Source organism: Ochotona curzoniae, unplaced genomic scaffold (assembly GCF_017591425.1).
Source record: "Ochotona curzoniae isolate NIBS_2020 unplaced genomic scaffold, NIBS_Ocur_1.0 contig_66, whole genome shotgun sequence".
Classification (NCBI taxonomy): Eukaryota; Metazoa; Chordata; class Mammalia; order Lagomorpha; family Ochotonidae; genus Ochotona; species Ochotona curzoniae.
The window spans coordinates 13,861,034-13,931,781 of NW_024466512.1; the positions used below are offsets into that span (position 1 = coordinate 13,861,034).

Below are 70,748 nucleotides of genomic sequence, written 5' to 3' on the forward strand. Positions count from 1 at the left end.
ATGACTTCTTCTCTTGTTCTTTTCACTCTTTCCATTCACCACTGTCGTCCTCCTCAAAAGCCATTATTGAAAGTACTTAGGTTACTAATACTAGTTAATACTTCCCTCCCCGTGTGTAAGTGTGTACTTATATCTTGTGTTGCTTTATACTTTGCTAAATGGGCAAGATCCAAGCACAACTGTTTGGAAGCCATGCGTACTTTCAAACACCGATTTCTTTAATTGAAAGGAATTTTGCAAATGTTTATGGCATGCAATGGAATGTTTTCATTGCATGTTTACACTATAAAATGATTAAATATAACTAATTAACATCTCTGCCTTACATACTTCACTTGTGTATATGTATGTATGTGTGTATGTGTAGTAAGTACTGACTCAGCAAGTTTCTAGCATAAATACATTATTTTTAAAAAAGATTTATTTATTTTTATTGCAAAGTCAGATATACAGAGAGAAGGAGAGTCAGAGAGAAAGATCTTCCATCTACTGATTCACTCCCCATGCAGTTGCAATGGCCAGAGCTGAGCCAATCTGAAGTCAGGAGCCAGGAGCCAGGAGCCAGGAGCCAGGAGCCAGCAGCTTCTTCAGGTCTCCCATGCAGGTGCAGGGTCCCAAGGCTTTGGGCCATCCTCAACTGCTTTCCCAAGCCACAATCATGGAGCTGGATGGGAAATGCAACAACCGAGACATTTACCAGTGTCCGAGCCCAAATATGTTTCCTAACATCTTACTTTTATGTTGGAGATCGCCTTTGTAATAAACTTCAAATATTTTTAAATCCCAGGCAACTGTGTGACATTTACCCAGGGTTTGCTTTATATTAGACAATTTTGATCATTGGAGACAGTTGTTGAAACCCTTTACTTTGGAAAACTTTTCTTTTGGGAAATCTGTAGATTAAAATGTACAGGCAGCTACAAAGTATGTTTACAATACCTGGGAGAATAAGTTTTCCAAAAGAAAATCTTTGAGCTTTTCTATGTCCTTGAAAGTAACGATATTGAGTTTCTTTATAAGTAGCCTAAAAATGAGCCTTTGTTAAACTTTGATTGATCTTTCTCCCAATCAGACTTAATAAGGAGTTCTAGTTCACTTTGAAATTAGAAAAAGAATGATGTAAATGATAAGTAGCTCTGCTCCTTCTCTTTCTGCAAACTCTTCCCTTTTGGACAAAGACAGATTCCTAGGGAGGAGAGATAATAGTAGACCCATCTCCAGTCTTGGCTAGTTTTCTCACCGCCTTTTCAAGTCCTTCCTTGCTTGGGTACTGGGCATGTGTGTAGCTTGCTCTTGATTGCTTCATTCTGTTTCATGGTGAACCTGTTGTACCCTCAACCTGAGCTCTGCTAGAACCGCAAGCCTCTTTTCTCCCCTATATTAGTTGCTCTCTCTACTCTAGCCCACAAAGTGAAGTGGGCATGGGGGTGATTTGGGAAATCTGCTTTATTAAGCTTGCTTGCATACCTGTTCCAAGGTCCATGGAACCCTGTGGTGTACCCCTACATTTTATGGCACACATGCTTCAGTTTGAATAATTCCAACTGGAGGATGGTCCTTCTGGTCTTGTAGAAAGCTGTAAAAGGTGTTTCCATTTTTCCTTTAGTAAACAGTTAGTCTTGCCTTGCACTTAGACCCTGAACAAATAGATAGTGAACATTTGTTTTGTGCAAGAATGCCATCTGAGAGGGAGAGGCAGATACTAGGCAATTACATTGAAGTGCTGCAGTTTCATTCTGAAAATTCTCGCAAGGGACAGACATTTGCTAAGGATCAGTAAAGAGAGATTTGAGTTGTGCATGAAGAGTGAACTGGAGAGAAGAAGAAGCATGCTGGAAATGCATCAGTTTGAGAAAGTGGCATGCACCTGAAGAAGTCCAGGCACAGAGAGAAAGTAAGACTGAAGCAGGAGAAAGGAAGGGTAAGTGGAGGAAGAGGGTGATACAGTTAGCAGGAATGGCTGTGCCAGGCTTAATAGGACATGCTGAGGAATTTTTTTGCTCCAAACCACTATTTTGTTCTACACTTTGTAAGAAATTATGGAAAAGTTTATAATCAGCTGAAGTGGGGTTTAACAGAATGGGGGGGTGTATTTGACATAATGTTACACTATTAAATGTTCACGCTAGCTGATATGGGACTGGGCTGGTGTTGGAAGGGTAGCAGGAGACAGAAGTAGGATGAAGAGTCCAGAAAGCTGTCAGCATTCTCAGGGGAGATGGTGGCGCTGCAGATGAGGATTGCACAGGTAGGCAGGAAGCTAAGGAAACAATGGGCTTAGAACTATCTTAGAAGGCAAAATTGCTAGTGGGTAGTTCTGGGTCAGAAGTGGAAAGTAATCAAGAATGACCCCTATGGGCCTGACATGATGGTTCAAATGGCTAAATCCTCACCTTGCGAATACCTTCATCGCCAGTGAGCACTGATTTGTGTCCTGGAAGCTCCAGTTCTCATCCAGCTCCCTGCTTACAGCTTGAGAAAGCAGCTGAGGATGGCCCAAAGCCTTGGAACCCTGTACCTACATGGGAGACGTGGGAGAATCACTTTAGTTTTGGATTTGCTCAGCTCTGGCCATTGCAGCCATTTGTGTAGTGAACCACCAGATGGAAGATGTTTCTTTCTGTCTCTCCTTTTCTCTGTAAATCATATCTGTCTTTCTAATAAAAATAAATAAATCTTAAAAAAAGAATGACCATATGTTCCTGGTCTGCTGAGGTAGGAACATTGAGCAAAAATGAAGAAGTGTTTGAGCCAACAAGCTGATCTAATAAAAGCCATCTAGGCAGGTGGAAAGAAATACAGAGAGGGTGAGGTTTTGCAAGCTGAGGCAAGACTTTTCTCCTTACACCCAAAACTTGCCTTACTCAACAAGCCATCAGTACCCAATAATCTGACATCAGGTTTTACAGCATTTGGAAAGTTCGAGATGCGTCTGGGCATGTACACTTTGGCCTTGCTGGGTTCCCATATCATTCTTACCAACATCTTAGTTCCACAACGTGGACAATATATTCCAAGAACCAGCATGTAGCTTCTAGGGACGTGATCTCTAGCAATATTTAGAAATAAAAGCTTTACTTAAAAGACGGGTTATTTCCAGAGATGGAACACCCAGCACAGTAAAGATGGCCTTTCTTGACGTCCGATGGGGTTACAGAACATCCTACACTGCCTCCTTCTGGAGAGGGGTTTTGCCTTAGCTCAGGTCAAACAGAATTCTCATGGATCTTAGTGTGGTAGTTATTAGTACTATTCACAGATGTTTAGTTATCTGATTTGGGAACATCTGGTAGGATCACACTTCTTCATCTACTTGCTTCGCATGTGTTACTTTAGCTATGAAATGTGAATAGAAGTTACATGTGGATTCAGAGTGAGAAGTTCACTACTCCCTTCTTTGCCTAGCCTTGACATTCACCAAAGGTGTGTGTCAATAAGTTCTTGGCCTCTCAGTGGCCATTGCATCAGAGCCTGCATACCAAGCTGCCATGAATAAGTAGCCCAGATAAGGAATCAGCTTTGTTGTATTAAAACTGAAAGGTATTTGTTACTGAACCATAACCTAGCCCATCCTGATGGGGAGATATTTTTCCATCACAAAGTAGCCCTTGGGGTTCAGAGGAGTCCAAAATATTTTGCAGAAGATTCTTTGTCAGGATTCAGTGCTAGAAGAACAGGATTCCCATTTTAATTCCCAAATTATCATTTCTACAAGAATTATGCTTTTCAAGTGTAAGTTCTTGGTGGGCCAGTCCTGGGGTGAGGGTCAGCAAAGAGCTATGGCCACTTCCATAGGAAATCCTTATACTAGTGACAATAATAGGCATCATTGCAAGGCACTGTGTAGTCTAAATAGATGACATAATTGACATAATTTTACTTAAAATTAAAAAGTGGACATGAGTAAACTAATTTTAAGGTTCTATCTATTTGAAAGAGTGATAGAGAAAGGGAGAGGGAGGGAGGGAAGGAGCGAAGGAGAGACAGAGGGAGAGAGACTTCCATTTGCTTGTTTACTCCCCACATAACCACAACTACTGGGGTGGGACAGGCTGAAGTCAGATCCAGGAACTCCATCTAGGACTCACACATAGGTGGCAGGGGCCCAAGGACTTGGCCCATCTTCTGCCACTTTCACAGGTTCATTAGTAGAGAGCTGGGTCAGAAGTGGTGCAACCTCTGATTTGGGATAGTGCCACCACAGACAGCAGTTTAACTTGCTGTGCCACAATGCTGGTAGTAAGCCCATTTTTTCAGAATGGGAAAAGAGGGGCTTGGTGAGGTTGAAGAATGTATCCACACAGTTAGACAATGGCCTTCACTGAGCTCTGAGTCATTTGGCAGAAGGACCTGGGGTCAGTCCTCTGATGTCCCAACTGGCAGCTTAACGCATAAACTTCTCCCTCAAAGCATCAGCACTCTCAGCTACACAGCAGAGTGGCCTTGACCTGAAGATGTACTTTTCCCCAATGCCAAAGAGGTGGTGCCCCAGTCCTAGCTACCAAGCTCCCACATAGGCTGGCTGAAGAAAATATCAATTACATGCTTGGGTATCTAGAATCAGCTAGATCTAAATACATACTGGGGTGCTGCCTATGTCTGAGCTTCCCATTTGAAATAAAGGGTTAACCATATATCCTAGACCAAGGAGATCTTGGAAGGAAGTGACCCCTTTCTTACTTCTTTGCTGTCAGACCCTACTAATGTGCCTGAGAAAGCAGTGGAAGATGTCCCAAATACTTAAGCCCCAGCCACACATTTAGGAGGACTGGATTAAATTTTGGGCCTCTGGTTTTGGCCTGGCGCAGGCCCAAGAGGTTGCAACCATTTGGCGTTTGAACGTGTGAACAAAAGAGTAAATAAATAAAGGATATAAAAGTAAATAAAACTTTAAAGAAAACTGGCAAAAAAGTGTACATATAAGAGAAAAGGTCACAGATGCTTTAGCCAAAGAGCAATGATTTGGGGCCCCAGAGAAATAGTTGTTAGAGCCCTTTTCTTTGTTGAACAGTTTGCAAAGACCTCCATTTTCTCTACAGGGTGGGAATCTTGATCATTTGCTGCTGTAAAGCCAACCTTGAATTCTGAACTCTTTACACTCACACACATGTGATGGGTGATGCAATTAACAGTCCAAAGTGAAGCACAGTTATACACTTTTGCTGTCATCAACATATTTAATACTCGAATCATCCTCTGGTATCTCTTATTTGAATCTTAATGTGCTGATTAACTTACTGGTAAAGCAGTTTCCAGCTCCATGATCACATTAATATTAGAAAATTTTCTTTCTCCTTTGTCCTAAGGTCTTTTCCAAAATGTAGACTCTGCAGTTACTTCCATCGCTGAGCCTCAGCATGCTGTTGTGAGTGTGGCTATTTGTAAACCCTCTCACTTGTTTACTTTTGTACATGTTTGTGTCACTGGTAGTGGTGAGATTTCTGCTCAAAATTCAATCTGCGCCAAAAATCAATCCGCCCCAGGTCACAAAAGACAAGACAACAGTGATTTCAACAGGGAAAATGTTGACAAAATCTAGGTCTATGATTGGCAGTGTCGGCTTTGGATACTTTATACAGAAAATGGGAGGCAGGAACTGAGAGGATTGTGGCATGTGGGAAAGCAGAAGTGTTGTCTGTATCCATTCTCTCTTTCAGGATACACACTCCAGATATTGTAAATTTGCCAGTCTCCTGGGTCACATTGTCCAGAACTGGGTCATGTGATTGTATTGGCTATAGGAACAGTTACAATATTAGGGAACATGATTATCATAGTTGACTTAGTTATTTTGATTCAATCTTTGATCAGAGCTATGTAAGATCAGTCTGCACTGAATAAGAGGGAGGAAATATGTATTATACAGCAGACGCATTGCCAGCTGTGAAATCAATTCTACAAGCTACAGACCAATGAACTTGATGAGTTAAGTATTCTAGACTGTAGGCTCCAGGGGAGATTGTGGTGCAGTGTTCAGTTTTGTATCTAAAACAGAGTGTCTGGCGTGAAGTCGAAGATATGTAAATATTAACTGAATAAATATAACTGAATAAATAACCAAAGGAGCCTTGGAGGAAAGTAGATAAGAATATCATGGGTGCAGAAAGAACAAGGAATGCCAAACTATTTTCTTTAAAAGTTTTGGATGGAGTAACTGCTGTATGTTTGTATCTGGGGGATATCACAGGCATTTTTATCATTGGATTTTGGCAGGTCAGTTAACAACGTTCCCGCAATATTTATGCGTAGAACTACTACTTTGCTCAGATATATCTATAGCAATTTGAATAAATATGCCCAGATAGGTTTCATTTATTGTATCTGGATCCCTTTGGAAGGAGGCCTATAAAACAAGGACTACTAGGAAGGCAGTATGAGTTGCTGGCAGGGATATGTGGGTCAGTAGGAAGAAGGCCTAGGTTCAAATTCCTTTCCCTCTATCTAACACCTGTGCTTCCCGGGGGCTTGGTGCTAATGTTACCATTCATTTCATTTCCACAAGTATTTTCTTTTTATTTTTGCCATAAGCTCCTGTCTTTTAAAAGGCCTTTTTTACAGTTTAAAAAAAAAAAAAAAACCACCATTTACCCACACACTCATATTTATGGCTTGTTAAGGTCTTAATTTCTTTGTGTAGTCAATTTGATAACCAGAATTGAACAATAGTGTAGGGTGAATTGACCAGTGATGAAATTTTTCAAAACTTCTATATCAGAATCTTTGTTTTGCCTTGTTTTGAAATATAGGAGAACTTCAAAAAAGTTCATGGAAACATGGAATTAAAATATTACTTTGGGGGTTGGCAATGTTTCTGGTTCCTATTGGCGATGGTGTAGGCTGTTTGAATGGTTTTATATAAACATAGACGTCAGACCAAATCATACTATTTATTTTAATCACACGAATGACAAAATAGAGAAGAATTGGAGATCGCTCCATGCCCTGTTTTCCCAGTTTGGCCATGTGGTAGATCTTGTGGCATTGAGACCATGAAGATGAGGTGGGGGTAGGCTTTCTACTTCTAAGGAACTGGGCTCCTGCATAAATGCTTTCAGACAGTTACAAGGATGTCCAGTTAATGGTAAACAAATGAGAATCCAGTTTGCAAAAACAGATTCTGATATCGTATCTAAAATGTGTGGTGCTTTTTTCTGACAAAGAAAAGAAAAGAAAAAAGCCAAGACTGTGGAACAAGCTGCAACAACCACGAACAACAGCCTGGCCTGCTCACACCGAATGCAGCTAATAACCAAGGAGACATAGCAAGCCCCAGGTTCCTGTTACCTTTCAAACTACACTTTATTTCTTAATAGCTTTATTGAGAGAGACTAATGATATGGTGTCATCCATGCTGTTTAATCAGTTACTTCGTCTCAAGGAGCTACGTTTGGTACCAGGGAGACATGACATTGCTTTCATTGAGTTGGAAGATGATGGGCATAAAGAAAAAATGATGGGCAAGTGGGAGCTGCCAGGGATGCCTCACAAGGATTTAAGATCCCAGGCCGTGAAGATCACCTGTGCCAAGAAGCGACATGTGGGGTAGTCCTCTCGGAAGTGCCTAGTGTCACTGACAGTGTCTGTATTGATATCGTTGTCGGTGTGGGGGAGTGGCATTTTTGTGAAGGACTTAAAAACTAATCTAACCTTAGTGAATGTGAAATACGAATGTCTTAATTTTGTACAATAAATTTTTATTCGTATTCTGTATAAAATATTTGCTTTTGTTAAATAAGTGTTGTACAATTATAGATATGTGAGTTATGAGGAGAAAGAATTCTGAAAATGTTTTCATTCAATACTTGAGGCTGCTGCTGCTTCATCTTCTGTGTATTTTTGATGAAAGCTCACTGTCATTCCTACGTTTGATCTGCTGTAGTGTTACGTATTTTTCCTCCTGATAGTTTTTATGATTCCATTTTTATCCCTGGTTTCAAGCGATTTAATTGTGACACTCTTTGGCATAGCTTTTTTTTTTTTTTAATCATATTCCTAGTCAGTTTGTTGAGTTCTCCTATTTGCAAATTTATAATTTTCATACACTTTGAAATTCCAACCATTATTTGTTCAGTTGGTTGTAAGTTCTCCTGGATTCTTTCCCATCTCTTACTTCTCCTTCACTTTTGGGACTCTAATTATCTGTTTACTAAGTTCACAGATATACTGTTCATTTTAATTTTCGGGCTTTTTTCATTCAGTCATTAATTTTACATAGTTTCTGTCACAATGTCTTAAAGTTTCTTATTTTTTCTTTGTCCGTGTTGACTCTGCTGTTAATCTTTTAGTGGACACTGTGTGCGTACACGTTCACACCAAAAACCTACACAGTGCTTATATAATCCTTGCCCTGGTTTGATTATTTTTTACCTGAAGATTTTCTGCATCTTTATTTAACATAATCGATCTCTTTAGATATACTGAATATAGTTATAATTATGTCCTTAATATCATTTTGTACTAGTATTATGATCTTTGTCATTTCTAGTACTTTAACATTTTTAAAAAGAGACTTATTTATTGAAAGACAGAAACAAAGAGAGGCAGAGATTGAAAGATAGAAAAGGAGAGAAAGAGAGAGAGAGAGCTTCCATCTGTTGGTTTATTTCCCCAGATTGCTATGACAGCCAGGAACTTCACCACTGTGTCCTGAATGGCAGGGGCCCAAATAGCTGAGACACCTGCTGCTTCTGCGGGCACTGGATCACAAGTGGAGCATCCACGACTTGAGTTGGTGCTCATATGGAATGCCATTGCAAGTGGTAGCCTAGCACATTGTGCTACAGTGTCAATCCCTTTTAGTTGGGCAGATTTACATAAAAAAGGAGAGACAGAGAAAGATAGATCTTCTGTCTGTTGGTTCACTCACCAAATGGCTGCAGTGGCCGGACATAAGCCAATCCAAAGCCAGGAGACAGGACCAGGAGATTCTTCCAGGTCTCCCATGTGGGTGCAAGGTCCCAAGGACCTGGCCATCATCCTTCACCCTTTTTCCAGACCATAAACATGGAGCTGGAGCAGAAGCGGAGCAGCTAGGACACAAATCTGTGCCCATATGGGATGCTGGCATTTGAAGTTGGAGGACTGGCCTATTGAGCCAAGATGCCAGCCCCCATCGGATTTTTGTTTTCTTCTCACTAAGAATCATTTTCTTCTGCTTCTTTTCTCATGCCAGGTAATTTTGATTAGATGCTAGACATTGTGAATTTACCTTATTGAGTGCTAAATATTTTTGATAGAACTACGTCTATGCTTATTGGGGGATATTTTATTCTTGCAAACACTTTTATTCTTTCATGGTTGGCCTTTGAGATTTGTTAAGCAGCAATGGAGTAGCATTTACTTGCAGACTAATTTTGCCCCACTACTCAGGGCGTGACTGCTCAGGTCAGGCTGAATGCCTGGATCAGGTCCTATTCCTGGTCCTCTGTAGTGCCTGGACACCTTTCAACTCTGTCTTGTGGGAAAAGGAATAATTCCTTGTTAATGCCAGCTCAAGCCCCTTTTCCATCCTTTCTTTGTATGTGATTTTTCTCTGGCCTTGCTTAGCTGTCTCACATGAATGTGCTAATGATTAGAGTCTAAGATTGTAGCTGGAAGTGTCAGCGTTGCAGTGTGGCATGCTAAGCTACTGCTTGCTGGCGTCCCATATTATAATGTTGGTTCTAGTCCTGCCTGACAGCCTCCTGAGTGACGCAGGTGGAGTTTCTGGTTCCTTGTTTCAGTCTGGTGTTATGGTCCTTCGGGGGTGCGAAGCGGTAGATGAGAGATCTTTTTCTCTCCATCATTCTGCCTTCCAAGTACACAAATCTCAGAGAAGATTTTCTCTCAAAAATGATTTTCTGCAATTCCCCACAGCACCTTCTTTCCCTCTGTGGCTTCCTCCTTGCTGCAGCTCTCAGCTCCAGGTTGTCTGGTCTCCTTGTTTTATCTTCTTAACTCAGTGAGTCGGCTTAGCTCTTTGAGAATGGAGCTGGGCAACCCCTTGAGGTGGTAAACTAAGGCAGGTATGAGTCTTAGCTGCTTCCCGTCCTAGGTGGTTACTGTTTATACCGCTGCAGGGCACTCTTGTTTTAAAGCCATTATCTAATATTTGCCTGTTTCTTTTTCTTTCTTTCCCCCCCACCCCAGTAGTTTCAGGGAGGAGAGCAAATTCAGTTCTCTTACTCTGGGTTGTCTAGGCTGGCTAGATTGGATTGTCATAAATTATTGTAATTCTTGTGCTAAGGGTGTCATCTATTTCCAAAACAAACTCATTAAGTAACCTGAAACATCTGGCATTGCAATCCACCTCCCCAAAATGTGCAGCAACCCTTATGCAATGACTTGTTACAGAAGAGCTGCCTACCAGGGACTCTGTGTAAGACGATCCAATTTCCCACTCTGGCTCACTTCGCAACACTCCTGTGCCACCTTCTCATTTCACTTCTTCAGCCGCATGCGCGGTGACCTCAAACCCCGAGGCTTTTCTCAGTGTTCTTCCCCTCTTTCCTTGTCAGGGACCAGTAATCACGCACCCAATTTCATTATGTTTTGGAATAGGAGCTCATTTTATCCTGGTGTGCATGCAGTCCTTGGGAACTTTGATGTGTGCTTGCTGGAAAGGTGTGTGTAAGATTGAATAGAGCTGGGACCTTGGACTGCAAAAATGTGAATATTCTATTCCTGTTATCTCAGATCGGTGCAGAGGACAATATTTGCAGTTTAGAATGGAAGTATACACAGAAGTTGAAAGGTCAAGGAAAGCATTCTTGGCTTTTCTTGTTCCTCCCCCTTCAGCAAATATTTATTTAGTATTTACTTTAACACTGACAGACAGACTCAAAATGTGGCACCAATGTAAATCCACGGTGATTTCACAGGAGAACATGGTTACTGAGGGCTGGAGCCTCTGGGAAGAGCCGTAGAACCAGTTCAGGAATGCACTATAGAATTGCAGGGAGGATGGCAGGAACCGAAGTAGGAGTGTGGGTGTGTCAGCACCTATGGGCTGTGAAGAGACAAGGGCGGGGGGGGGGGGAGAGTAAGAGGGAGAAAGGGGTGGAGAGCCTTCCTCAGAAGAATGGGAGAGTGGCCTTTGGGTGGGGGCTTCCTGCGCCAGGCTTGGGAGCGGAGCTTTTGGTGAGCTGTGGGTGGAGGGTGGCTGGCATGGACATGCATGGATGTTTGTTCTGGATGCAGGATTAGGGTTACTGTGTGCAGAAGGGACAGGGCTGGACATAGGACTTGATTATCTCTCCACCTGCAGATCCTTGTTCATGCTGAAGGCTTCTTGCTTGCTTCTCATTTCCTCCTTTTGATGACCCTGGCCTTGGCAATGGCGTGACAAATAGTGTGAAAGAACCTTCTCGTGCCTGGTGCCATTTTGTGTGAGGGGCTAACGGTAGGCAAAATTGCACTCAGACTCCTTTGAGCCTTTAAAGACATCCGTTTTTTTTTCTCGCTGTAAATCACAAATTATGGTTGCATTTTTATAGGCTACAAAATGTTAAGACTTACAAATTAGATCAATGAAAGCTCAGTAACACATCCAGCTCCCCAAACATTTGTGTGTGTGATTTTGAAATGTACACAACATTATTCTTTATGGTTGGCACTGCCCACTGTGGTATCTCCCAAAGCGAGAGGGGGACACTTGGTCTTCTTAAAGGGAGTGTGTCAAACACCTTCTCTTTTCAATCCTATTTTCTTCCTCAACCACAAAGGTCCCCAGTCCTTTTTGGAGCAATTGCACACAGGAATCCCCGCCTCTCCTGTCCCTCCTAAAGTCACACATCTACATGCCAACCCCACAGTCCACGCATGCGCTCCCACGGGCGGACTGAGGCAGGCACGCCCTCTCTGATAGCCCGGGCAGCGTGGTCCATCCTCGGCCACCCACACCCTCGCCTGCACCCATCCCACTTCCAGGCCCACGCACCACGCGCCGGGCCCCGCCTCCCTGCCCAGCCACTCCGGCGCGGCGCCCGCGTCATCAGGCCGCGACAGTGCTGCAGGCACTGGCAGCAGCGTGAAGTGCTGGCAGCGCGGGCCGCTGAAGCCGGAGCTGCCTGGCCGGGTGGAGACGCAGGGCTGTGGGAGGCTGCGCAGGCGAGCGCCGGGACAGGTGCGTCCTTGCCCTTCTTCTACCGACCTGGCACGACTCCTGCAAGGGGCCGGGCTCTGCGGGTCCCCCTACCCTGGCCCGAGCCCCGGAGTTCCCTCTGAGAAATGGGCCGGGCTCATGCTGGCATGGGCACCAGGGAGACCAGGCTGCTGCAGGACGGGTTCGCAGGGGGAGAAGGGAGCTCCTTGTGGACCCAGATGCCCGCCGCTGGGGGGGATGCTGAGGTGGCAGGGGTGCCATGGCAGCAGCTGGGACCGGAGGTCATCCCTTGGCAGTGACCACCGAGGGTTGCTCTGCGTGCTCCCTGCGCCCCATGCTGCGCTGGGCACTTGGTGCCCTTGCTGGGTCCTGGTGGCCATCTGGGGAGCTAGGATCCACCTGTGCCTGTTTCCCAGATGGGGAGACCAAGGCATGGGAGTTTGAGCAGCTGGCGCAGGCTCACATTCCCACGGATGGCCAGCAGTGCGGGATTTAGACCTGGGGCCGATCCCCTGCCCGCCTCTCTGCGCTTCTCACGGTCCGCCCCGGGCCAGAGCTGAGCCTCTAGGATGTTTTTTCTTTTTCTTTTCTGCTTTTTTTTTTTTTCCCTCTGTTGACCTTGGGTAACCCCTGTGGGGAGGGGAGAGAGGAGCGTGGGCTTCCTATTGGCACACACTCTGCTCCCTTCATCTCTCGGCCCCTTGTCTTCTCCGGTGGCAGCGGCTCCCCCTGTTGAATGGACACTTGGCACCGGAAACGCACAGGCCAGCGCTGAATTTTTGCTGTAGGATACAGAGGACTTTCTGCCCTGCCAGGTGCCCCGCTTTGCTCCTCTCTGCGCTCGCCGAGTTAGATTGTTACTAATTCTACTGCATAGTTAAGGACAGAATACAGGACCAGCAGCGGTTGCGGCAAACCCATATGGGGAATGAGCAGAAATCACAATATCCCCTCAAGGGAATATGTTTACCTTGCACCTGACTGTCCAGATGGGAAAGGCCAAATCACAGCCAAAAGCTAAAGTAATCCAAGGATAGAGATTACGCTAAGAAGCTTTTGTATTTTAGGGTAGCAGGCGGCTATTCTTGGAGTTCATTCTTACCTAAGATTTTCTTTTAGAGTGTAAAAAGGCTTACAGATAAGAATGGAAATGGATAAATCAGTTATTCCAAAACAATTTTTATTTTTTTGTGCTTTATAGTTAAGTGTAAAAACATCGTTCCTTTTAAGGTATGCATGCAAAAAAATTCAAGAGCTTCATTCAGTTTCAGTGGAAAACTCAATTGCCATTTTGGTTTTCACACTGCAAAATATATTTGAGGCAAAATTCCCTGTGGGTTAAAACATGTCGGTTGTGGGCATGTATGTAACAGGTGTTTAAATAAACACGTGTGTTCATCCTGCTTCAAAGTGTTTGATTATTAACAAGAATGAAATGATCCTCTTTTGTCTGAAATACATTTGCAGATAACTTTTCATAGCTATTTTTTCTAGAGGTCTACAATAAGGCCAGTTTTTTTGAGTTTATATAAATGGGTCAACGTCAATTTTTGCATCGTGACTCAATATGGTAGTGGTATTGCAATATCATTTGCTATCCTGTCATAGTGCAAAATAATGGAGGGGTTAGCTTTTTGAGTTCTGACACTTGCTGTCTGGGTTTCCCATGAGCTTGAGTGGTATATATGTATATATATGTATGTTCTTTTTATAGCGCATGATTTGGGAGTTACACTTGGTGACATGGATGAGTCGGCACTGACCCTGGGCACAATAGATGTTTCTTATCTTCCCAATTCCTCGGACTATAGTCTTGGTCGATGCAAACATGCGAATGAGGAATGGGTAAGTGTCTTGCAAGCGTTGAAGAATTCAGCCTAGGATGTTCATTTTGGTGTATTAGAGCCGGAAAGATTGGCAGCAGTGTGCATCCGAGGGAGGTTAATAGCTACAGAAACTGTGTTTATCAGGTCTAATAAATGTCAGGGTTTGGGGTATTAATTGGGAAGAAAACAGCCGATTATGTTAAAAGACGAAAGCTCTTGCGTGGGAGAAAGAAACCCTGATTTGTATTCAGTGGGGTGATAATAAAGAAATTTTTTTTCTTTCTCTTGTTATGTATTTGCCACAGTTATGTTCAGTCAGCAGGAGTTTTATATTGGAAATAAACCTCAAATAAGAAATTGTACAGAGGGCATAGATAGTATTATTTTTCATATTTCATCAAAACCTGGTATGTTTTCAATATTATCTCAAACAATGTTGCTTTAATTTTTTTCCCCTTATTTTGAGAATTTTATTTCTGCGAGATTTGAGCAAGTGATTACATAAAATCAGGAGAAAATTTTTTAGACCAGTAAATCTGGGTCTGACTCTAAATTCCAGCTTTTAAAATCTCTTGATAGGATCTAGGAGTGTTATGTGAGTTTACATTGTTTATATATAAAGTTAAATATTTTTAGCTGTGGTATTATAACTTCTTACTACTAGGACCCCTGTAGTTCTGTTGTGGGAGTGGCTTACAAGGAGGGAAGGCTAACTGTTGCAGTGTTGGGATCCAGAAGTCTGAAGTTATTCCTGTTGCTCTGTCAGCAGCCCACGTGACCACCCACGACTTAGTTTTCAAGGCTTTGAATGCTGCCCGGAACGTGATGTGGTCGTGGTTACTGGTTACTATTCTTAGGCCCTGAATTTTCTTTTCTGTCCCAAGCTTATGTCTGAGTATTGGTTATGGGTGGAGGCAGCCCTTCAATAAAAGCCACCCTGTGAAACAGATGTGGGCAGACAAGGTGCTGAGGTTTGTCTTGTACAGAAATGTCTTCCTTTTAGAGATTAGGTGGCCAAGTATCATTTTCTTGCCACTTACGCAGTCTTTCTCCTTAACGTTTATTAGGGTGAGTGTGGTTTCAGATCCACCTTCTTCAGGTCTGCGACCCTAAAATGGAAAGAAAGCCTGATGAGTCGGAAGAGGCCGTTTGTCGGAAGGTGCTGCTACGTCTGCACTCCCCAGAGCTGGGTAAGAACAGTGCTGTGTGCACAACTGCTAACACACAATGAAAGATGTGGCACAGGCTCTTCACTCGGAATACGTAACTTCCTCAGACCCCTATTTGGAAGCCAAATATTCCTTGTAAAATGTTGACTCAGTTTTTTCTTTCCATTGACATATTGAGTAAATATTAATCCCGTAACCAATACTTGTTAATATTCTGATTATTTTGTAGTTTTAGTGTGATTTTTGGAGGGTGACTAGGTCTGATTTTTAGTTAGCTCTTCTAAAGAGTTAGTGGGAAGCTTCATGTAACTTCTACATGTTCTGGATTCTTTTTTTTTTTTTTTCTTATTTTGTTTTAATAACACGATTTAATAGGCACTGGGGTTTTCCTTCCTTCTCCAAGTTTTCTCCCCTCCCCACTGGTTTCCTCTCCAGTTTTACAATGGATGTCTTTCATGAGCATTCCTGAGTCCATCATGCTGCCACTGAGGTGTCTCCCAACAGTGCAGACAGGGACAGAGTTGGTAGATTTAAAAATTTTATATTTGTAAACCTTTACATGTTTCAGACATTTATTTTACTTGAAAGAATTACAGAGGGACAGGTGGCAACTTCCATCTGCTAGTTCACTCCCCAAACAGCCACAGCAGCTAAAGCTGAGCCAGGCTGAAGGCAGGAGCCAGTGGCTTTTTTCTGGGGCTCCCATGTGGGTGCAGGGGGCCTAAGGACTTAAGCCATCCTCTGCTGCTTTCCCAGGACATTAGCAGGGAGCTGGATTGGAAACAGAGCAGCAGGGACATGAGCTGGCGTCTGTATGCAGTGCTGGTGCCACAAGTGGGGACTTAACCCACACTGCCGTACCAGCCCCAGCAAACCCTCAGGTTAAAAAAAGAGAGAGAGAGAGAGAGCTACGAGAGAGGGCAGGCGGGGATGAGAGGGAGAGAGGGATCGAGCAGACACTGATCTTCTGTCTCGTACTTCACTACCCAGACACACACAGCAGCAGGACTGGCCAACCTGCGACAGACAGCTTTGAAGTCTCTGTGTGTCTGCCACGTGTGTGAGACAGTGACCCAAGCAGTTAACTCACCCTCCGCTGCCTTCCGGGCTACGTTACCCACCCTCTGCTGCCTTCTGGGTTACATTAGCAGGGATGCCGAGTTGCTTGTGGAGGTGCTGGGACTGCAGCCTACATTGTAATATGAGATGAAGCATCCCAGACAGCAGCTGAACCTACTGGCCATCATGGCCACCCCAGATGCTGGACTGCAGCACTGAATGTTAGAATCCTACCAAGAGGCGGGGAAGATAGTGGAACCCAAGGAGAAGTAAAGCTGTAGCTCTGCTTTTGAGAAGATCCTGATGTTTGAATGTCTGTTGCTATAATCATGAAGAAAGCACTAAAGTGTGAGGATGAAAGTTGAAGAAGGATCATGTGTGTATTTTGGTGTAAAATGCAAGCCAGACAGTATCCCCCACATTTCTGTGCATTGTTTATGAAGACTTGACTGGCTGACAGGTGCTTCTTCGGGCAGTTGGCAGGGCCATGTTAGCACGGGAATGTAGGACTGCATGTCCTGAGGTTGCTGAGGTTTTAGTAATGTGTTTCTTGATGGTAAGCTTTGTGGGTGGGACAGTCGTAGGGATGCAGAAGATCTGCCAACGTCGTGCCTGCTATCTACAGAGGTTGCTCCTAGGCTGTGTGACAGGCTAACTGCTGTGGGAGTTTTCCATTTGGACTGGCTTGGCAGGAAGCAAAATTCTGAGCGTGCTATAAAGCGATTTCTTAATACAAAAGAGATTTGTGTGGAGCCCAAGCTGTTTACATGAACTGTTGGGGTCAGCTCAAAGGTGCTCCATCGCAAATATTGCTTTCGTTAAACAGCAAGTGCCTTGTTGCAAGACTTGTGGTGAATGGAAAGATCATGGAAATTTCTAGCCATGGAGTAGACCAGCTCAGATTTATAGGACAGTGGAAATAAAGATTTAAATAGAAGGCCATTTGGCTTTTTCTTTTAGATCTGGCACCTCATCTATTCAAAACAATGCCTTAACTACAATATCAGAGAAAAACCAATATCTGAACTATTATTTCACAGTGAATTCTTTGCATTGGAAGAAAGTATAGGAACTTACTGGTGGTTGGAGTGTGGATAGACACTGTCATGTCATGATGTTTGGCCTCAATGTAGAACCAGTTGGAACTGAGCTTGATTTTAATTTTTTCCCATGGCATGTTCTTTTTAAAAAAATAAATTGTTTGAAAGTATGTTGGTAGTGATTTTCTGACATTTGGCTATGCTTTCTCTGAAATATTATTTTCCTTTTCTCGAAAGAGGCGTCACTTAGTTATTTCTCACATGTTTTTGAGGGTGTGTAATGCTTTTCAACCCTTTATCTGTGGAACGTTTTCATTTTGCCACTTGGGTAAAGCCATAGGTTTAGGCTTTCCAGCAGAACTCTCTGGATTGTCTTTTAGATTAGCTGCAAGGAGGGTGGCTGGAGGATGTGTGTTTTCTCACTGAGTGGGCAGTCGCTTCTGAGTTCTTACATGTGAGGTTGTTGGAAGCTTTAGTAATCTAACAGTAATGGAATGGGATGTAGCACAATGATTTTACATTTTGTAAACTCTGAAATTTCTGATATTTCTGTCAAGGACTTATGCTTCCTGTGCATTCAATCCTTCGGCGATCGAGTTGTGGGGCATGATGAGGCAAAATGTATTTCCTTCAATGAGGCAAGATAGTATTGCTTTGGTTTTAAGGATTAATTTTGAGTTTGTAACCTTCTTTGAGGGCTGAAAAGTTCTTTTCAGTAAAGCCTATTTTATCCTCATCAGTTTAGTTTTGAAACAATATCTTACTTCATGTTTGAACTTTCAGAATAATCAAAAATTACTAATCTGAGTGCTTTACCACCAGTCTGGTTATGTGTTTATGCTTCTATTTATTTTGGTTTGTACAGGAGAAATTTTTCAACCCCAGTATCCCATCTTTGGGTTTGCGGAATGTTATTTATATCAATGAAACTCACACAAGGTAAGGAAAATTTTTTTACAGTTCTAATAAATATAAAAAAAAAGTCATGATAATCAGTACACTTTAAAATGGACATCTTTTTGGGAGTTAGGAGGATATGAGCTTCTGACACAAGAGGTTTTATCTAAACCTAAGAAGCAGTGCAGCTACACAGTGGCATCTTACTGTCACCACTGCTAGATGTTATGTGGGACACTTTATTCATGTAACAGTTTTGCATATGAAGGGAGCTGAAAAGTATGACGTAACTGTTTTCTGTGCAGTCTGGGTTTTAATGTCTTGTAGAATGTCTGGATGTGTGCCTAACATGTGCCTGGTCTGTAGGGTTTTAGAAGATATTTTCCTGTATTAAGGGGATGGTTGTTGAATGTATTATTCATTGAAGACTTTCTCATACTTACTACTTCTCAATTCCAGGCATTGGGAGCTGGGCATGTAACCATTGGGGGCGAGAGAAAAGGACCTTTGTTGAATGGGCATCCAGGCTGGTAGATAAGGAAGGAGGGCTGGCAGGGGGTGTTAGTGTCTTTGATCAAGAGGAACAGTGGCCACAGAAGCTACCAGAGCTCACCGTTCTAAGAGTACATGTTCAGGTGATGAGATATTCTGGAAATTTTATGAAAAAATGACCCAAGAAGTCACATATTTAAATGGGAAGGCTTTCTGATATCACTGCCCATAAGGATAATGAGATCACACACAAAAGCTTATTCTATGTGAACAAAGTTTTGCTTTTTCTTAAATAGAAATATGGTCAAAGTCAAGACATATTTTTTTATTTCATTCCCAGGCTGTTCTTTTCTCTATCTCTTTTACATCTAAAAAATAAGGAGGAAGCTTGATCCATTGAGATTTTCTTTTCTTTTCTTTTTTTTTAAACGCATGGCTGATATTAAAATCCTATGAATAGAAAGAGTCTTTTATTCTTGATGTAACCAGATATTTTATGAGTAAAGCTGAAAGCTACTCTTGTTGTCCTGACACTTAGGATGTATGGTCAATTGCAGAGAGATTTCAAAAGGAGCATAGACTTTGCCCATTCTGATATTCGTTCTGAACATATCCCCTGAAGAAAGAGTTTAGGAGGAACACTTAATAGAGTAGGCCAAACTTTCAGAAGATAGAGGCGAAGGAGGAGGAAAAAGAGTGGCAGGAAGGATTGCTGGCTGGAGAGCTGGCTGGAAGGAGAGCAGATGGTTCAGGCACCGAGTTACTCTGCGTCTTCAGTGGCAGCCTTCTGGATCCTTTCACAGTGAGCCGACTTGCATTTAAGATCTTTTAAAGACTCTGTCACAATGAAGCGTTGTATAATCGTTAGCAGTGATTTTAAGTGACCACATGAGGATGGTTTGCAGCATCCTGGTTATAACATCGTCTTCATGTCCCCCACCCCCCCCATGTATACACCACTTGGTCACTGTCACTGCTGTGGACATGCGCTCTCTAGTGCGATACATTTGAGTTTACAGAAAAACAAAACCAATCAGCACAAGCAGCAGGCTTTGTGATCTCAGAATCCAGGCCTTCAGGCCATGGCCCAGTTATGCATAATACCTTCATTAATTCAACTGGAAGTTAGGGGCTGTCTTAGAAGAAGTACCATGAGAACATAAGCGTTAGGTCTTCATGATAAGCATACTTCCAAATTTATCTTTCTATAGCCCCTAGCTAGAATTAAAAGCTCCATAGCCTTTCTGTACACATTTGGTGCTCCATGGATGTAACCAACAGCACATCAAAAAACTAGGGGACAAAGAGTTGCATCTGAACTAAAGAAGTATAATTTTAAATGTGATTATTTCCTAAAAATATATAGTGTTACTATTTTTATAGGTTTGCCTTGTACAAGGGAGTAAGTTATATGTAATCTAGAGATAATGTAAAGTATATGAGAGGGCGTTCAAGAGATTTGATGCTGCTACTGTACCAGTGTATTTAAGGGACTTCAGCATCCTCACATGTTGTTGCCTGTGAGCATTCTAGAATCAGTCAATCCCTTCAGACACCGAGGGATGGCTCTGTGTGTGTCCTTGCTTGTGTGAGCGCCTATCTTTGAGATGAATGTATTATATGTATATTGCATACAGCATTCAGTATATTTGCCCTTTTCATGGTGTGAACAAAGTCAGATATTTCCCGCCTTTTGGGATTGTAGAAAGGTTATTGTTCAGCAAAATAGCGCAGTTCAAGCACTAGCAAACCAATTCAAAGTTGGTTTCAGCTTAGAATGTGAGAAAGAAACCCTGAATAAAATGAGCTACATAGTATCCTGTGCTGTCAAGGAGACTGCTGTAGAGGTGGATGTTATCAGGCTTGGTTTTCACAGGAGACAAACTGAGGCATGAACTTAGCAGCTGCCTTCATACCTTCCTCTTCTCTGCTAACTCACCTTTCCGTTGCAGGCACCGAGGATGGCTTGCAAGACGGCTCTCCTATGTTCTTTTTGTTCAAGAACGAGATGTGCATAAGGGTATGTTTGCCACCAACGTGACTGAAAATGTGCTGAATAGCAGCAGGTAAGGGCCATGAGACTGTTGTCAAAGTGGGGAGAGATGAGGATGGGTGGTGGGAGTGAGCCAGCCATTCACCTTAATCTTCAGTGTGTCTGGAACCCTGTCCCAAGAAGAGCTCGCATTTCCCAGCAGGAAATGTTAAGTTGTGGAGACGACTGCAGAGGGGAAGAACAGATGGTTGTGGTGATCGGTGCCACGTGGGAATCACAGTCATGTTTTAAGGATTAGTAATTGAATGAGTTTCTAATGCCATGTGAAAGGAGAGTTCAGAGATGTGTGTGTTTCCAGAGTTTTCTGTTACATTTTCTATGATACCGACGTTGCAGATATTGCACTCTATTTTATAGGAAGGACTTCCTATTTATCAAATAATTATTGAGTACTTAGGTACACATTCCGTGCTAGGAAGTTATCGTAAACAAAATGCACTGCTTCCAGGGAGTTCTTTCTACTATTCTATTTGAGCTAAAATCAGCCACTCTCATTTGTGAGCAAGCTTCTCTGAGAGCAAGGTCAGAATCTTACTAAGATTTTAGTGATGATTTTCCAGCCTAAGAACATGGCCCATGTTAGAGATTGGCCTGAATCTGGGGAGTGGGAGATCAGGATGGATTGAGGGGCTGCTTTGAAAACAAAATAGTCATTGGTAGGTGTGTAGTTAGCGTGGCTTGAGCAGTGGGCACACAGTAGGTGCTCAGGTAATGTTTATTAAAAGAACAAGTGAGAAGTTGGAAGATAGAAGTGTAACAGTGATGTTAATGACTTGTGGAAAACACTCCTGGCCGGAATGTGCCTAGTGTTGTTCAGGGAAGGCGTGGAGCTTATGACTAAGTTGTGGAATGACTCTGCTCGTGTTAATGAGTTAAGGTACTCTGTAGAGTCTCATCTATGTTCTGTAGTTCACAATTTCGTAGCCATCGTGAGAGAAAACATGAAACTCTCCTGAATTATTATATCTTCAAGTACGTTTCATTCCACCAGTTTTGATTGCTAATGCAATGTTAGAAGTGGTTTAACTCCAGGGTTTCTCTCCTAAGTTAATGGAAACTTAACAAAACTGGAATAAAAATTTTCCTTTCTTCACTGCTTAGTGTTTTGTGTTGTTTTGATCTTGAACCATGTTTTTTTTTGTTTTTTAATTACTGGGGAAAAATGAAAACATGGTAAATATGTCCCTCTTTGATCTTCACAAGAGAAATTTAGATATAAATTCTTAATTTTGAGAAAGAGAAACATATGTTACAGTGAATGTCTGCATGTCTCTGAGTAGTCTGACTAAAGAAATAACCTTTTAACCTTTTGTGGAGTGCAATCTTGTGTCTCCTGTCGCAGTCAGAAATTTCAGATTTCGGTAGCTATCACCCAGTGAACTGTGCTGAAATTCTTAAGCCTCTCTTCCAGTTTCCTTAAGGTTCTTTTGATTTACTAGGAAGGCTCCCGAGTCAATTTAAGCATCTCTGAATATTTCACCGACAAGCTTCCAACTTGAATGTATTCTCTTGTGTTACTGCAAAGCAAAGAGAACATATGTTTGTTTTGTGATTTATAACTGCAGTTTAGAAAATGCTGAATACCGACAGGGTGCAGTGTATAACCTGTTACTTTTCTCTTCTGATGTTCAAATCAGAGTACAAGAGGCGATTGCAGAAGTAGCCGCCGAATTAAACCCTGATGGGTCTGACCAGCAACAATCAAAAGCCGTCAATAAGGTGAAAAAGAAAGCCAGAAAGATTCTCCAGGAAATGGTTGCCACAGTCTCACCGGGGCTGATCAGGTAGGTACTAAAAGTGAAGCCAGGACCACAGGCCGGAACTATCCTGCCATGAGCAGGTAGCGTTGAGTCATCCGATTGCCCTTTTTTCACACGGTACTCTGCTTGAACATGTACCAGTGTCTGGCATTCCATTCTGTTCTCCTTTCTCTTCTTAGTCAGCATCCCTGTGCAGGAACCCTGGGGGGTGCTTTAACCTGCTTCTGTCTCTGCTAGTTGCTAGCAACCGTGAGATCCCTGCTGACATCCATCCGCTTAGACTGGCTGTGAGTCAGGCTTCGCATGTCCTGTCTTAAAAGGACTGGCTGTGTGCGTTAGAGGAGCCATTCTGCTCACTAAATGTTTGCCTGGGCATTCACTTCTAAAATGTGAAGTTACGAAATATGAAGTTGCTCATATGTGGCATATCTGAATAACTATATAAGGTTAGTTCTTTGGTTCTGCAGTTCAGATGTGTGCACACACGTAAGTCATTTACATGCACATGTGTGCAAAAACAGACATGTGAAGTCATCTACAAGTATTTGGGTTTAGGTTCAGAAAGTTTAGATGAAAGTTAACTATGTGTTTATATATATAATGTGTATATGTATGTGTATATAATATATAATGTGTGTGTATATATATATATATAAATGAGCATTGTCTGTATTTTAGCTGCTGTCTTGTCTCTCTTTTCTTTCAGACTGACTGGGTGGGTGCTGCTCAAACTGTTCAACAGCTTTTTTTGGAACATTCAGATTCACAAGGGCCAGCTTGAGATGGTTAAAGCTGCAACTGAGGCAAGAATTTCTGGGACTCCACCTTTCTGTTCCCCTACGCTTGCAGCGCGGCCATGAGAGTTCTTTTGCAGATGGTCCTTTTGTGATCTATGCCTGGGGAGGAGGAAGGCCTCGGAGGAGGGGTTCCGCAGAGGCGGGATTCCTTGTGCACCTTACCTCATAACAACCCTGAAAATCTGAGCAGTCCCTGCTTATTGGTAATGAGCTAGAGGCACAGACAGGTGAATAGTCCCAATCAGAAATAGGGCCTAGCCCAGGTTTCCATGGCAGGCCAAGCCTGAGTATGTGAGCACAGGATGAACTTGAACCACTCCCCCTTCCATCCCCGCTCACTTCTGGTATGTAGTTAGAGAAGTGGGAAACTTCACTGAGTTCATAGTATTAACTTTTTTTAGAGGGCGAATCAATGACCACCCAGTGTTGGAGTGATTGTCACTAATAGGCAGTTGTAAAGTGTGATTGAATGTTAAACTTGAATTTGAAGTTTGGTGTCTTCTCTTCACTAGACGAATTTGCCGCTTATATTCCTGCCGGTTCATAGATCCCATATTGACTATTTGCTGCTCACGTTCATTCTCTTCTGCCATAACATCAAAGCACCTTACATCGCCTCAGGCAATAATCTCAACATTCCAATCTTCAGGTAAGATCAGTTTGTTTTGAAATTTCAATTATGAAAAGATTGTGGTTTGCATTTTTGATGCTTAATATATACCCTTTGATCTATGCTATGATGCTAACTTTTTTTTTCTTTTGCTGTAAAAGCAGTGCATGTTTATGGTGTAAAATTTAGAGAGCTCCCTGCCCCCAAAAAACCATATTAAGACTAGCATGTTTATCCATGCATTTTATATGGAATTTGTGGTAAACTCTCAGTATGTAGATTTTAAGGGCATGATGAATATTTATCAAATGAGGAAAAGACAGTTGGCAAGCTGTGACAGCAAATTAGCAAGCTTCGTGGCAGGGAAGCATGCTAAGGCAGGGATAGTGGCAGAGTGGTAGAAAGGAGAATGACACTCTGCATTTCACCTGTTCCTTGGGCCGCCTCGTGTAGTAGAGATGGATGCCCGTGGCGAGGGCGGTGTAACAGAAAGTGTTTAGCCGTTTTTGGGGAATGTGCTCCATTTAGAGGAAATAACAAATAAAATGGCAGAGATTCAAGAGTACTGCGGGGTCAGGATGTGGTGGACAGGCAAGGTGAGGAGTGTGGGTGCCCTAGGAAGGACCAGAGGTCAGAGGCAGGGCGTGTTGGCCTTGGTGGTGAGGACCAGAGAGCAGCAGTTGCTAAGCCAAGAGTTTAGAGAGCATCCTTTACTCAAGGAATGACATGTTTGGATTTCCAGTTTGAAAGATTAAATCAAATAAGAAGGCCTTAGATCAATTCTGCTCCTTTCACCAAAGTTCAGCAAGTGATAATGAAGCATTTTTTCCTTTTTTGAATAAAGCTAGTAAATTTTATGTATTAAAAAATATGTAGTTAGATAGATATTTTTAAAAAGATTTGTTTATTTTTAATACAAAGTCAGTTATACAGAGAGGAGGAGAGACAGAGAGGAAGATCTTTGTCCGATGATTCACTCCCCAAGTGACTGCAGCGGCCAGTGCTGTGCTGATCCGAAGTCAGGAGCCAGGAACCTCTTCCGGGTCTCCCACATGGGTGCAGGGTCTCAAGGCTTTGGGCCATCCTGGACTGCTTTCCTAGGCCACAAGCAGGGAGCTGGATGGAAAGTGGAGCAGTTGGGATACGAACGGGTGCCCTTATGGGATCCTGGTGTGTGCAAGGCTAAGCCACTAGGCTACAATGCTGGATCCTCAAATACATAGTTTTGAGAATACTTCCCATCCTACCCTCTCTTTTCTTTTTCTTTTTTCATTTTTCTTTTAGTTTTTGTAGTGATATACTTTATCTTATAATCATAAGCTTGGTCCTCCACTAAATAAAGAATTTAACAAGTAAGTAAGTAGAAAAGCCATTGTTGCTTAGGAGTATGGTACAACGTTTTCTTATAGAGGAGGGAATAGATTTGAAAAGAACTTTGAAATATTTAATAAATTGAATTTGTAGCACCCACTGCTGTTCTTGGAAGGCACAGCCAAGGGGAGAGGTGTGGGGAAGACCCCAGATGCTCTCCTGGGTAAATAGTAGGTCTCAGCACCAACAAGAGGGGCATGGGATGAGTTGGTTTTGGAAATTGGTTTCACAGTGAAAAGCAAAATCATCTTTCAGGTGAAATCTGCAAGCAGAGCTTGAGTAAGAGGGCCGCGCATTCAACAAGGATTTTGTTTTGTAAAGTCAATCCTCAGCCTTACAATCCGAGGAGCTCTTCATGCCGTAACTCAGGGTCCTGTCAGCATTCAGAGTCATGTGACCAGCCAGCATCAGATAAACCGTTCCTGGCAGCAGTGATATTACCCAACTTTAGATAAGAGGGGCATTCTCCAGTGACCTTGCCCTCAAGTGGCTTACAGTCTAACGGAGTATCTAGACAAATAAATGGTGATACCACCAAGTGATAGGAACCAACAAGGTTGAAATGCTTTTCTAGACATTAGAGTTATCTGTTTATTTTCCAAGTTAACTCTTTCCAGGGAACCTCTTTGTCACGGAATCTGGGAGGCTGAATTAGCAAGCCGCCAGGAAGTCGCTGGCGGAAGAGCCCCGCCTTCCCACGGCCCTGAGCAGAGCTGGCCTCTCCTGTAGCCGGCATCACGCATTGCTCTTTCTCTGCAGATCTGGTTCTCAGCCAGGATCTTTTGCGATTGCCTAAAAACACTGATATTCTCTCATGGTCTCTATTTTCTATTTGTGAACTCAATGCCCGTCATTGCTTAGTTCTTCCTCTCTTCAGACCCAGGACACTGTGGATAACCGGGTCTGTTTATGAGCTTTCTTTCTGATCTTCTCCACTTTTCAAAATGTGTTATTTTTTCTGGATGGTGTATCTCAGTCACTGGGAGCTTTTCTGCAGTGTTTTAGGGTCGGAGTACTCTTACTGAGGTTTCACAGTGTGTTACCTAGGACTCCGTAAACCGACTGTAAAGGGAAGCGAAACTATAAATTAATATCTATATTACTATCACGATATTTGAAAAGAATAAGAAGGGGTATGAGTTTGTTAAAGTTGACCTAGAAAATCTCAACCTAGTATCAAGATCCATCAGTGTTGCTAACAGAGACATGGGGTTGTGCAAAGAATTGCTTTATTCCTCTGTGGAAATGAGGCAGATTTTTGGCTCATGGTTTGAAAGATGGTTATGCTTGATTTCAGTTTGACAGGCTCATCCCTGCCTCTCTAAGCATTAGCTATTTGGGGAGATTTCCTGCAGGGAGCTTTATAACATGTTCATCTTGTGGTAAACATGCCAGGGGCACATTTCAGCTGTTGTTGTCTTGAGTCTCTGGACAGGGTTTGCGTATTCTAGAAGCATCTCATAATCCTTTTAGAAGTTGTACCAGCAGATCTGGGTTAATACATCATGCCAGCCCCTTTTGCCTTGGAAGACATGTAATGCAACTTCATTATGTACAACAGCGGTCCATAGACTTATGAATAATGTAAGTGGGTGAAGCAGGGTTACAGCGTGGAAAATGGGAAATGGTCCACGTTCTTACTGTCAGCAGTTCCCACAGCACATGTGGTTTGTGTTCACATGACTGATGTTTAAAACATCAGTCCCTTTGAATTTCAGTGTGCTGTTCACATTTTTCCCCGTAAACAATTCATGCATTCTTGAATTTCTAGTACCTTGATTCACAAGCTTGGGGGCTTTTTCATACGCCGGAGACTGGATGAAACACCCGACGGACGGAAAGACATCCTCTACAGAGCCCTGCTGCACGGGGTACGTATGTCCCTACTCACCTGAAGGCAGTCGTGTCAGCTGTCACAGGGCAAGGAAAAGGAGACGTGGCATCAAGTTGAGATTTATAAATGGCTGTTCCCTGAGTTGTAAGGCTTTTTAAAAAGTCACAATATAAGCGTAGGATGAGATGCAGTTATTGGTGGGAAGAGTTTGTCAGTAGTGAAGTTAGAGCTTTTGCCTAGCTTTTTTTTGCGATTTTCCAGACCTCATCCTAAGTTGCACAGTCTTGTTTCATGTGCAAATTCATTTTCCACTTTGTCTCCTTGTGTCCTAGCATATAGTTGAACTGCTCCGACAGCAGCAGTTCCTGGAGATTTTTCTGGAAGGCACACGCTCCCGGAGTGGGAAAACCTCCTGTGCCCGGGCTGGGCTTCTCTCGGTGGTGGTTGACACACTGTCCACCAACACCATCCCAGACATCCTCATCATCCCTGTGGGAATCTCCTATGACCGGATCATTGAAGGGCACTACAATGGCGAACAGCTGGTAAGGGCCCTGCCCACACGTGAGCAACCCTGACTTTTCGGATTTTTCAGATTGAGCTTTCATGGTTTGCATTGCTTCTAGAATCTGCTAAGTCTTGTTCTTACGGTAGTACCCAATCTGAAACCACTGCCTAGCATGTGGCTGCGTGGTCACAGTGAGGGGTGTTCGCCTTCTGTGGTAGCATGGTGGTTGGTGCCCAGCTGGTATCTTCTGAGCCTGGAGGAAGGGGCCAGACTGGACTGGTCCATGCCAGTCTGTCATGGGACTAGGAAATGAAAAACGCTTGTTTGCTGCCGACTTTCTCAGTATTCTGGGGATTGATGGGTGAATTTTTCTCTCCAGAGATTATTATTTATGTATAAATGCTAAGAGAAACTGGAGAAATGGTGGGTTATGTCATTACAGCAAGTACAGATTAATCTGAGATGTGGCAGGGATTTTTTTTTTTTTTGTGAACTTTGAAGTGTGGGAGTAGCAAGGGTATGTGGATCACAGGCCTGTGGTTTGGCTGCAGTGTGAGCATACCTGGAGGAATGTTCCTAGGACCCTGCCAAGTCCAGGGATAGGCCTGGGTTATCATACATGGCGCTCAGTAATGTTTCAGGAATGGATAGTTCACTCAAAGGCCACTATGAGGTTGGCTATGGCCTTGGGTTAGTTGTCTGATGTTTGTATTTAGACTGGTGATAATTAGACCTCAGATAAGGGACCTCTTTGACATCTTTTGTTTTGTTTTGTTTCATTTTTTTAAGATTTATTTTTATTGGAGAAGCAGAGTTGCAGAGAAAGAAGGCAAGACAGGTTGGGCTAGATGGGGAGAGAGAGACAGATCTATTCACTGTTTCACTCCCCAAATGGCCTCAATGGCTGGAACTGAGTCAATCTGAAGCCAGGAACCAAGAGCTTCTGGGTCTCCCACTTGGGGCATCCTCAGTTGCTTTCCCAGGCCATCAGCAGGGAACTGGATCATAAGTGGACTGATTGGGACAAGAACTGGCAGCCATATGGGATGCTGATGCCACAGACTGAGGCTTAACCTACTATGCTGTGGTGCCTGCTCAGCATCTTGTTTTATCCAAGAGTTACAGGAAGTTTTTCAGTCTTATTTTCCTCTTGTTCACTGTCCAGCAGCAATGGACTTGGTGCATGGAGCTGATAATCATACGTGTGGACTACTGACTGATGGTCAATACTGATGTTTATTAGTGGCATCAGGCTTTTATAGCTTGAGGTCACATAGGATAAGGGAAGTGGCTTTGAGGAGCTTACATATCAGAAACAGGGAGACTTGAGATTATGGGAATTCCCATAAGCCCATCCATGGAACCCATCCATTTTTTCCACACCCTTTCCTGGAAATCTCTCTTTGTTTTATATATCCAATCAGTTGTCTTCTCACAAATTACAGTTGTATTTTTGTAAATTATCTGAGTATTGTACTGAATTAACATGTGCTGATGGTTTTTTTTATTGTATCACCCCCCCATGACACTACATTTCATCATTTCATAGCATCTGTGACTACCAGACAATTTTAAATACTTTTTTCCCTTTCCATTAATTGTTGTCTTTTTCACAGTGAAGTTCCAGTTTTCATTAAAAAAAATTAAAAGATGGGCAGTTGGCACAGTGGTTTAAAGTGGTGCTTAGGAGGACCAGCAGTGTGGTGTCATGGGTAAAGATGCTGCCTGTAACGCCAGCATCTCGTATGGCTGCACCACCTGTGATCCAGCTCCCTGTTACCATGCGTGGGAAACCAGTGGAAGAGAGCCCAATTACTTGGGTCACTACGCCCAAGCGGGAGACCTGGATGAATGTCCTGGCTGTTGCCTTCATTATGGGTCAGGCTCAGCTCGTGTGGCTGTTTGGACAATGAACCAGCTGATAGAATATCTCTCTCTTTCTGAATTAATACATCTTAGAAAAATGGCACTTGGGAAACCTATGTCCTGTTATTGGAGTGTCTGGATTCCAGTCCAGCTTCTTGCTAATGTGTACCCTGGAAGACAACAGATGATGTCTCCAAGTATTTGGGTTCCTGACTCTAATTGAATTCTCAGCTCCTGGCTTAGCCTTGCTCAGTCCTTGCTGTTTGGGCATTGGACTGTGAACTAGTGCGTGTGAGATCTCTGTGTCTGTCTGCTTTTCAAAATAAATAAAAGTGGAAAAAAATACCTTTGGATAACAGAATGTGTGTGTTAGCTTTATTTCTCACTATAGATTTTTTTTCCCACATTGGAAATTAGGGCAAGCCTAAGAAGAATGAGAGCCTGTGGAGTGTAGCAAGAGGTGTCATTAGAATGCTAAGGAAAAACTATGGCTACGTCCGAGTGGATTTCGCACAGCCGTTTTCTTTGAAGGTGAGTGTCTGCAGGAATGGAGCCGTGTTAGAACATCAGCCTGGAATCAGGAGAGCTGGGATGCAGTCTGGCTCGAGTGATCCCCTTTTGCGTGATGTGGGACCTCTGGTCCACCCTCTCCTGTAAGGACTAAGCCTAAGTTACTAATTATATATGTTCCATGAATGATACTGTAAGTACCCAAGTGGCAGGGAGCAGACAGAACGTTCCCCAGCCTTGCCCTGCACAAAGGACAACGAGTCTGTCTTGGTGAGACACCTGGTTCAACATTTCTTGCTATTTGTAGAGTTTTGCTTATTGCTTTATAATATATGTCAGTGTGTTATGCTTTAAAATTGTGCTTACAGGAGAATTTTCAAAACAGATTTAAAAGCTGAGTGAAATTGAGTGTTGGGGTGAGTGAGGCTGTATGTTACTGAGCAGAACCCAGTACCCACATGTCCCCAGGGATGGTGTCAGTCTTGTTGAAAGGCGGGACAGGAGGTGTTAAGGTCTTTGCCGTTTCAGACTCCCTAAGATCTAGTGGGGCTGGTGGACAGAGAGGAGCAGGGAAGGCGTTGGGGAGCCCAGGGCTGTGGAGCAGAGGTCAGGCCATCTGTCTGTTCTGCATGTTGGCTTGAGTTGAGAAGATTTTAGCTGCACGTGAGAGCGCCTCTGGTCTCAAATGCCTTCCACTCGTAGGAGCCTTCTCATTTCTTACTACACTTTTATTTTTTAAATGTACACAGCTTCTCTAGTTATGATTTGCTTTTGGATTAAGGTCCTTTTGAATACTGAGTAAATATTTCTTCTAAGTATGGTTGTCAGTTGTCAATATTAGTACTTTTGATAATGTCAATAATTTCCTGAAGATGTGAGAAAAGTTAGATTTTTAAGTTTCTTGGGTGATTTTGTTTAAAAATCATTCTGTTCTTTCTGTCTTTGTTCTTAAGTTTCATGTTTAGCAATATTCTTTGAATCGCTCCAGACTGCTGAAGATAGCTTTAGGTATTGGAACTAGTTTCCCTGCTTCATGCCAAGACTCATTTGATAAGTTACTCCCTTTTAACCTCTTAAAGAATTGACTCTATTTTATGTTTGTAGAGGAGTAAGATAGAATGGAACGTGTTATGTATATTTTTTCAGGAATATTTAGAAAGCCAAAGTCAAAAACCTGTGACTGCTCCCCTTTCTTTGGAACAAGCCCTGCTGCCAGCTATACTTCCTTCAAGGTAAGATCTGCAGAGTTCTTAAACCTACTGAGCTATTTTCTTATTTCTTCTTATTTCTTATGCTGGACCTAAACACAGGTTACCTTTATGAAAAGAATGTATCGTCTCATTCCCTTCCTAATGGAAGAAATTTTTCTCTTGATTTTATCAGGAGTATTGAAGTAATGACATGTCATTGTATGAGTTTGGAAGCCTTGGATTATTTGCATATAGAGTCTTCCTCAAGTTTGAGGGTCATGTAGGAGATCTCATTGGTGCTTCTGAGTCTTTGAATTATTTTTGATGGTACTTCAAGTTATACAAATTGTACATAGATTGAACATGTAAAGGAGTTTTTCTATTTGGATTTTTCAGAATCCACATTGAATTCTAATCCTAATCTAGAGAAGTTGAAGTTCTTCATTTAATATGAAGTGTTGACATTTTTTTCTTTTTAAGCATTTACTTAAAAGGTAGAGTTGAGAGAGAGAGAGAGAAAAGGGAGGGAAGAAAAGAGAAAGAGACACAGAGAGCTTCTGCTCTGCTGGCTCGTTCCCCACATGGCTGCCATGTCCAAGGCTGGAGCAGGCTGAAGCTGGGAGCCTGAACTCTCCCTGGGTCTCCCGTGTGAGTGGCGGGAGCTCAAGCCCTGGGGTTTCATTGACTGCTTTCATAGTGGCATTAGCAGGAAGGTGGATCAGAAATGGAGCGGCAAGGAGTAGAAACTGGTACCCTGATGTGAGGTGGTGGGGTCGCAGGCCACGGGCACAACCTGCTGTGACAGTCCCATCAAAGTGTTGATTTTTGAAAGTGCTGTAAAATGAGACATCAGCCTCTATAATCTTCTTGCTTGTGAATGTTGGAAGGGAGGCACAGACAGACAACTTAGCTGGCCAGTAGAGGTTTTTTTTTTTTTACATTAATGAATTATATTACAGAGTAGAACAATCCATAGACATAATTTATTGTTCAGATTTAAAAGATGGTAATTCAAAATACCTCATACATTTAGATTAACCTATATGATTTATCTGGAAAGGAGCAGGCGTATGGAAGGCTGACTTCGATCCCATTTTGCAGACCCAGTGATGCTGCTGACGAAGGTGTGGATGCAGCCATGAATGAGTCCAGAAATGCAGCCGATGAATCCTTCCGCAGGAGGCTGATCTCGAATCTGGCCGAGCACATCCTCTTCAGTAAGTGGAGGGCTGCTCTCTGTAACCCCACAGCTCACACTCAGTGTGGTGCAGCAGTCCAGACCGTACAGCTTTCAGAGTCTGCTGAGGTTGACTTCCACTGCCAAACTCCCCAGTGGTGATAATGGGGTGTTAGAAGGTGATGCTGTGGGGATTGAGAGGATCTGAGTAAGACAGCTCACATAGTTTCTGATCTTTAGGAGCTGCTCATGTGTTAGTTCATGTGTTTTACAAAAAATGGTATTATCAGAATGACCTTGTGGCCTGTTTTGCTTATGAATGTGTTGTTTTAAGCTAATTTGTACTATACAAATTGATATAGCTTTGTAAGTTGCATGTCCCTTTCTCTGACTCCAGGAACATTTTCATTCAGCCGATATGGAGTGGCTGTTATGGTTAGAGCTTTGTGTTAGTTGTTGAGACTGCAAAGTGACTACGAATGGTTCCGCCCTCTGAGAAGCTCTGTTCTGCTCAGTGGAGTTGTGCACGTGTGGGAGTGGCCCAGAGCCAAGCGAGGTGGGATGCAGAACTAGCATCCCCTGTGTCCCTTGGTGCAGGCTGCCGTCAAATGCTGAGGGAACCTCGTGGCACCTTGGTGGCCGGCTGGGCCCTGGCTCCATCCACGGTCACCGGCCACTTCCTGCCCATGCTCTGGGCTCCCTCCCCTCTTCTTGCTGCATGTGCTCTCGCTGCTCCGTTTGCCCACTGCCTTTGGACAGATTCCTTCCCTAGCAATGTGCTTGTGTCTCCCCTGCCTGATGTGATGTGAAAGGTGAAGCTTCCTGATTGTCTAGATGCTCAAAATAAAGGTCCCAGCAGGTGGCACGTACCTAAACAGCCAGGGTCCTTGGATTTTATTTTTATACACCAGAGACAACTTCAGCTATGAGTGTAATTTTCATGAATTCATTATTATCTCTGAAAATCACAAACAATACCTTTATTTCATGGATAATTTCGATGATGATTATTTTCTGTGATTGAAGAATGGCATTATACTCTGCAGTCATGCTCAAACACGCTGTTTCTGTCCTTCCTCACCTCTGGGCCAGGTTGAAAGGAAATAATGCAAATATATTGCATACCCATTCCTAGAGGGTTTGTGCCAGGCCCTCATGTCATTCCCAACTGGCCCACGTAGTGAGGTGGTATTTCCATTTGATCCATGAGGAAACTGAGGCTTGGAAATTTAACTAATTTGCCCAAGTCATGGAATTAGTATAGAAATAAGGATGTGAGCCCCGACTTGGCTGACTTCCAGTCCACTTCTTTCTTCCCCCTCGGGTCTGTGCCTTCACTTTAAGGGGTTGAACACCTACAGGAAGAGGGGGGCCAGTGCTGCCTTTATCATCAGTTGCGGCCAGGAGCAGGTCCAGGCTTATGGAAACAGGACTGCCTGGAGGCCACTCCTAGAATAGGCTTCAGATTTTAGTGTTTCGGGGAAGCTGTCTCTGGACCATTCCAGCCGTTAATGTCACAGGGCTGGATCGAAAGCGGCCCAGTGTCAGGCTATGACGTGATGGGTCCTGATCTCTGATGACGTCCATTGTGCCAGAGCTCTGTAATGTGATCACTTCCTTTTGCTAAGTTTCAGCATGAAGAGCCATGGTAGGAGACATTATAGTTGTAAATACTCAGTGTAAAACTCAGTATCTTGGAAGTGTCAGAGAACATACATGTGCAGGTCTGTGTTTGCCTTGCAGCTGCCAGTAAGTCCTGCGCCATCATGTCCACTCACATCGTGGCCTGCCTGCTGCTGTACCGCCACCGCCAGGTAGGTCTGCAGCATCTGCTGCAGCTCGCGGGAAGCAGGGGGCAGTTCTGCTGGTTGTCCAAGGCTGATTCGGGCCCCTCCTGTCAAGTACTCTGAGATAAGCTATGAAATAAGCCAAGGACCCTGCCCAAAGGAGTTCTTAATCTGATAGAAGAGGATCTCTGCTTGAAAAAAAAAAAGGTAATCCAACTGCGTCGTACATATAGTAATAAGAGATTCTTTGCTTTATGTGAATAAAGTTTATTTCATTGCTCTGAGATGTATATCCTGATAGTGGCCTGTTTCTAAGGGACTTATGCTTGAGAACTCGCCTTTTACCCTCTCACTGGCCACTGGTCGCAGCTCTGTGGGAGGGGAGGTGATGGCTGGTGCATAACCACACAGTCTCCACACAGTGCCAGTATTTGTAAGCACCAGTAGATAACCAGATAGATTTTTGAAATAAGCAATTTCTTGCTAAAATGTAAGCACCCCTTTGAGCTGCTTTTCTGTTGACCTTCCGTGCTCATGCCCTGTGCTCTCGAGCGTGGAATAGCTTTACGTTCCTCAGGGACCAGCATTTTCAGCAGTTTTCCGGCTTCTTCTGCATGGCTGCTGTGGCCCATATATTTCTATATATGCCAACAGTGAGCCACTGGAAAGGCAAGGCAAGCAAGAAGAAAATTCTTGAAATGTTGGCCTCCTGGTCTTTGAAAAGATAGGCGCTCCGGCATCACCAACCAGGTCATTTCTGTCTGTTCTTTAGGGAATTAATCTCTCTACATTGGTGGAAGACTTCTTTGTGATGAAGGAGGAAGTCCTGGCCCGTGACTTTGACCTGGGCTTCTCAGGGAATTCCGAAGACGTGGTCATGCACGCCCTCCAGCTGCTGGGCAATTGCGTCGCTATCACCCCCACTAGCAGGAATGACGAATTTTTCATCACTCCCAGCACAACTGTCCCGTCAGTCTTTGAACTCAACTTCTACAGCAATGGAGTCCTGCAAGTTTTTATCATGGAGGCCATCCTAGGTATGTCAGGCCCTGTAGTTTGGTCAGGGACGGTGCAAGGGTTTCAGACACACAACGGTGACCGTGTCCGTTTGGATGGGTCTTGCTTGGTGGGACACTGGCTAGAATGGGAGACTCCAAAGGAAATGTAATCTCTTGTCATGTCACTATGACTACAAGGAGTGTTTACCAAATTGCCATCTACAGAATATTACATTTCCTGAGAAGTAAGGTGTGCCTTGCTGTGCAGAGCTGGAAACCTGAGATCAGAAGGAGTTATTTTAATTACGAGAATGCAGAGGAAGAAGAGAAGAAGGGACTCGAGTTAGTTGACCACTTCGATGGAGTTTGGGTCACATGGTCTCCTAAGACTTGAATCCCATGGAGATTTACTTAAATTCTCCCTAGCAGATGCAGGCCATGGTTTTTTTTTTTTGCTGTATTCACAATCAGGTGAATAGAGTTGTGTGAGCCAGATGAAGCTCTTCCTGGAGACCCACAGGTGGCGACTTCTTTGTTGTTTTGTCCTCAGCCTGCAGTCTCTACGCGGTCCTGAACAAGAGGGGTTCTGGAAGCTCTGCGGGTGTGCCCGCCGGCCTGGTCAGCCAGGAGCAGCTGGTGCGCAGGGCCGCCAGCCTGTGCTACCTGCTCTCCAATGAAGGCAGCATCTCGCTGGTGAGTGGAGGCCCCTCCCTGTCCTCGGTTCTCATCAACCACTTGTGTGACTCGGAATCGCTGGTCCCTCTCTGAAGCTGTGTGTTCTGCTCCAGGGTGTCTGACGCCCTTCCCCCACAACCAACATGCCGTCGCCTCGCTTGTTTACCTGGACTCGCTGACCAGCGTGTTCCAGCCGTAAGGAGTGAGAGGATCAGTGGTCAGTGTTCCCAGAGTTCTGAGCCAAAGCACTGGGGCAGTGGCTTGTGAATCGTTAACATTCCCACCTGTGGAGGCTGGCTCTACTGATGAGAAAATCATGGATTTCCTCAGCCTCCTCTTAGTTTGTAAATGCAGAGAATGAGGCCCCCCAGGGGCATCTTTCCACTTCCCAGAAGCGTGTGTGTTACATAGAATGTGTGTTTCACGTGCATTCTGGTATTTTTCCCTCCTGTGAACGTGTTTGAGACATCTGCGCGTGCATGTTGGCAGTCCAGCCCTCCTCAGCAGCGCGCAGGAGGAGTTCCCCAGGGTCCTGCTGGAGTGTGTGCAGGAGCTTTGGGGCCTGAGGGGACCTGGTGGGGGCTAAACAGCTTCCTGTGTGGATCTCCTGTTTCCCCTGCGTCCTTTTTGAGGTGTTGAAAGGTTGTATATAGCAGTTGCGGTGAGATTGTTTTTGCCTGTGAATTCTTGCTAAGGGAAGGGAGCGGATGGAGGGGCCTGGTAGCCAGCCCTTGAGCAGGCTTGCTCGGCTAGGGAGAGCCTGGAGCTGTGCACTCCCCCGGGCAGTGAGTGAGGGAGGTCTCTTCTCACGCTGTGCCCTTGACCGAGCGTTGATCAAGAGGCAGAACTTGGCAGTCCCAGGGCCTGCCCGATGCCGCAGTGAGGTAGGTGCTGCAATGGGAAGAAATGCAAGAAACCTTCCCAAAAAGTCCATGGAAGATGTGTATTATGGAAATACTCTATGTAGTTATGATGTAGCAAAATAAACTTATGTTTTCATTTTGTTTATCCATGAACATGAAATTCCTTCATGTTTAGACAGGTCCCTTTTGTGGCTTTGGCTTAAAAAGTGAAATATTGGAGTGTGACAGTTACAGCTGAATAACTTCTCTTTCCAGCCCTGCCAGACGTATTACCAAGTCTGCCACGAGACGGTGGGGAGGTTTATCCAGTACGGCATCCTCACCGTGGCGGAGGTGAGGGCAGCCCTTGCTGTGCTCGTCCTTGGCTTGGTCGCGCTTTGCTTGCCTTTCTGCTAACTTAGATCAGCGTTTCTGTGGGTACCAGCTGCGTTAGTCAGCTGGAGTCATGTCCGGATGAGGAGAGCAGAGCAAACAGGACTGGAGAGAATGCCCGTCTCTGGGGACCTCCGGTGCCTCCCTGCTGTGTCAGCGGTGGTCTGCTAGGCATACCTCAACTTGGTTCTGTGACATCTGCCAGTGTGCATTCTAAGACGACGCTGTGCCGCAGATCAGTGTCCTTGTCATTCGTACATATTCATATTTCTCTCTTGAGATTTTGTTTTAATTTTGGTGAGTTTGGTGTGGGGCGGGAGTCCTGCCTTACAGAAGTAGAGGGCGGTTTAGAAGACGGGAGGCCCGTCCAACTTAACCTACTTGGTAACCTACCCGGTGCCTGTGCCCACTGCTTGCCTGCAGTTTCCTGAACGTGGTTGGGGGAGGGAAGTGACCTGATCCATGCCTGGCTAGGAGGACGAGCGGGGGAAGCGATGGGGAGAGTGCTGCGTGGGGTCGTCCAGCTGGGCAGGTGCTGGGGTACTCGTGTGTGTTTACCTGTCGTTGGTCGTCTCCTCGCACAGCAAGATGAGCAGGAAGATATCAGTGCTGGTCTTGGTGAGCAACAGTGGGACAAGAAACTTCCAGAACCTTTGTCTTGGCGGAGTGATGAAGAAGATGAAGACAGTGATTTTGCTGAGGAGCAGCGAGATTGCTACCTGAAGGTACTTTGGCGAAGAATTGTGACAGGTGCTGCCGTGCTCAGCTGAGGTGGATGCTGCAAGGTGCTAAACCGGGGCTGTGGTGGCTCCTTTCTGAAGAAGCCACGAGCCAGCAGCTTCTGAGGAGCAAAGAGGACCAGACTGGGTGGCGTTGAGGCTTGCAGCTGCTCAGCCTGGGGACTGGTGAGGGGACAAGGACCTGGAGGCTGACCGTCACAGCTGGCATCTCTCACTGTGCAGTCACTTAAGTCCCCTCAGCTGTGTCTCTGCTTGGCAGGCAGTATTTCTGTACAGTCCTCATCAATGCAGGATGAAACCGTCCCGGGTCTGGGAGCGAGATGAATTAGTAGTTGTCATTGCCCGTTGTCCTTTCTGGGTCCCTCTTCCTCTTGACAGATTGTCATTAATCTGTAGAAAAGCCCTTTCTAATTGTAGCTTTGGAGAGCGAATGGTGGCTGGATTGCTCTGTTCACAGAGGGCAGCAGGTCTGCATTACGTGCACTTGTCAGTGCAAGCCTGTTACTGGAAAAGGGCATGACGTGACCACGGAGTTCTCCGGAGCCCACGGGGGGGTGGGGGGCGGTAGTTCTCCGCAGGACAGGCTCCAGGCCACGTTTCAGGCAGTGCCGGTGTGAGCTGCCGTCCGCTCGGCTCCCGCCGCTGCAGGGGAAGCCTCAGGAAGGTGCGCGGCTTGTCCTTTTCCTGCTCCTTCCACGTGACTTTGTCTCCCGCTGTCGCACTCAGGTGAGCCAGTCCAAGGAGCATCAGCAGTTCGTCACCTTCTTACAGAGACTCCTGGGGCCCCTGCTCGAGGCCTACAGCTCCGCCGCCACCTTTGTGCACAGCTTCAGCGGCCCTGTCCCGGAGCCTGAATACCTGCAGAAGTTGCACAAATACCTAATAAGCAGAACAGAAAGAGATGTTGCAGTGTATGGTATGTTAAGTCATCATTTTGATTTCTTTAAAGAGATGATTTTTTTTTCTTGATTGCAGAAGTCTGCTAATTATGGAAAATTGGAAAAAAGGCCAAACTGTCATGACCTCTAACTGCATAGATTATTGCTATTCTCTGCTTTTGGTATGTTATGAGAATCGAATGGGAGACGACTCATGTCCTGTCGTGTCTGGCTTTTTCACGTGATGTTTGTAAGGCTCATCCGTGCTGCACGTATTCATTGTGGTTGCTGTGGAGTGTCCCGGTGTGTGGGTGTCCACTCATCATTTAATATTCATCTGCTACAGATGGGTGTGCAGGGTGTGTGTCCCTCAGAGCAGCGTGACACGGTGCTGCCGTGAACATGTTGACGTGTTTAGGGACGAGCGTCTGTGCTCTGTGTATGCACACCTGTAGGAATAGAATTGCCTGGTCACAGGCTCCCAGTGTATTCTGCTCCAGTGGAGACTGCCTGGCAGTGTGGGGGTGCTTAGACCCGTTTGCACTCCGAGCAACAATGTGGGCTCGGCTGCTCCATATCCCGGTCAGCGGTCAGCCCTTGGCATCATCTGTTAATGCATCTCTTGATAAGAGGTGATTGGCACGGAGAACCATTTTATACAATTGTGGTTTGGGACTGAAACCACTTTACATCCATTGGTGGAGCCGGAAGAGGTGTAAAGGTGATCTGATGCTGTCCCCTGGCCGCGTGGGTGAGAAAGCCGTCCAGGGTGCTTGGTTCATGGGCAAACCTGGACGTGAAGCTGTTGTTTCTGACCCTCGTGTGCGCTCTGGCCTCTCTGCTGTTCAAAGATCCGCAGTGTGGTGTGGAACCGTCAGTCACTAGGTCATTTCATGCTCATAAACTCTCTGGTTGAGTGTTTCTCCTTGCTTCCTCCTCCTCCCTCCCCTTCCTCTTTCTTCACTGAGCAGACCACAAAGGCAGTGGAAAGAAAGCAAGTCATCAGGGACCCCTCGGCCGCCGGCAGCGGACACGGAGCTGGCTCGGTCCGGGGCCCTGCCTCACACGCTCCCTGCCTTCCCCTGCCTTCTTCCTGTGCCATCGGGGGACTTGCCCTGGTGCCAGGCCGCAGCATTTGATGGGGCCTTGTTCTCTCTCTGCAGCTGAGAGCGCCACGTACTGCCTCGTGAAGAATGCCGTGAAAATGTTCAAGGATATCGGGGTAGGTGGCCCGTGCCTGCAGCAAAGGCTTGGAATAGCTTCTGCTCTCCTTACACTGGGTCTTCCTGAGCTGCTTTGCAGTGGGCCAGACTGCACGGGAAGCAGTTCTGGCTTCCCTTTATTCCATTCAATTTCCCGTGTGTGTGTTTGTGACTTTTTCTGGGGGTATTTTTTTTTTTTTTTTTTTTGCAAATCTTGCTAGAAATAGCCTCAGGTTCCTTCATCTTGTAGAGCCTCCATGGAGACGCCCTCGTGGCCTGTTTCTAAGACACTATTCGTGATTGTTTTCTAACATAAACCTGAAAGTATAGTACACCAGCCGACGTGTACCCAGAAAATACCGCAGCTGCACCCCAAGTTCCCCACTCCTTGCACACTCCTTTCCATGCCTTTACTGGGGCCTGGGACACACAGGTCAGGGTGGCAGGTCATCCCCTGCTGGTTATTTTTTTTTTTAACCTTCAATGTAATCTAAACTTTCTCCTTAGGTTTTCAAAGAGACCAAACAAAAGAGGGTGTCTGTTTTAGAACTGAGCAGCACGTTCCTACCTCAAGGCAACCGGCAGAAGCTCCTGGAATATATTCTGAGTTTTGTGGTGCTGTAGGCAGCCCGTGGCACCTCTGGCAAGTGAAGGACACGAGCTGAGCTCGTGGCAGGCTCTGGCCCCCAACCCGAGAGCTGCAGGTGCCGCCGCGTGGTCAGGCCTTCCTGTCCCCATGGTGATCTAGAAGACAAGTGCCTTCTCCCTCCTCGGCCCCGGGACCTTCCGCACGCTGGGCCAAAGCGACAGCCGGCAGATAACACTTGGGGGCCCCGCACCCCCCGGCCTCCGCTCACAGCTCCTCACCAGTAGGTGGCTAGATGAAATCTCAGTAATTTATTTGAAAAATTTATTAAAGTTTTGCATTTTAGTGACACTTTAAAGGACTAATTACTATGGTGGACAGAGAAACGTGGTTGTGTCCCAGAACTGGATCCCGTGTGATGTGCTCAGTGCTGACGGGTCAGTCACTGAAACTGTGGGGTTCCTGGCCAGTGCTCTCTAAAACATCACTGCCCCATCTCTCCGCTTGTTTCCAGATGTGTTGCTAGCAGCTGCATTTACCTGGGGGGCGGGGAGCACCTTTCTTCCCACCTCTCCAGGCCAGGAAGCCCTGTGCTGTGCTGTGCTGTGTGGTCAGAATTAGAAGGCACCTCCAGAGCTGCATGGCAAAAGACACTAGATGATGTAGGACGGAAATTGAGAGGTAAATTTGCTGAGAGAATGCCAGTTAAACCTGGCCAGAAAACTTTAGCTCATATAGAGAAGTGCCATTTCATTTTAAAAGACCAGCAGGTATCTAAGAAAAAAAAAAAATCTCCAGTTTTTTGTCTGTGTCACTTCTGGCCCTCAAATGGCACCTGCCTCAAGGTTACAAGTCTTTGTCGGAGCTGCTTTTCGAATGCAGCCAGCCGGGCCTGCTGGACTCTGCAGAGCATGGCATGCAGGAAGGAGCCTGGCACACAGAGTCTACACTGCACCCGAGGCACAGGGACTGGGACCCATGAGACTGGTCAGTGGGCAACCTGTGCCATGAACGTGCTGAATCCACTCAGTGGTACGAGTTGGAAGTATCTGTGGGTTTTGAGCTGTGAGCAAAAGAACAAAACCGTGGTTCTTTAGAAATGTACGTAGATTGTCTGCCTAAGCCCCAACGCCACATAGTCACCATGCCCGTGACAAATTGTCGCAGACGGCTAGGTGCTTTTGTGTGACAGGGCGCACAATTGTTACTTGTGGTGATTACGGCAATTTAAAGATTACGTAATTTAAGAGTTTTTCTAAGAGTTTATTGTCCTCTTTCTCCATGATAATTATGGAATCAGGATTTTTTTTTTTTTTGCTGATAAATATTGCATAGACTCTTTTGAATTTAAAAGTACCAAGAATGAACTTTTGTACTTTCTTATGCTCGGCTTCTAGATGCTACTAGTATCTTGTGAATCCTGTGTGTTGGGAGAGGGAGGAAGGCGGGTCGGTGTTTCACGCTGTGCCAGCTCTCCTGCCTGCCACGTGGAGCGGAGATGCTGGGCTGCGGTGGTCCCCTCGTGACTCTTGTCATGTTCTGCGTTTGAAGGCAGGAGTTGTTTGCAGGAGCTCCTTGGCAGCGTGGCTGCCCTCTGTGGGATGGAGCGCTCGCCCTCAGCCTTCCGTGTTACACTGGGGCTGCAACACTGCTTTTCTTGGCCGCACTTGGGCGAGTCCCAAGGAGTCTTATTTATTTATTCCTTTGCATGTTTGCTGTCTGGGGAATCGGTCATTTCCCTGGTGCGTCTTCTGTCATCCTTCAAATTGTGAATCCAGGGTTTTTCCGGTGCCCTGTCGGCTGGGCCTGCCCTCCTGCAGGCGGTGCCGCCCTGCCCGTCAGTCTGCACGGAGCTGCTGCCTCGCCGCCCTGAGCGGGCACACTGCAGCTTCGGCCTCAGCGCTGCTCTGCCTCATCCGCTTTCCAGCCATCTCGTCGGTTGCCATTGGGGAACGCAATGTGTCATTCGTTGGCAATGCTGCCACTTCACTCACTGGGAGGGTAAATGTGCATGCTTTTTGTAATTACCTGGTGCTTCTGAAACCTTTTCTAAAAAAGAAAAACATGATCTCAACCAAAGTTAATGCTCATGTAGACAAGCTGACCCTTGAATTAATTTTAGCACAGCTCGTTCTTCAGTGCCTCATTACCGGAAAAGAGAACGCATCATGGTGAGGCTGTGAGATAGCACTGTGCTCATCCTCCCGTTGCTTCCCCGCAGCGAATGGCTTCCTTGTCAGGTTAAACACACGAGGTGCTCGTCATCACTTACTCCCGGTTTACTCTCTTGCATTTCTGTGAAACCGAAATGCTTGCGCTTCAGGGTAAGACTGAGTCAAGTCAAACAAGCAATAGGAAACTGCACTTTGTCTTTAAAATGACAATGTTCCATGTAAATCAGACAAGAAGGAAATTGGCTCTCTTAACATGTCAAGGAAAAAAACTAAAAGGGCAGAGTTGGGAATGGCGTGCGTGGAGCTAAGTGGAACTAAGCACCGAGAAGGCACGCCGTTTTTTCCTTCCCAGATGCACGCAGGTGACAGTGAGAGTGGGAAAGGCAGACCGCAGGGAGTGGCCGTGCAGGCTGTGGAGTCCTCAGGCACCAGGATGCAGAGGGCAGTCCCACGGGTGTCCTTGTCCGGAAGCCCCGTTTGCCCCAGGACGTACGTGGTGCCCGTTAGCCGTCGGGACTCGGCACTCTTAGCCTGTCTAACCCAGCATTTCCCAATCTGTTGGAGCTCGTGTCCTTTGCCCTCTGGGACACCTCGGACCCTCTCACTGGTGTCTCGCGGAAAACGCTCGGCAGCCCTGTGTGAGGGAGTTGCTTACAGGGACAGTACGGTGTGGCACTGAGACACGCCACCCAGTGCTGCGCTGGGTGCCTCTGCGCCTACACCCTGGAGAGAATACGCATGCGTACCTTGCTCTAGGTGACGCGTGCTCTGCCCTTTGCTGCAGGCTCAGTTATTCATGGGCTGGCTTTTCCACTGAAAGCAGAATTAATACATATAAGGTTTAATTGGGGTAGATAATCAGGGCTTTATTGCAGATCTAGCAGGAACTGTGCAGTTAAATGCAGATTTTTATCTACAGAAAGATCTAATACTTAGAAAAATGCCATGTTGCTGAGGTTTCTGAGACTTAGTACGGGATGTAAATCTATTTTTTAAAACACTATTTTTAGAGACCTGTGAGCTTGTGGCATTGCAGTTTAACACAGACTAATGACTGCATTGGAGAGAGACTGGAACTTCATTTTCTAAGCAGCTGGAGCTCTGACGTCTTGATGGAGGGTGTTAAGGTATTTGCCAGTTATACAAAGGAATGTTAGGTTGTGTAAAATAATTGCTATGAAGTACTGTAAAATAACACTGCGTGATTTTTGTGAGCAAAACTGACTTGAAAATGTTGATTTTTCTGCCTGTTAATGTGTTGTGGGAAGCACAGAAATGTAGTTTTGTCATAATAAACCAAAAATTAAACATATATTTGTCTTTGATTTGTAAAGATTCCTTACATAATTCATTTTACGAGCCAGTGTCATGTTTGAGTTTACATACAGTTTTATTAAAAACACTTAATGAAAGGTGGGCCCTGTGGTTTAGTGGGTCAAGTTGCCATCTGTCACACTGGCATCTCATGTGGGTGCTGGTTCGAGTCCTGGCCGCTCTACTGCTAATGCAGTTCCCGGCTGTGGTACCTGGGGAAGTGGAGGGAGATGGCCCAGGTGCTTCAGCCCCGGTGCTGCACAGGGGACCCAGTGAAGCCCCTGTCTTCAGTGTGCCCCAGCCATTGCAGCTGCTTGGGGAGTGAACCAGCAGGTGGAATATCTCTCTTTCTCTGTCTCTCCCTCTCTTTTAAAAATTGTTCTTTAATTCTGCCTTTCCAATAAATCTTTTTTTTTTTTTTTTTTTAAAGATTTATTTTTATTATTTTTTCATTGGAAAGGCGGATATACAGAGAGAGGAGAGACAGAGAGGAAGATCTTCCGTCCGATGATTCACTCCCCAAGTGAGCGCAACGGGCCGATACTATGCCGATCCGAAGCCAGGAGCCTCTTCTGGGTCTCCCACGCGGGTGCAGGGTCCCAAAGCCTTGGGCCGTCCTCGACTGCCTTCCCAGGCCACAGGCAGGGAGCTGGAAGGGAAGCGGGGCTGCCGGGATTAGAACCGGCGCCCATATGGGATCCCGGGGGTGCAAGGCGAGGACCTTTAACCACTTGCGCCACCGCGCCGGGCCCCAATAAATCTTTTTTTAAAAAAATACTCGATAGGCTCTTACCTAAGTTTATTAAACTCCAGTGCACACACATGCACACATATATGTACACATACACACATATACATACGTACGTATATGAATATTTTACTGTGGCACAAATCTCAAAGTTAGATCAAACATTTGGAAAGACAGACATTTACATTTTAGTAATTGTCACATCATAAGAACAGTCTTTTGGATAGCTGTAAAGATCTCTTAAGTTTTCTTAGTGGCTCTCCTGTCTGCTAGCTCCCTCCCCAGATGCCTGCAGGGGTCTGAAGGCCATCTCTGAGGGCTGGCTAGCCCAGGAGAGGCAGTTTCCTCCTGGCGGGAAAGGTTTCTTAAGAGGCCCAGACATGTCGGGCCAGAAGCTGTACTGGGAAAGAAATCAGGCTGCGTTATCTTCTATTCAGCCCACCCAAGTTTTGGGGTGTGAAGTTTCCCACACTCACTCCCTGGGTTCAAAGACCCTGGACCAGAAGCACCATCCCTTTCAGTGCAGTGAGCTGCAGCAGCCCAAGGGAGCATGAACATGTCGGCATAACCTCCACGCTTCCCTCCTGGGGAGTGGAGGCCGGGCACCAGATTGATGTGGAGCCTGGCAAATTGCATAATGGTGTGGAACCAGAAGTCCCTTGGCTGCAGGGAAGCAAGTGCCAGGCATGCTCACCCCAGGATCCATTGGTGCTCCCGCAGTGAGGCCCTGGGCTCAGTGCCTCTTGGGCACAGCCTGCCTTCGCCCTGGCACAATGGACAGAAGCAGGTCAGCAAGGGTGTTCATGAAGGACAGTTTAGCACGGGGCTTCGCAGAAGCCCACAGAGAAGGCCTCTTGCACAGAATTGAGCAGGAGGGGAGCAGGAGGCCTTGTGTGGCATGCCTGCCACGACACAGAGCTTAGCCTCAACAATGACTGGTACCAGATCCCAGGCTGATGGCTCGCAACAGTCCCAAAGCGAAGCTGATGTCTGCTGTCACTCAAGGCTGTGCTGCCAGCAGGTCAGGTGGCTGCTGTTCAAACTTGACCTTCAACTTTGTGGTTTGTCCATGCTCAGTGGAGGCATTCAGCAACCCTGCTGTGGACGGGCCTGGAAGAGCCAATACCTTTAACTTTGAACTTAAAAGTGGCATCGACTCAGTAGGTGTTTGGGGCACAAAGAGGCTTCAGCCGGGCTTGTACTGAAGCGTGCTTCTGTGTGGCCTGGGCCGGAACAGTCACTGGGCTCTGTGGCTAGGAAGAATGGCCAGGCCCACGTCCTCCCCTGCTGGACAGGCTGCATCCTGGACCCTCGGTTTTCAGTCAGGACATGCCTACACCCCTTCCAGGCATGGTGAATCCCATCCCAGCCTGCTGTCTGGCCCTGTCTGAAGTGCTAGGGGGAGCCTCAGTGGAGGGTGTGCATGACATCTGAGCCAGTGTTAGCGCTACACCTCAGGGTAAAGAGGAAAGAAGAAAGAAGGCCTTGGAAGGCAGTGGGTGAGGCCATTTCACAGCTTGCTTGTTTACTTTCTGGACCGAGCCGTGGATGGCCAGCTCTTTGCCTGGTGGACGCAGCTCCAGTTGCCCATGGCAGGGACCCCCTCATGAGCATCCTTTGTATTGGATGTGCAATCAGAAACAGGCTTGGACGTCTTGTCAATGTTGTATCACTCCAGGGTGTGGGGGATGGAACATTTGTGGTTCCCAGTTTGATGACCCCCATCATAAGAGGAGGAGGAGGAGGAACCTGACTGCTTAGCCACTTGCAGGTTTGGGGGCAGCAGGGCAGCCCAACAGGGTTAGCAGCAGATGGTGGGGGCAGGAATCCCTCCAACATCTCACCCAACCACACTGGCATGGCTGCATCCTTGGGCCACGGACTCTTAAGCCTACATGCCCGCCTGGCGTGGCTAACTTGGAGTGATCAGAGACAGAGTTAATGTGGAAGGTGTTAGCCACTTTCCTTGCCAACTTCAAGCCTTTGCTCAAGGCAGTGGAAGAGGTGGCGGCTTTGGACCTTCGTCCCTGCGCGAAACAGGGAGCAGGTGATGGAGAGAGAACACTCAGACGGCTCGCGTGGCCTTCTTCGCCACACTTCCACCTGCCTGATCAGCCCTGGCACAGGGGCCACGGCTCAGGGGTCTTGTCATCTGGGGCTTGCATCTTCTGCTTTGTTACTTGGTAGAATGCAAGGGCTCGAAGCACGTGCCCTTACTTACAAGGAAAAAGTAGCAGCTGTGTGAGGCCTCAAATGGGAGTTTGCTGGTGTCAGGGGAGTTGGACAGCAATGGCCCCTGAGTGCAGCTCCTTGCCAGGGACTAAGCTGCCAGCTTGGTAGGTATAAGCAGGAACTGGTCATCTGATACAGTGGGAGTTGGAAGAACGTGGGGCAGGAGCAGGGGCAGTGTGCCCAGCTGCTGCCCACACCGTTTCCTTGACCTTGTTCCTGCATGTTCAGGTCCCTGATGTGGGGGGCGCTGAATCCTGTCTGTCTCCATGCTTGGGGGTGGGTGGAGTCATGACGAGTGAGGGGAGGGAGAAGCAAGGCAATGTGCTATGTGCTGGGACTTGCTTGTTATCAAAATTAAAAAAAAAAAATAGTCAAGGCTTTCCCGGGACATTACTTGCCTCCGGCAGACTTCTCCCCCACCCCCTGCCCTCCCTGCCCCCAATCCAGGCCAAGGGGCTGCAGCTGCTCGGGGTAGGGGTGTCCGTGGGGCCTGAGCCAGTGTTAGCGCTACACCTCAGGGTAAAGAAGAAAGAAGAAAGAAGGCCTTGGAAGGCGATGGGGGAGGCCATTTCACCTTGCTTGTTTACTTTCTGGACCGAGCCGTGGGTGGCCAGCACACAGTTTCTCGGAAAGGTAAAGTCTTGCCTGGGACGGTTTCGACTGAATTGCCTTTGTCTGTGCGCGTGGCCCAGGTGCCGGCAGCTTCCTGATCCCGTGTCTGGAATCTAGCTGAGGCTGCCTTGGTTCAGATTCCAGCTCTGTGCCTCCCCGCCATGCACTCTGTGCCTGGGTCTGCATTGAACGCCCTCACCTTTCGGGGACAGATGAAGAAATGACGGTGTACAGCCTAGGGTAGGTCTAAATATACAGATGTTTGTTTTTCTAAGGCGTCTGTCCCTATCCAGATGGCCCGTGGACTTTCAGCGGGAACCCCTGCCAGCTCACTTGAGAGCTGTCCGCCACTCACAGCCTCCCTGCACACGGGAGCATTCACGTGCAGGACCAGCACCTTGAGCTTTATCAGCCTCAGCTTTCCCTAGGGTCCAGACTGCACAATCTGGTTAGCTTGGACCAGGCTCCACCTGCCCCAGGATTCCGGGCGTGGCGGTGCCGCGCACTCCGGATGTGAGCACCAGGTGGCGGTAGGACTTCATTCAGAGCTGTTGGACTCAGGACTGGGCGGGAAAGGGGCCAGCGGACTCGGTGGACACGTCTCAGCACCGAGAGTCTCACCGACTGCAGGAAACAAGGGTTCTCTGGGGGAAAGGAGGGTGAGGGCAGGCGTGGGGAGAGGTAGAAGCGAGGATGGAGGTGCAGAAGGGGTAGCAGGGGGTGTGGTCCATGATGGCTCAAGGTCCCCGGAGATGGGGATGGATGAGGTCTCCTGGCTGCCTGGGTTGTTCCTCGCTCACCAGGCCACCTGGAGCTCCCTGCGGTTGCGCCCGCAGATTTCCTAGTTCACCTGGCTATCCCTTCACCTTTGCAGAGCGGCTGCTCAGAGTTCCGAGTAGATTTTCCCAGCCCCGCAGGCATGTCTCGTGGCAGACCCATGCCCAGTACAGGCTTGCTAGCTCTGGACTCGCTTCCTCTTGGGGAAGTCTGTCATTCCCGACGCGGGCTGCGCACCTGGGAAAGGAGGGCAAGGCGAGTGTGTGGCCGTGAGTGTGGGAAGAGACACGCCCCACACCTCACCGTCCTGCTGTGGCCCAGACGCCTCTCTGGCCACTGTGAAGTCACACAGCTGGAGTCCTGCAAACTTTCTGCCAAACTTTCTGTTGGCGGCTGACGGCAGTTGTGGCCACTGGAGGGCGCCAGCACTCTTCAGGCGGCGCCGGGGTCTGTGACAGCTGCCAGTGCCAGAGGTGTGGGCTGCTCTGGAACCAGAGGAGCCGCTGCCGGGAGCCCCTGCAGCCACCCTCCTCTGCCCTGCCGCTCAGATGTGGCTGCTGCTTCCTTGGGCATCTCCCAGACCGGCTCTGGCCTGGCTCTTGCCAATGGGAGCCGTGCTTTGTGGGGCCTGGGTGAGTGTCTCAGATTTCCTCGTGGGCTAACTGACACCGCCTGAGTGCTGCAGAAGTAGAGAGCCACCCGCAGGAAGCTGGCTCCGGGCCTGGGTCCCGAGCTCTCTTTTCTCTGGGCTGTTGAGGGCCAGGTTTTGCAGTCACGGGCATGTCTCCGTATTTCACCCTGGCTGCCAGCTGTGGTCCCGTTTGCCATGCCCTCTGGAGGAGCCAGGTCTGTCAAGCAGCCCCCACAGCCATGGCCCACCTTGCAGCTGTGCTCAGCCACAGCCTCGGGCTGGGCATCTCCTGCGGGTTCCACTGCAGGCTGGGTGCCCGCCAAGTCCACGGGCACAGGTGTCAGATCTTGCAGAGCTCTGCCTATCGCCAGCCTGTATCTGGGCGAGAGTTCTGGGGGTGGGGTTCAGTCTCAGTGGGAGCCGTTTCCATTCCTCCCATCAGAGCAGCTGTGCTGTGGGTGTGTCCAAACTGCTCATATATTCCTCGACCGACACCCTGGGTGTTTAACGTCCAGCCTGACGGGCAGCTGGGGGATGAACGGCGCATACGGGTTGAGGACTCTGTACTGCTTGTGTGGACCGTGTGGGGTGACCAATGGGGGTGCTCGTGGTGAAGCCAGGTGCTGCCAGGACTGCTGTGGAAGCTACTGAGCTTCCATTGGTGTCAGTCTCAGCAGAAGAGGGGTGGCACTGAGGTGGCTTTGGAACCAGTAGGCTAGGAACAGTGGCCGGGCTGCCATCCCTTTCTGAACCATGGGAGCCCTCAGTGAGGTTTCTAAATGAGTGGCAGCTCAGAGAGGTCGATTCCTGCTCAAGGTCACACAGCAAGGCAGAGGCCGAGCTAAGCCCCCAAAGGGTGCTTCTACAACTTAGCTTTAGTAGAGTTCTTTGTTTTACTTTAAAATGTATTTAGAATGCAGCATGACAGAGCTTCTCTCTCTCTCTCTCTCTCTCTCTCTCTCTCTCTCTTTCTCTCTCTCTCTCTCTCACACACACACACACACAAAGTCTTTCATCTGTTGGTTCCTTCTCTGAATTCCTGCACTAGGCAGGGCTAGGTCAAGCCGAAGCCTGGAGCCAGGAATTGCATCTGGGTTTCCCACATGAGTAGCCGCCTTCTGCAGCCTGCCCAGGCCCATTTGTAGGGAGCCGGGTCAGAAGTGGAGCAACCAGGACTAGAACCTGCAATCTGATATGAGTTGCCATTGTTGCAAGCCATGACTCAACCTGCTGCACCTGCATGCCAGCTCCCCAGGGTACTCTCTGCACAAAGGGGCCCAAAGGGATGGCATCTAGTCCTGTAAGGCTCCCGGGCACTCACTGCATGCAGGATGCTGAGGGCGGCTCTGAGTCTCACAGGGGACATGCAAGCAACACAGCCCTGATTGTCAGGGTGGCCCTGAGCAGAGTTCCAAGGCAGCTGGCTGGGGTTTCAATCAAGTCTTCTAGGGGATGTGTCAAAAGCGCGCCCCCTGGTGGGAGGAGGATGTCCCAGAACAAACAGGAACAAACTTCCCAGAGAAGCGTGCTCACCCCTGAGCAGGCTGGGCTGCGGGAGCCTGGGGTTTCAGGAGGCTCCCAGCTGGGAGTGTCTTGGACAGAGGTTTTCATTTTCTTTCTCTTAAAAAAAATTTCCTATTCATAGTGGAAAGTTCCAAGCACGCACAAAAGCACAAAGAGCCACATTGCTACTGTGCAAGCCCACACCTGTCAAATCGGGGCCATATCTGTTCCAGCTGTTCCCCTCCCCAGCCCCTTTCACCACCTGATCATGTTGGAGCATCTTTCTGGCCCCTTCTATCCCTAAATATTTCACCAGCCAGCCCTACAGCAGAACGCCGCTTGCAGAGAGCTTAAGCACCAGCCCATTTTCACACCTAAAAACATCAGCGGTAATTCCTGACAGTGTTCGAGGGCCTTGGTCTGGTTTTTTTTTCTTTGATAATTTGTCTGCTCAAGCCAGGATCCGAGGAGGATTTGCACGTTGTAGGCAGTTCAATCCTGTGCGTTTCTCTTGAGCTGTCATCTCCTTTTCTCCTCGCGGCGTGTTTGTGAGGTAGCCTGCTTGTCTTTTCTCCGGCTTCCTGTACCTGGGGCTTGCAGTCCGCACTCCTTGGGTCCTGCAGCACACGTTCTTCTGTATCTAGCATCCAACTTGAATCTGGAGGCTTGAGTTGAGTCCAATTCAGATTTTTGTAGCCTGAGCAGTGTGTGTGTGTGTGTGTCCATGTGTGCCAGTATCTGTGTGTTTGTATGCTATACCTATGTGTACGTGCTTGTACTGTATGCCTGTGCAAGTGTGCGTATATGTTCCCTGTGTGTGAATCCCTGTCTCATGTGAGTGTGCACGCCATGCCTGTGTGTACCCTGTGCCTGTACCCATGTATTTTTGCAAGCATGGACACGCATGCCTGTGTCCATGCATGTTTCTGTACAGGTCCATATGCCTGTGTGGACACACACGTATGCGGGGATGCCTCTGCCTGTGTGTGCAAGCCATGCCTGTATTCATATGTATGCATGTGTGTGCAAGTGTTCACGCCTGCGCCCATGTGTGTTGCATGCAGGTCAACGCCTGTGTGTTCACATGTGTGCAAGCATGGCGTTGCCTGTGCGTGTGCTCATGGGATGTTCTCCTCTACCTTTGGCCACTTGGCAGGCGTCCACCCTCCAGATGCCCCGGGCTCCTCTTCCCAAGCCTATAAAAGTGCTCCCAGGCTCGTTGTCCAAAAGCACGCAAGGCAAGAGTGGTGCTGCCTGTAGAAGCTGCCAGCGGTAGACACGGCTCCTCTTGGTGCTTGGGTATGAATTTCCTCCAGCAGCCTCCTCCTTTTGTCCATTTTTGCCATTGGGGCTCTTCCTGGTAGGAAGGTAGGAACTTTGAGGCCTGACTCCATCCTGTCCCTCGATCCCCATTCAGTGGTGGCGTCCCACATGCAAGCTGTGCTATGGCAGATAAGTTAGATGTGAAGTCCCCGTCTCTGCAAAGGCCCTGTGGTCACAGGACAGAGGCTGATGTGGCAAGAACAATAGTGCCAATTGACCAGGTGCCCCTGGGGACATTCTGGAAACAGAGCGAACTGGGGGAGGACCTGGAATTCACCTCTGTGTCTGCCCCTAAAGCTAGAGGCGGGTGAGGGCAGGGACACTGAGATGGCCTGGGGTCCTCAGCTGCAAGGTGGAGGCCCAGACTGCGAGCAGAGCTTCTGTGGCCGAGCCGTGGTGCCATGCATGTCTGTGCGGACCAGCCAGTCAGTGGGCAGGTGCTGTGAGTGCCTCAGTCCCGCTGAGCACGCACCGTTGTTGAGGGTGCGCCCTTCATCGTGTGCATTCCTCCCGCCCCTACCCCGCCCTTGGCGCTTCTTTCCCTCTGCTGACTGCTTCATTCCTCATGTGGCAGCCAGGGTCCTGTTTCTAAAACCCAAGTCCTCTCACGTGCCCCCACGGACTCAGATCTTGCAGTGCGTTAAATTGTGTCTCCCCACATTTCACCGGAACCTCAACTGAGACTTGATTTGCAACTCAGAGAATTTACAGGTGTCCTTCAGCTACGATGAGGTCATACTGGATCAGGTGGTCTGCAGTCTGGACACTGGCATCTCCGGAAAGGAGAGTACACAGACGGCACTCGGACGGGGAGGACTAGCCAACTGAGCCAGCTCTCTCACTGCCTTTTGAAGCACACTGTTAGGGAGCTGGATCGGAAGCGCAGCAGCCAGAGCTCAGCTGAGCACCCATACAGGTTGCCTGGCATCACAGACGATGGCTTACTGGGCTGCACCACAACATGGGCCCTAAATTCCTGCTGCAATAAGAAACCCGGAAGCTACCTGGTTAGAGCGGCTCCAGGAATCCATCCGAGGCGCTTAATAAATGGCACGGACACACACATGAGCCAGTACATCCACATGACCTGTTGGGTCCCTTCTGTCCTGGGCCACAGGGGTCGGTGTCCTCCCCGTGCCTCATGTGTCCTAGAGCCTCTTCCTAGTTTCCTGTGTGTCTCCATGACAATGTGTGCCTCCCAAATGGGCCTTCCTTGACCGTTTCACCCTGCTTTAATCAGAGGCAAGTCCCTTGTCCCTGTCTGTCACAGCACTCTGCTGTTCCCTTCAGCGCATGGGAAAATACATTTTACACATTTGTGAGGCTCATTTCTCTGCCAGGGGCAGGGTTCCCTGGGGGCACCCGTGTCGGCCTGGTTTGTCCTGTGTTCTCAGCTCTTAGCACCAGGTCTGCCACATAGGAGATGTTTCATATGGATTTGCTGAATTTAAGTAACCTCTACAGCCACAAAGTAACCATAGCCCAGGGGATGAGGATGCTCAGAAAGTTGGAATGGGAAGTCGGATTGAGTCGATATAGGTCCCCAGGATGAGGCCCACTGCAGGGGGAGTGGGTGCCAGCTGTGTGTTGCTGTACAGTTAGGGGTGCTCTGTGCATGTCACTGTGTGCTAGGCTCCTCCACTAAGAGGAGGATGCATGGCCCTGACCTGTACAGGACAGGCCCTCAGCTCCCTGGGCTGTGCCTACAGATCCTTGCAAAACAGCAGTGGCCAGGATGCATAACCGCCACCCACCCTCATGGCCCATGACGGTGGGGAATGGTGTCACCCAGTGCGGCAGATTTACGGCACAGGCAGGACTCCAGCCGTCAGGGTGACAGAGGCCTGGTGTGGGCAGGGAGGCTCCTGATCCCACTCCAAGTTCACAGATAGACCTACCAAGGCCTGGGAGGGCAAGTAGCTCTCCTAGGGTCAACCTATGGGTGTCACTATCTGGGGAAAGATGGGCCAGGAGCCCAGGTCTCCTTAGGCTCTCTGCCATGCCTAGAGCCAACAACTCCTTTAGCACCTGCCAGGCCTTCCCTGGCTGGGCTTGGCTGGTCAATCTCACCCCTGCCTTCTCTCGCCTGACCGTGCCTCCTCAGCTTCACATCTCAGCTTAAGCATCACCTCCAGGAGACGGCCTCTGTCAGCAGCGTTGGATTCTGCAGCTCTCTTTCCTCTTGCTGTGGCCCAGGAGTCTGCAAACTACATGGCCACTGTCTGGCTGCAGCTTCATGGTCACATCCTTCCTGTGGACTTTGGCTGCCTCTGGGTCACCAAGGCAGAGCTGGAAAGTTGCAAGAGAGACCATCTAGTCTGCAAGATGTGCCAAAGTGTGTGTGGCTCAGTCTCTTGTTTGCTTTCTTTGTGGCAACTTTTCACTGGTGGTAAATATGACTTTGTGTATATATATTTTTTTTGTGTGGGGGGGCTGTCATCCACAAGGGGAGCACTGCATCAAACATTTCCATCTGCATATCCAGTAGGAGCCAGGGGGCGGGAATAGAGCAGGCACACCAGTATTATTTGTAAAACAAACCACAATATTCCTACTTCCCAGTGCTTTGCTAGGACTCGACTCACAGTCACTCCTGAGCAAATCAGTAGCTCTGTCTTCCTTTGGCTTGGCCTGTTTGCCCCAGACACCTGTGCACACACCCTGGCCTAGTTAGGGGAGCCAGCCAGGTGTTCCCCTCTACCTGAGCACAGTTTCTTGGACTCTGTGGGTTTTTCTCCATACCATGTTGGTTTCCTGGAGAGCTTTTGAAGGATACATGTCGGGGTAACAGGTGATTTAAAAAAATGGATGCAATGTTTCCCTCGGTGGGCAGGGAGGAGGGCCGGGTGCATAGTGGACAGGTCGATTCCTAGAAGAAAGAGCCCTCTGCTGGGTGTGGTGGCATGGTCTTGCTGCCACTAAGTACTTAGGAACAACCATTGCTATTTCGTTGTAAGGAGGCCGACTGTGAGTTATAACTAACGGTGAGGACATAATCTCTCTGAGCCTTTGTGACTCGTCCGTAGAATTGCTTCCAAGGAGCCAAGATTGACCCCTGCACCGATTTTCCGAGGGGTGCTGTGAAGGTCGGGTGCTCCTAAGAGACGGGTGGCAGCAACTCACAGGCCTACTGGACCAGAAAGCACCTGTGTTCTCTCCAGCATTTCTGGCTCCTGATGCTCGATTTTGGTTCTGGGTTTTCTCACAAGCATTTGCTCACTCTGAGCCCCACGTGCTCCCTCATGGCTGCATTGTCTTCTGCGACTGTGAGCTGAATTTGGTTACTGTGTGAGGGTGTGCTTGCTTCGGTTCCCCAGGGGGTCCCTGGCTGCCCCCCTGGCCGTTCTATGCGCTAGCAGAAAGGAGATGAGAGAGAAGCTCTCTTGCTTGCTGCTTTTGGCAGTTCAGTAGCTTTGCCCTTTGGAGGAACAGAAGGGATTCTCATCGGAGCCAGGTGATCTTGGCACAAACCAGATAACAGAGAATAAGGCTATGCTTACCTCCTTGGGGCCAGATCCCAGGCTGCAAGCCAGGAGGTGAGCTGGAGGGGATGCCAGGCCTAGCTCTCTCCTCCTCCTCCCTCCTCTGTGAGGGCCGTGGGGCAGCAGCCACACTCTGAGGGATGGGGTGGAGTGGGGTGTGGAAAGGCTTCACAGTAAGCCTCTCTAAAGAGGCCCTGGGCAGCCTCAGTTTACCCACAACTCAAGATGAAAAAAGGCTGTACAGATGCCTCCAGAGGGACTGTATGGTCAGAATGGGTCTGGAGGTGGGCTGATTTGGCCGTGACCCCTGGACAGAAGATTTCCACGTGTAGACAGCCTAACCTCCCCCTGACCACCCATCCCCCACCCCTCCACATAGTATTGGCCTTTCTGACCCCCCTGGGCAACCTCAGGGGCAAAGAAAGGTGAGTTGGACTTAGCTGTTGTGGTGCCACGTTACTGAACGGAAGAAAGCCCTGGGCTGATAGTGTTTGTATGGGACAGAAAGCAGTGTGTGTCTATGGTTTGGCTCAAAAAATGGGCTAGGAGGATTTGAACCAATGAGAAGGTCAAACGGGATGAAAATGCACAAATGAGGAAGGATGGGAGAGGCTGAGAGGGAGGGATGGAGCGAGGGGAAAGAAGGAAAGCAGAAAGATTGGAAAAATCGGTGCCCCAGCACCAGCAGAGCAGCTGGTGGGCACCAGATGGGCAAATGATGATCCACAGATCATGTTCTGTTAACAACGCTGACAGCAGCCATGAGAAGCCACCTGCAGCTCGCTTGGCAGAAAATCTGGCACCAGACCACGGGGTTTTGGGTAATCCATCTGGGTAACCAGTGAGCCATGAACCTGCTAAGTGGTGTCCGCTGGGGATCAGACCCGCACATGCTCAGCAGCAAATAGTGGCAACGTCCCTGTCCCTTGAAGGCCAGATGGCACCACGAGTGGTAGCGGGCCGAGGGTCCCTCAGCGGCGAGCGTGCTTGGCGGCAGATGCTTGGATGTGCTGCTGTTGGGACAGCTGCTCTCACGTCGCGGCCACTCCCTGAGCAGTCGACAACTTCATCTGTTAGCTGCGCATCTGCCCTTTGCTGCCCTCTGTGCCTGCCTACCTTCTGACCAGCAGCTGCCCGTCTGCTCCGGGGGAGCCTGGTGCTTCTTCTTACCTCCCTCTGCCAGGAGCAGGCATGGCTGGATGAGGAGCCGGAGCTGTTGGGATGGGCAAGGGCGGACAGTGCAGCATTGTGGTTGCAGGCGTTCCACGCTTAGCTGGACCTGAACCTCTGGCCTGGCCTCACGTGCCTTTCTGTGACAACCTATAAATAAAGCATGTGAAGCTTCAGTTTGCGCCTCTGTCAAAAGGGAACATCAACTTGATAGGGTGGTTTGGACGAGGAAATGAGGTGCTAGGGAGAGAGAACCCAGCTCCTAAGACTCTGCATGAACTCAAGGAGGGGTTCAACGTCAAGATTACAATCAACCACATGGCATGGGTCTTGCATGAGTCTTGTAGTAATTGTCTCCAGGCACTGACCCAGCACAGAGGGGCCCAGAGGCCACCACACGCATGTCTGAGACGCCAGCGAGTTTTGTCTTTCAAGCCTGTTTTTCCCCATCCCTCCTGGAATAGGCCTTGGCCGCCTCCTCCCCAGGGCAGACCTTGCGAGAGTCCCAGCTGCACGCAATGGTGGGAGCTGTCTCTTCCAGGCAGAATTGTATTAGAGGTTTCCATTTCCTGAATCCCTGCCCAATGAAGAGAGCCTGTTTCCAATTACTGTACCTACCCATAATTAGATGAGAGCAAGCTGAAAAAATGGCTTTCGTGGGAGCCACGGGTGCGGCTGGATTAGCTTTGGAGTTTTAACCTCATTATAAATAGTAACCATTTTGGTGATGAACTTTTGACCACACATATTCAATGTGCATTTCTCGGGGAGCGCTGTCCCCTGGAAGACACAGTGAGTGGCACCCAAGTGTGCATCTAGGTCAATAATGATATGGATGCTTCACTCCTTGCTCCCTGCCTCAGTTTCCCCCTCTGTGGAATAAGAGGGTTAGAGCTATGGCCTCCAGGTTCCTTTTAAAATATTTATGAGGGAAAAAAATGAGCCATCAAGAGCTGGAGTAATCACCTTAGAGTAGTGGGGCCCAAATCAATGTTCTGTTGTTTTAGAAACACCTGCCTGGGACTGGATTACCTATGGCTGGCGATGCATGCCTAGGGGGAACACTTTAGAAAGTACGGTGCGGAGAAAATGACTCTCTGAGTTGACATCCTTTTCCCAAAATGTTGTGCATTTCATGGGTGTTGTGCTTGACCTCAGCAACCTGTGACCTTGGCTTCTCACCGGGTTATCCAGGGAGCTTTTCAAAGTTTTGATGCACAGGCCACACCTGGGAGTCATCACAGTAGATTTCCTGGGAGTGAGCTGGGACATCAGTACTTAGTAAAAATCACCACCATGCAGGCAAGGTGGAGAACAAGATCTGAAACAGTGTGTCTCCAGCTTCCACAGGTGCAGGAATCACTGGAAATGGTATTATGGTGCTGATGCTGGCATAGGAGGTCTCAGCGGGGCCTGAGGTTCAGTGTGCCCAGCAAGCTACCTACCAGGAAGCTGGTGCTAGTTCCCAGGTCACACTGGGTCAGGCACTGCTACTGACAGCCACAAGTCTGAGACAAACTCTGGGTGCAGCTGCCCATGTGGGTGACTGCTATGCCCACCTAGGCATGCAGAATGAGATGGGGGAGGTGTGGGTCCCTCACTCAGCCTCAGGGTTTGGCCCCTTTTCAAATGATTAGTCTATTGGTGTGGGGGCAACATTTCTTTAGTAGAGGTGGCATGGGTATTTGCAAGGACTTTTTTAGAATTGTGACTGGTGTGGGCATTTGGTGCAGTAGTTAGAACAGTGGTTAGGACCCCAGCATCCTATGCAGCTGTGCCAAAGTTAGAATCCTGCCTCTGTTCCAACTCCAGCTTCCTGCTAATGTGTCCTCTGAAAGGCAGCAGGTTGGTGGCTCTTGTACTGGGGTGTCTGCCCCCCACATGGGAGACTCCCAGGCAGGCAGAAGGCATCTCAGCTCCTGGCTTCTGCCTAGCCCTACCTTGGTGGTTGCGACCATTAGTGGATTGTACCATTTACCTAAGGGGTCTCTGTTCATCTGTGTTTCAAATAAAGAAACAAATTAAGGTGTGCTTTGTGGGTCCTCGGCGAGAATGGGCACTTTTCCTTTTGGAGCTGGACAGCACGTGAAGCTCTTTCCTTCCTTTAGAGCTTTCCCAAGCGCCCTTTTCAGCCGGCAGCCCCCTCTCCCTGAGGAACTTTGATAACATCTCCTGGCGTAAGGCAAGGTAGGGTCCTTGGTCTCAGATGGGATAATTGGAGATGTTGCTACCTAAGACTGACTGAAGCAAGTAAGTGTGCGGAAGTGCAAGCACTGAGAGCTTGTTCACACAGTAGCAGGTGTATCTGGGGCCACTGGTGCTGGTGAAGGCAGGGGGAACCCACACCTTCTGATTTAGACTGGCATTCTGGTCTCCAATCATGATGGGCTCTGCGTATCTCACAGACAGTGCTAATTACTTCACAGCCTGCCTCTAAATGGACTTTTGGCTCAAACAAGCTTGTTTCTGTGCTGATTGGTGGTAGCTAACGTGGTCATTAGAGTCAATGAGAAAACCCAGGTAGGGGAGCTTTGGGTTTCACCCACCACAGAAGAATCAGCTGATCCATGTTAGTGATGCTGATGAGGAAGCAGAAGGGAGGAGAAGGGGAAATGAGCAGAAACCCAGAGACCACAGTGAGGCCTTCATCAGGGCTGCCAAGAGGGGCCTGAGAAGTGCCGGCAGTGAAAAGTCGACACCTGCAAACCGAGAAGGAGCCAGCACGCGGAAAGCACAGTCAACAGGCTACAGCTGCACTGCTTTGAGGGTATAAAGAGGCGATGTGTTACAGGGATTGCTGGGAGAGTTCGTGGTGGTGGAGGAGGAGGCTGGGCAGGAGGCACAGAAGAGTCGGCGGAAGGTGGGTCGGAGTGAATGTTCGGAGTCTCCACAAGAAAGCAGCGTTTATGAGAGCAGTGCAAAGTCCTCCCTGCAAGTCCTGGGATGCCTCCGGTAGGAACTGAAACCCGCCCTGCCCTACCACCTGGGAGGTAGGGTGGACCATCCTTCTGGAAAGAAGAAGAAGAAGAAAAAAAAAAACTGGTGAAGCTTGTGTCAAGGGGGTGGAATTTCTACCTGCTTGGATGAGGCTCAGGTTTTCAGATGCTCGTCCATGTGGCTCTGGAGCCCTTATCCCAAGAAGATGCTTCTAGGAGCTGGTGGACAGTGGACTGTGCCATGAATACCCCCCAAATCTCGGTGGATTACCCCAGTTGACATGGGTATAGTGGTTCTCCATGTAGCTGCCCATAATCAGCTACTTTAATCTCTTGGGACTGCCAGTTGTTGAGCCGACTTCTGAGTTACTGTGATGAGAGATGACGTGCTTGGAAGATGAAGCTCCCTTCTCTCTCATCCTTGGCCAGGACCAGGTACGTGACTCCGCTGGATGCAATGCAAGACCTGTGAATATTTGGTGAGTGGGGGTATTTCTGCTGTAATATGTACAACTATTCCTCAAACCTAAGCCAGGTTCTTTTTGTGTGCTTGCTGTTTGTTCAATTTATTCTAAAGATAGAGCAAAAGAGAGGGAGAAAGGAGGAGAGCCATAGATATTCCCTCAACGATTTACTGCCCAAATGGCCCCAACAGCCATCTCTGTGCCAGACTGAAGCCAGGAGCCAGTAACTCCATCCTGGCCTCTCAAAAGTGACAGTGATCTAACTACTGCAGCAACCATCTACTGCCTTCCCAGGTGCATTGTCAGGAGGCTGGCCTAGAAGCAGAGCAACCAGACTCACTGGCATTCCGATATGCAATGCTGGTATTGTAAGCCACTTGGTGGCTTAAGCCATTATACCACAACACATGCCCTTGGTTGACTTGCCTAAAGCTAACTTTTGCTGCTGAGCACATCCCGGTGGCTCACGAGGGGAGGTAAGCACTGATGTTACTTCAATTTATTACAGAGGCATGCAGATTTAATGCGTTCTTTGGCAGGTGTTGTCTTAAGCCTATCAAGGAGTTCATTTGCATAGGAGACAGGCTGGAACTATAGGCTCAGCTGAAGCTAGGTCTTATTGATGTCTTCAAGACTCGTGTCCTTCACCCGACTCTGCTTCCTACTGTGTCAGTGGGCTTTTTTGGGGGCGGTAGCCCCAGTAGTGACTCCTCAGGGTCATGTATAGTGGAAAAACCTTTCCTTCTCCGGGGAGCCCACCTCAAATTCTTCTTTGGTTCAAGGTGAGGTGTGGGCCATGCTGAGTCAACTGCTGGGGCTGAGGGCCGGAGCCTGTGTGTTGCTCCCTCCTATAATACTGTTCCTGCTGGGCAGAGTTGGGTGCATTTGGCCAGAAGCAAAGCCAGGGTTCTGTTAGAGGAGAAAAGAAATTACAGGTTGGAGACACAACGAAGGCAGGAAGGTAAGTGGCCACTTCTGTGGATTGAAGTAACATGTATAGATTTTTGGACCCATGGTGGCAGGGATGAAATCCAAATGCCATGCCCATGGTTGTACAGCTGGCAAAACGTCACTGTGGCAATTCTTCCACAGACCCCTGCCTCACCCACCCCAAGTAGACCCCTGTCTGCCAGCCTGCTACTTTCTGGTGAGATGTGCCTGCTTTCTCTAGCGAAAACAAACTTTCCTTCCTGGGGGAGGACTGAGTATAACCCCGGCTTTGGCCATGGTTTGGTAGGAAAATCTCCCCAACTGAAGCGAGTTGGTCATGAGCATCCAGGTGAGGGCACAGGTGTTTCTTGGTGAAGGGAAGTGAATTGTGTGTCAACGTGCCCCAGAAAGGAAACTCTGGGGGCAGGCTTCCAGTCCATGCTGGGCCCAAAGAGGCCACCCAAGGCAGGGAGGGGAACGGATGCATCCACCTGGCCTGGGTGGCATCCTTTCTGCCGCTCATCCACATGGCTGTGGTCAGTGGGCTCTGGAAGGCTCTTTTGTCCCCAGCCCTGTTGTAGATTGCAGCTCCTTTCGTCCCAGATGGGAATCTGGCTTTAGGGCAGAAATGGTGCTTTCTTCTGGGTAGTGGGACAGGTGTAGGTTCTGGAAGCTGTAGAGGGGGTAGAGTGAACCTCGGGTCCCATTGTGTAGGAGTGTGTGTGTGTGTGTGTGTGTGCGCGCGTGTGTGTGCACTCGCACACGCGCACAGGTATGTGTGCCTGTGTGGGCCTCTGGGCATGTGCATGGCACAGGAGTTTTTGACTAGGAGTGATCTTGTAGAATGAAAGGCCTCTTCACCTTCATGTGAAAATGATCTGAAGCTGATGGTTCTTCAGTTTTTCTTTGTGGCAAAGAAAGCCAGAAACATGTAGCCAGTGGTATTTTCCTGGCCGTTGAGAGCTGATGGTCCTGCCAGCTGTGGTCGCCTCAAGCCAAGACCCTGTGTGGGGGCCACAGCTGCTGGGAGATGCCTGTGGAAGGGCTGTAGGGCTCCTCACTCACTGGTCTGAACTCTCCTCTTGCTTCAACCTTCCCCAACACTGAAAGAATGAACATTCGTCTTCCCATGCAGCTCCCAGCCCCTCAGCTTCCCATCCTCTTCAACATAGCTTCCTTACAATAGGCTTTGTATAAAGTTGGATAAAGACACGACAGGACCTCTTTGGCAGTCTTATCCAGCATGGATTCTTTTTTCTTCATATGGCTGTTTTAAATTTAAAACATTTTTAAAAAATTGTATATCTGACTCTACAATAAAAACCAGAGAGGAGGATAGACAGAGAGGAAGATCTTCTATCAGTTGATTGAACCCCCCGCCCCCCCCCCGCAAGTGACCGCCACAGTTGGAGCTGAGCCAATCTGATCTGAAGCCAGAAGCCTGGAACCTCTTCTAGGTATTCCACATGGGTGCAGGATCGAAACGCTATGGGCCATCCTTGATGGGAAACAGGACCACCGGGACTAGAACCAGCACCCATATGGGATCCTGGTGTGTTCAAGGCGAGGACTTTAGCCATTAAACTACTGTGCCAGGCCCCCAATTTTTTTCCCATGATGCAGTTTTGTGGGTATAAGGATTCTCTATTCTCCTTTTCCGTTTCCATTTCCCCTCATACTATTACTAGGATGTAGTCTATTAGCTGTAGTCACAGTTCCAAGATTCTGCTATTTGCAGATATGACTCTGTAGGTTAGGTACAGGTAAGAAAGTCTAGTATCAAACTGTCAGGGTCTATTCAACAGTGTCATTGGGAGTAGCAGTGCATGTTGCAATGCTATTGCACTTCATGATACTCTAGTTCCATTATACCATTCACTTATGAGAACACATGTAATACTTGGTTACCTGTCTATTTTGTATTTTGCATGATTGCTATATTTCAGAGAACATTGGTATTCTTTTGGGACTGAGCATAGCAGTCTCCGGTTGTAACCATTTTGTAAATAGAAGTTCATTTTTAATGTTTGTATAGCATTCCTTAGTCTAACCGTTCTACTGGTCAGCCTCAGAGTTGTTTCCATGTTTTTGCTATTGTAATTGTGCTGCCATGAATACAGGGATGCTGGTTGTCTTATATGTTCTTTGGACATATTCCCAGGTATGGAATAGTTGGGTCATTTTAGTAGTCTATGCAGCACTCTCCATTTTGACTTCCACAGTGGCTGCACAAGTCTACTTTTCTTAATGATGTCAGGTCCTCTTCAGCATAAGGAATTGCACTGGGTGATCTCCTGGCTCCTTTTCACTTTTAAGTTGATCACAGTCCCTGTCTCCTCTTCCACTGCTGTCGCCTCGGGCATAGTTCCAGAACTGGGTGGAGGGACATGGCAAAACCTGAAGTAGTTTCCTGTGTGAATTCTCCACACCAGCCAGGAAAATAGCACGAGAGAAGGGAGATGTGTTCTGAGGAGGTCCCATCAAAGTGGCTTCTCCCAGACAGACATGCCCTTGGGCATCTAGGGGGATAGCAAAGGAAGCCCATGGAAGCCCTGGTCATCCTGGGGATGGGATAGGCAGGTGGCTACAGGGGCTCTGACCCTTTTGGGCTGGGGTTCACTCCACAACATGCGTTTCTATCCGTAGCACACGTCATTCTAAAGCAGGGAGATCAGGGGCCAGGTCTTGGGCCCCGAGGTACATAGCTGTAGGTCAGGCTGACTCCCTTGACACTGGGATTGGATCATTCTCAGCTGGGGGTGGGGTGGGGCTGTTGAGTGTGTGCTTGGTGTTCAGAGCTGTCCCCTGGTGTCATTCATTAGGTACAATAACTGCCCCTGACCCAATTGCTGCAATCAAAAATGCTTCCAGACACTGTCAGCTGCCCCCACCAAGCCCTTCTCTGGCAGGGGTCAGACTGTTTCCATATGAGAACCACAGCCTTGATGGTGCTACAACTTGGAATTCAGTTGTATGTTTTGATCAATGCAGACAAGTAGCTGGATACGAGAGCTTGCTGTCACCACGGAGGGAACTAGATACCTCCTCCATCTACAGCTGGCTGTGTTAGCCAGGGCCTTTCTGCCAGCCTGTGGAGCGAGGGGAGTATGCTCTGGAGGCTCTAAAATTGAGCTGCTAAACTTGCACACTGGTGGGACTGGAAGGCCTACCACTTTGTCCTTCTGTTACACTGAGAAGTGATCGGCCAGTGGTGAGTGCTTGCTTCAGGCCAGATCCTGCGCTGAAGGCTTGGTTCACACGGTCACTTTTGATCTTCTATCACCTTACAGCCTTCTATTATCCTCACTTAAACATGTGATTCAGTAGTGCTTGCTCTGGGATTTAAGCTTGAGTAATCTGAGTTGGGTTACCATACACAGAGTAAACCCTGTGTGCTGTGTACATGTGAGTGTCTCTTCTAGTTTCCTGAAAAACATGTATCAGCTTAAACACCAGTGGAATGTGATGCCAGATGGAAGCACACTGAAATAAAAAGGATTCTTTGTGAATGAGCTCTCTTTGGCGAAGAAATGGGGTGCTTCCTGATAGCCTAGGTATAAATTCCCCTCATCCCACCCCAGTGTGAGCAAGGAGGCTCTTGCCTGTTGCAGTTTTAGGGCTGTCAGGGAGCAAGGAGGGGCTACATGGGAAATGACAAGCAGGGGGGCATCTGTGGGGTCCAGGACACCTGTTCATCCAGGTACCATTCCCAGATTCTTAGGCCAAGTTTTTTAGCTGTGAGTTTGGACAACTGCCACCAGAAAACTCCTGTGATGTGATAGGAACTTTGGGTTGGTGTGGTGTCAAGGAAGATTCCCTGAAGATAGCAAGGAAGGAAAGAATAAAGTTACATTGAGAATGGTTGCTGCTTGTACCAAAGAGTACATGGCTATAATAGTTAAAGGTCCTTTTGATTATTTGGACTGGGGTTAGGAGTGCGAGGAGATGCAGAGCTGTGAACTGGGAGTACCTTCAGCCACACTGTGTTCCAGGTCCCTGGCTTGTTTCTCTGGCTGGAGATGCACTTGAGCAGGGACTGGGAGGGAGGACATGGGAAAGGGGGAGCTTGGCAGGTATGGGAGGTGCCAACAGACATTCAACTTCACCAGAGGAAGGGAGGAGCATTACAGGTCAGCTGGTGTGACAAATTGCATTTCCTAGACTTAGGAGGATGTGCTTATCATACAAGGACATGTGTGCAAATGGTATTCCAGGGGCTACGGGGGTTCTGTATGTACAAGATGGTTATTGTGGAAAATAATACTGCAAGTTGTTTGTGGTTGGCAGATACCCTGCTCCAGGCAATTTAAATACAACAGAACAAAGCCTATCTAAAGCAAGCATTCTTGTGCAGGTGGAGTGATTTGATAATGAGAAATTCCACGAGTGATTGATTTCAGGCATGGTTGTATCTAGCAGCTCCTGTGAGGTCCACAGGATGTTTTCTCTCAGTGCTTTGGTGCCAGCTGCTTCTCTTGGCCAAGCTCTCTTCATGTGATGGTCAGTTCCCGGCTATGTTCAGCTTCAAGTCCAGCAGAAAAAAGCTTTCTTTTTTTTGATGCCCCAAGTGGAAGTCCCTGATTAGAGTCTCATTGGCTACCTATGGGTTCTCTGGCTTTCCTGAAATTGGGAGTTTGGGTCAGGTCTACAACAATGGCATGGTCTGTGAGTAAAGGAAGGGGCCTCCCTTAGAGTGGGGAGACCTCATAGGCTCACGATGCTTTAGATGGGCAATGGAACCTTTCACACTCTGTACTTGTAAAAGCTTGTTGACTACACAAAGCATTGTAGCCCCTAAGTTTACCTTGTGCAATGTAATAACTTTCAACTAATAATTTGATTTCAAGGAGAGTGTGATCCTAACTGGTGAATGATTTTGATGTAAGCTCCAAGTTTGGGCTTACTGATAAAAGCTCCTAGAGATGAACAGAAAAACACTTTCTCTAACAAAGTTTTAGAAAGGCAGGCCAGATCTTGGTGTCTTGGAGTCTCCAGTAGCCTGCACCAGTGGCTCCTAGTTGCTCATAACCCAAGGTGATTGGCACAATCCCAGGACCAAGAGCTCATCTGTCCCTCTGTTACACTTTTCCCCTTTAAACAAGTCCACTAAACAGAAAAGGTGAGGGAAATGAGTCCACAAACACATCCTTTGATATCAGCCACAATTTGTGACAACTGGGACATTCAGATTGGGCAGGCTCAGGTCGGTCCGCTTACTTTAGGTTTTATCCTTGTAAACTCTTATATGATCCAATGGTTGAGCTAATGGGCAAGCTAACCCATATTTTTCCCATCACATCATTCTGTCCAGATTTCCCATGAATCTTTGAACACGTAACTTTCCCCTTGAGACAATTTACAAGAGGGACTTGTGCAATGGGGAGTGAGACTATTCATCTCTGAGATGGATGGATAAAAAAGCTCATGCAATGTCGCTCCTAGCTGGACCCTCCGTGCTTGCAAGAGGCCAAACAGGACTCCTCGCACCCTGGAATCCCAAGAACACACATTGTATTCGTGCTTACCTTGATTGCACCACCCAACACCTCCTAGTGTCACTCATAGCACTTTGAGGTTCTGTTGATGGGATAGGAGCCTTGTAGATCCCCTGGCTTCATCTGGTTAAATTCTCAGAATAGTTTTTCACTTTGTAGGGGAAAAATGATATTCCTATTCTAGAGCTGTAGCCTTCAAGAAGTCTCAGACATCATTAGCCACATTAAATCATAGGAAGACACCACTTTTACAATATAATAATAAAACCATGTAATCTTGGTAGGGGAGTGGAGGAAGTGAAAACCACCTCCAATTCTGGAAGGAATTAAAAATCGTACCATGCTTTGGAAAATAGTCTTGCCATTTCTTAATGCTTGACCTTGACCACAAGCTTGGTAAATGGCTAGTTCTTCTTTTTCTTTTTAATGGAGTAATCAAGGCATTTAACCCCTGGGTTCTTTCTTCAAGGCTATTTACCTCAAATTGTATGCTAAGTTGCTAATTCTTTATACTAATTAATGATAATTCTGCACTTTAAGATTTAATACTGTTTTAGGGACAAGTATGTAAACCTTAACTTTATGCTATGCTGTGGGATGTTTGCTGTAGGAAATAGACAGTGCCCCTGGTCAGCAGGAAATGGGGATGCATTTCACTGCTCCAATGGAGGGTAAAACAAGGTTCCTAAAGGAAGTTTAATTTTTCTTCTGCTTAAGAATCACAAACATTAACATTTTAAGAACAATGTGTTTTATGAATATTGGGTCTTGTCTTCTCCTTGAGCTCTCAGAGGCTTTAGTGTAGGGACCAGACACAGAAGGAGGGAGACATATGGAATTTTTAAGAGTGAGCACCATGTCCTTTGCTAACAAGACAGTGTTTGAGCCATAATGGACTGTAAGCAAATTGATACTGGGGGTTGGGTCTTAGGACCCAATGCTACATGTGACATAACAGGCACTGAAAACTGCTTTGTTAGATGTTAAATGCTAGCCACAGGCAGTGGGTTACATGGACACAAATCCTTCCAGAAATAAGGGGGTATACTGATCAAATAATACTCACATACAGATGCAATTGTAAAAACTATAAAGTCTCGTAGAGGAAAAAGGGCTGATGGAATTGTTTGACTAAATGGAACTGTCACCTTTACCTATGGTGTACTTGAGTTTCTTATGGGGCTGTGTTTGGGACTCTGTCTGGAGTGATCTATGAAGTGGGTGCTGAGTATCCAGGTCTCCTCCCTGTTGAAAGAATGAGACAAGTGAACAGGGTCTCTCGGAGTTATTCTGCAGCGGGATGCGGTTGCTCTGTACCCATGAATATACCCAGTGCATCATGGCCCCTGGAGAGTGACTTGGTCCCACTGAGGGGTGGGGAGATGGAGTGTGTGTGTGTGTTGTCCCCATGTGGTTGCATTTAGAACACACTGCTTCCCTTGTCCCTGGGATATCAAAAGGTTTCTCCAGTGCTCACACCAGGGAACCCAAGGTGTTCTCTATTGCTTGTTCCCTTTATTGCTTTTGATCTGCGATTGTTGGCAAGGAACTTTGGTCCCATAACTACCTCACATCCTAAAAAATGCTCCTGCTACCTAAGATATAGGCATTTACCAGAGCTTGTTCAAAAACAAGCTCATCACTTTGCCACTCTACCTTCCCATGTTGTCTCCTTTTACACAATCTATCATCTCCCACCAACAGTGCTATGATACTTACGTCCTATATTAACACAATTCCCTCCCATCTGGTCTTCTAACTGCTGTCTAGCCCAGCTTCTGCTCTATTACCAGATCATTCTAAAATGTTCATGTGACCAGATTAACATACTTCTTGAGTCTTTTAGGAGCTTTCCTCTGCTTAAGAGTCAAGACCAACTGCTTAGTATGGAGTCTTGGTTCCCCACTGGTTGGCCCTTGGTGTGTTTCCAGCATGTTGTGTGGCTTGCTTGAGCCCCTCACCCCAAAGCTTCCTCAAAGCACCCCTAGGATTACATCTCTGGTGGCTCGTGCTGCTAGATTGGCTCAGGAGTCACAGCCTCCATGAAGCCTTTCCTGTTTTCTTCCAGCCTACAACCAGGCTGAAAGTCCACAGGTTCTCTTTGTAGGATTATTACTGGTATGTAGACAAGAGCACAGGGTTGGGAGGAGAGAACCCCTGCCCACATGTGGGTGTTACTGTTTACCCTCTGTGTGGTTAAAACAGGTCCTGCGCCTTGCTGCTGGTCCTTGCTGGGCATGTGGGAAGCCCTCAGTCAACATCTGATTCAAGCCCCTAAGATATTTGGGGTTGACTGTTGCTATTTGCACATCTTCAAATATCTTAGTCCTGATGAGGACAGCTTGATTTATTCAATTTTCAGAATAGTGCTGGGGAAATGGTTGACTTGGAATCTTTTCAGCTTCCTGATGTGTCCCATTGTATCTCGGGTTCAATGAAACTGCTGTCATTCATGAATGGTATGATTGAGAGGAGATCTTCTATGTGGTACCCAGGACCTGGGTATGAAGGAAGAACAGAACAGAATCCTGTGTGCTCCTGGATTCTCCAGTCCGTAGAATGGCAGGCTAGAAGTAATCTTTTTCTCACTTATGGGAAAATATCTCAAGTAATGACATTTAAGAAAAATGTAAGCAACCAAACTTTGAAATAATTGTTTATTCAAAGGATGTACTCAAAACATGTAGGCTATTTTTCATATGATCTGAATTTTAGTTTGCTGTTGGATAACATAATTGTGCTTGTCTGCAACAGTTTCCTAAACATAATGAAGATTGACCTGTTAGTTGGAAATGGGCTCCCTTCCAGGAATATTACCAGCTATCTACTTCATTGAGCTGTAAATAAAACGTAGACCAAATGCCCCTACCATCTATTGACTTTCAGATGATGCTGTTAGTTGAAACAGAAAAATGTTTTATTGTTAGGAAATTAGCGTGTATACTTTCTGTAGATGTCGCCCACATCTATTGTTGAGTTTGAGAACACATTAAAAGCAAAGCACACAATGAAGACGAGCATCTTTGCAGAAAATTGTCATTAAGGGCGTCTCCTTGAGGAATGGCTTAAGTCATCTTTTGTCACAGAAATCCAAAATGTCACATTTGTTATTAGTTGACTAATGGTAAAAATAAAAATAGTGAAGAAACGAACCATCTGAGGAGTTACTATGTTTCTCTTTTGCCTGGAGAAATTGCAGTTACTTAGTTTATGATGCCAAACCCAATGACCAAGCAGGTGAGTTGAGCTTTCTGTCAAGTGTGTGTGACTTGACTGGCATTTACTTCACTGGAGGAGTTTGGCTCATAGCTGAATACCAATCAATGGGTTAGTAAAGGGGTTGTATCTTGACTTTTTGAAAAGAATTGGGGTTAAAATGTGAACTAATCGTTTCAAAATACTCCCAATTCCCTTTGATCCCAATTGTCTGGGTTTTTGCCCTGTTTGATTTTCGTTGTCTGCTGTTGTAGAATAGCTTAGTACTTTGAGATTATCCCCAGATGGAAATGTCTGGAAAGTCTCACAGGTGACTGTTCTATTTTCAAAGTTAGAGGCACTTGGGCCTAGTTGGCTGCTTTTGGCCCCAAGAGACAAATGCAATATTTCCTTTTTCTTTGCCTCTGCCCTCTATCACCTCCCTTGTATAGGCAAGACATATTGAGCAATTGGTGATCTCATCCAATATTGTCAGCTGTCACCAGCAGCTACAGTTATGAGTTCCACTGGGACCTGTATTTCCCAGGTGTCCCCAATACACCGTGCATGGCTGTGTGTGGCGAACTGGGGCAAATGGATTTTCTGCTGATACAAAGCTGATGGTATGGAGCTGGCTCAGCTTTATTGGGTTACCTGTGCTGCTCAACATAAGTTTTACTGCAACATTTCCCAATCTTTGCCTTTATTAGTTTAAAATTTGGGTATATATTTTTTATTATTGGTGCTTAGGATAGGCTTAATATGATGTGCAATTATCTCATGTTCATTTTACTTTAATGGCTTATTCTGTATCATAATGGCGCAAGTCAGCGGAAGATGACTTACCAGAGTGGACTGTTAACTTATAAAGGTATGTGAGATACCTTATGTTTCAACAACACTGAGACTACACTTTTTAGAAGTAAATTCTATCCTTTTTCCCCATGAAACTACTTAAAAACCTACCATTTCTTTGCAAGACCTGATAGAAGCTGGCTCAATTTCTCCTTTTCTCACGTTTAACACGGCTTTCCTGAATTCTGTAATTCTGATTCCTGCCTCAGCATCTCCCTCTTCCAAATAGGAAGGTCCTTGGCAGTTGTAGACTTTCAAACACTCGGAAGTGACTTTTTTTTTATTAGAAACCCTGAAGTTATTTGTGTTTTGCACAGGCAAGAATTCTGTTTACTGTAGATTAGTGTGTGAGAATTGGAACTCACGCTAATGAAGGCAACTAGCTGACCAAGCCGTTTGTGTAGAATCACTTCTCTAGCAATAGAAGGTTTTAAATACTTCCAGGTAACTCGTTCATTAGTTTTTACTCATCTGGGCATATTTTTCTGGACTAAGTTATGTGTTGAGGGACATGTGAATTTGGCGTTTGTAGTTAAGGACACCGTTTTTCAAATTTTAAAAAATT

At 47.0% G+C, this 70,748-nt stretch overlaps 1 protein-coding gene and 1 pseudogene across 2 annotated transcripts; both read left to right on the forward strand.

Moving 5' to 3' along the window:
• Window positions 1-6,834: 6,834 nt before the first annotated feature.
• Window positions 6,835-7,641, forward strand: LOC121164372 (annotated as a pseudogene).
• Window positions 7,642-13,740: 6,099 nt separating this feature from the next.
• Window positions 13,741-43,826, forward strand: GPAM (glycerol-3-phosphate acyltransferase, mitochondrial). 2 transcript variants are annotated; one of them, XM_040992118.1, is made up of 20 exons: window positions 13,741-13,933; window positions 14,982-15,098; window positions 18,042-18,115; window positions 20,518-20,631; window positions 22,256-22,402; window positions 23,085-23,181; window positions 23,688-23,824; window positions 26,928-27,027; window positions 27,323-27,535; window positions 29,782-29,895; window positions 31,021-31,106; window positions 32,166-32,281; window positions 33,985-34,055; window positions 34,801-35,065; window positions 35,577-35,719; window positions 36,820-36,897; window positions 37,521-37,661; window positions 38,403-38,592; window positions 39,718-39,776; window positions 40,264-43,826. In XM_040992118.1, the coding sequence occupies exons 1-20, from the start codon at window positions 13,778-13,780 to the stop codon at window positions 40,378-40,380; spliced, it is 2,535 nt and encodes an 844-aa protein (XP_040848052.1). In that variant the 5' UTR covers window positions 13,741-13,777; the 3' UTR covers window positions 40,381-43,826. The 2 variants fall into 2 exon arrangements, with proteins under 2 accessions (XP_040848052.1, XP_040848051.1); XM_040992117.1 differs by having other exon boundaries at window positions 13,741-13,927; window positions 14,976-15,098.
• Window positions 43,827-70,748: the final 26,922 nt, after the last annotated feature.

Coding starts and splice junctions, on each gene's coding strand:
- GPAM (XM_040992118.1), top strand. CDS start 13,778: ATGTATGTTCTTTTTATAGCGCATGATTTGGGAGTTACACTTGGTGAC. Junction 20,632..22,255: donor AATGTGCTGAATAGCAGCAG/GTAAGGGCCATG, acceptor TGTTCAAATCAG/AGTACAAGAGGCGATTGCAG. Junction 36,898..37,520: donor GCATCCTCACCGTGGCGGAG/GTGAGGGCAGCC, acceptor CTCCTCGCACAG/CAAGATGAGCAGGAAGATAT.